The 70,462-nt window shown below is 51.5% G+C and overlaps 1 protein-coding gene across 3 annotated transcripts; it reads right to left on the bottom strand.

Moving 5' to 3' along the window:
* Window positions 1–7,111: 7,111 nt before the first annotated feature.
* On the bottom strand, window positions 7,112–34,275 carry VSTM2B (V-set and transmembrane domain containing 2B). Of its 3 annotated transcripts, XM_060650847.3 has the most exons (6): window positions 34,039–34,272; window positions 33,020–33,642; window positions 32,281–32,465; window positions 31,335–31,364; window positions 29,503–29,983; window positions 7,112–7,749 (listed from the first exon to the last, which is right to left on the bottom strand). In XM_060650847.3, the coding sequence occupies exons 2-6, from the start codon at window positions 33,099–33,101 to the stop codon at window positions 7,661–7,663; spliced, it is 867 nt and encodes a 288-aa protein (XP_060506830.1). In that variant the 5' UTR covers window positions 33,102–33,642; window positions 34,039–34,272; the 3' UTR covers window positions 7,112–7,660. The 3 variants fall into 3 exon arrangements, with proteins under 3 accessions (XP_060506830.1, XP_060506832.1, XP_060506831.1); XM_060650849.3 differs by lacking the exon at window positions 31,335–31,364 and having other exon boundaries at window positions 34,039–34,275; XM_060650848.3 differs by lacking the exon at window positions 34,039–34,272 and having other exon boundaries at window positions 33,020–34,025.
* Between the last annotated feature and the right edge of the window lie 36,187 nt (window positions 34,276–70,462).

Here is a 70,462-nt window from a genome sequence, read left to right on the forward strand (position 1 = left end):
GCTTGGACCAAGCAGATTTCTCTTGTGGGGTGGTGGAGTGTGGTAGATCACCCACCTCAGACGAATCTCAAACTCTCACCCACGTGACCTGTTACACGTTCGGCCACGAGGGAGCCAGATGTGCAAAGCACCATGTTCCCGGGGAGCCTCTTCATAGAGTAAATGTTCTTCTGAAAACCATTGGGAAGTTACATTTTTATACACTGAATCTTCCTTATTGTGTGTGAGAATTGTCTTTAATTAAAAATATTTTATTGCTTTTATTTTATTACAGAAGCAATGTTCATCACAGAAAAGTTGAACCTTATAGTCAGTCATTAAAGTACACACAGTCCCACCTGCCAGGGAGACATAAACTTTTAACACCATGGTGTGTAACCTTCCAAATCTGTGTGTGTGTGTGTGTGTGTGTGTGTGTGTGTGTGCGTGCACTTCTGTTTTCTGTGTAATAAAATTAGGATTCAAACCTTATTTTAAACATGCTGTAGGAGCTTGCTTTTGAAGGAATTCTAAAGTAATTCCTTTTGGGAAATGAATAATTCCTCTGGGATTTATTGGTGCTACTGGCTCAGGTAAAGCCTAGAGGTCATAAACTGTTTATGGTTGGGGGTGTGTATGTCTGACAATCTTTGGAAATTTCTATTTCTGTCTTTGCCTCCATATCCATCCATCCATCCATCCGTCCATCCATCATCTATTAGCCTATCATATATTTTTTAATTGAGTGTTGAGAGATTGACATAAAGAGACAGGCAGGGAAGCCAGGGCTGGGTTGATTGAGTGCCCTCCACAGGGAGCCTCACATACTCAGTGCCACATATTTATGGCGTTCCCCAAAGACTGGATTACACCAGGAAAGATTAACATCCTTGCTGCACAAATTAAAAATACTCTATTATTTGCAGCGTGGAGTGGACTAGTTGAAGATCAGCATCTTCTCTTTGAACAACATAATTGAATGTCTCTCAGCCTGAACCCCTTGCTGTATTGATTTGAATTAATTATTTGTGCATTTGTAATCTGGTTTCCCCAGCCCAGGAGTGCACCACATCACAACACTGCATGGCTACCTCCTCCTCAGCTGTCACCGCTAGTCTGGAAGCCTTTGACAGTTCTAAGGACAATTAATCAGTCAAATGGAATCAGTTTTTGCTGATAAAGGAGAGCCCTCCCTGTAAAACTGACATTCCATTTTATGGGAATTAACGTTCTGAAAAGTGACTGTGGTCTGCTTTAGTTAAAAGCACCGGTTCATTAGGACACTGTTTGGAGAAGCTGTGGGAGGTGGTGGTTGGTGGGATCAAATTTTTAGCATTGAGGGGCTTAGAGCTGGGTCATTGGAGAGGAGCTTGAACAATAACAAGCTCTTAGGTATTTAGGGAGCAGGAATATGTTCAGCTGCAAACAGGGCATTAGTCAGTTATGTAGATAAGAGTACGTTAGTAGATTGTGCTATAGACATACTGCAGACCTCCAAAGCAAAATGGAAAATTTTGTATATAATAATTTACTACAAAAAAAAGCACAGAAAAAAATCAACATTTGCAAGGGAAAGAAAACTCAGGTTTTCTGCAATCCAATTTAACTTCACTGTGTTCTTAAATCGAAAACTGGATACATGTTACACAAAAACATCAACCTGCTTTGGGAATGGAATTCTGGTTAACCCTAAAACTTCTTTTGCTTCAGCCCCCTTTGGGGATCATTCTGAATGGCTGCAGTCCCTTCTGGCGCTGCAAGGCTAGGAGAGTGAGCACATCTGTCAGAGGCTGCTGAGGGCAGAGGAAGGATGGAGACAGGAACAGGGCCTCCTGAGGGCACCTCATTTGTCCACCATGCTCACAGACCGGGCACCTGCATGAGGCAGGCTGGGTGAGGTGACAGAGAGTGGTAGGGATTGTTGGGAAGTGAGGAGCCTGTGCTCTTTCTCAGGCGACAGCTGCTTGACAATCATCAATTGTCACCACACAGGAACGTGAGCCCCATATTATGATTTTTTTTTTCAAGAGAAGCCAGAAATTCGGATTTTTACATGAGAGTCCCTGATATTGTAAAGTAATAATAAAAATCTTTGTGCAGGCCAAACAAAATATGTCTGTGAGCCAGATTAGCTCATGAGCCTTCAGTCTGCAACCTCTGGGTGGGAGATTGAGTTAGATGTGAATTTGTCTTGAAGGCTGGAGAAAGGGAAAGTTGAATTTTCCTTTTCTGACTTTGATATAAATCCCTGATGGGACTCAGTCTTTTCTTCTTTTGGTTTAAACCTCACCTGCACTGAATTGATTAATCATTGTCCTTGTTTATGGTAAGCACTCATCATTGATTCGAGTATAGCATCATTCATTCATTCATTCAAAATAGTGCGGTAAGTACCTGAACTCACCACTCCGTTTGAAAACTAAGCTCTTGATAATCCCCTACATCCACCTGCCAGCTCCTCCTTTACTCCATCTCTCTCTGCCTCTGACCAAAGTCACCATGGTTCTGTATCCATATTCATCACTCTTTTGCTTTCCTTTTTAGATAGTTTTATCTCATCTATAGGCTTTTTAAAAGAGTCTGTCCATCCATCCATCCTCTATCTATTGGTTTTAGTTGGGTTTTAGCTTTATAAAGAATATTATACTGTACACAATCTTTTGGGACTTAATTATTTCAACTAATTGATGCTAAGATGTAGTTCATTTGTTTTGACTTGTGTAGTATTCCATCCCGAGAATATTCTACAGTATATTCACCCATTCTCCTATCTATATGAACTTGCTTCCAGGTTATGTGAATGGAGGTGCCATTAACTTTTGTTAACATGTTCCCTGGGGCACATAAGCAAGGCTTTTGCCATGTAGGAGTGGAGTTGCTGGGCCACAGGGTATATGCACGTTCAATCTTGGGAGTCAGTGGCAAAGTGTTTCCAATGAAGACGCTCCCACAGTCAGTGCATGAGAAGTCATGTGACCCACATCCTAACACTTGGTATTGTCAGACTTTCAAATTGTTGTTAATTGAGTGGACATATTTATTGTGGACTTGATTTCCATTTCCGTTACCACTATTGAGGCTGAGCACCTTTTATATACTTACTGGCCATATTTTTTTGTGGTTCATGTCTTCTGTCCATTTTCCCATTGTATCATTTGTGCTTTTCTTACTGATTCTGGGAGTTCTTCATACATGCTTGATATTAATCTTTTTTTGGTTAAATTTTGTTAAGTCTCTTTTCACTTTTTTTTTTTTTGAGAGATAGAGAGTGCAAGCAGGGGAGAGGGGCAGAGGGAGAGAGAGAGAGAGAGAAGGAGAATCTTAAGCAGACTCCACGCTCAGTGTGGAGCCCGACACTAGGCCTGATCCCATAACCCTGGGATCATGACCTGACCCAAAGGATGGATGCTCAACTGACTGAGCCACCCAGGTGCCCCACTTTTAACTTTATTTACGGTGGCTTAAATTTTTTTTTTAATGTTTATTTACTTTAGAGAGAGAGAGAGAGAGAGAGAGAGGTGTGAACAGGCAGAGAGAGGGGGGCACAGAATCCAAAGCAGACTCCAGGATCTGAGCTGTCAGCACAGAGCCTGACACGGGGCTTGAACTCACAGACCTCTGAGATCATGACCTGAGCTGAAGTCAGACACTTAACTGACTGAGCCACCCAGGTGCCCCTATGGTGGCTTTTGATAAACAAGTACTTTTCATTATCCTTGGTCAAAATCATCCATCTGATCTCTTATAGTTACCCCTTTATGGGGCTTATTTAAGAAATACTCAACCTCAAAATCTAAAAGATATTATCCATATATTCTAAGACTACCACTTATTGACAACAGTATTACTTATCACTTGCCCTCTAAAAAATCAAGTTCAGGGAACAAATCTGATTTTTGTTGGGTGTCTGTTAGTTGGTAGCAATTTAGGCTTGGAGTGAAGTCATGTTTTCTGACTTGATATATATATTTAAAGATCCATGGCTCCCTGTCGTTTAAAAGGGGTCACTGATGGTGTTGTTTTCAGACTTTGCCTCATGTTGTGTCTGCAGACACAAAAAGGGATGGGTCCTTCATAAGTCATGGGTTTTCCATGTGTTTGAGGGCTCCTGGTAAGGGTTCTTCTTGACTGATGAAGGCAGAGATCTCTAAGGGGCAGCACCAATGAGCGCCCAGGGTGGCTGGAGTTCCCCCAAGTGCTGGGCCACTCCCCCTGCCTCACCACTCACTAGAAAGAAAGCAAAGCCCTTCTGAAGCAGTTGGCTGCTAAACACACTTGTGCACACAGGGGAGAGATGCACCAGGCCTCTTGCCACTTGTTATCCAGTAACAGCAGGGGGTGCACCCTCCCAGCCACTGGCAACATGGATGCTTGGTGTCATCCAACTGGGGGGTGAGCTTGCATGGGGGAAGCGGTGCAGAGATGTGCGGGGGTTATACCCCTGCCTGCCCGCGTCATAAGCCCCTTAGCTACGAGCTCAGCTCACACATGGCTCACTTTGTTATATTCCAACCACGGCCCCGTCTTGATCAGTCAGAGCTCTTTTTTTTCTTGGTGAGAGGCGTAGCTAGGCATGTGGGGTTGACCGGGAACTGAACTCAGAATGCCATGGCCTCTGGTCACATCACCTCCTGTCAGTTCTCTGAGGATTCCTGTCCTTCCCCCAAGGCCTCACCTGGAAGAGCTGCCTGCTGCCTGGAGGAGAAATGTGGGACAGCACCACGAGGCGCTACCAGCGAGGGGCAGCCCTTATCACCACTGCAGAGTGCAGGCCACTCCCCTGGGTCTGGGGGGTGGGTGGCCCAGTCTCTCCAACAGGCCTGTTCCCCTTGCCCCCTCACGGCCCCTCCACCCCCTCACTCAGTCTCCCCCTGGGGTGGAGCTTTGCCTTGCTGTCACTTCCTTCCTCTCCCTTCTTGCCTCCTCACCCTTATTTTGGTGTTATTTGCACTGATGATCCACACTTCTGCAACCCCTTCTAGCCAAGGGGCTGGTCTTCACAGCCTGGGGCCAGAGTTCCTGAATCCCCCACAGTCTCTTCTTCTCAAGTTAAAATATTCGTCTTTGTCTTCATACCCGAGCCCCTGTCTGCCGTGGACTGGGACTGAAATCCTGAGGAAAAGGTGGTTTGGGTGGTGAGTCCACTGTCTCAGTGTCCGTTTTTTGTGGGAGCTGTTCCTCCTGGCTTGTAGATATCCCCTAAAACTCAGTGCAGCCTGCCCATTCTTTGTCCCCTGTTGGGACATGACATGAAGGACCTCAGAGGGCATGTGCAAGTGTCCCCCATCTATCTGCTTTGTGGGTGCACAGGTGCACACTCCACTTCTCCTTGCTTTGAGTCCAGGGCACCGAGCCAGCTGGGATATGGTCCAAGGGAGTCCACTGTCAGAGTGATTTGCTTTCGCCCCTCATGGACCCCAGTTCCTCCTTGGCTTTGGTGTGACTTCCACGCCTCTGTTGGGGGGTGTTAAGCCCAGCCTCACCTGTGACTTCCTTCCTGGAAATCGTCGGTCCTGAGGAGGAGACATAAGGGCTTGTTTCTCTGAGTGTGAGCTGCTGCCTCTCTGTGCAGGGTCAGGGTGGCCCAGTTCCCCAAAGCACCTCTGTTCCTCTTTCCCATATGTCTCACACCAGGGCCAGTTGCTTCCGGGCAGAAACCTGGCTGCTGGCATCTGTGCTTGCAGAGGGTCTGGTTCTGGGGATGGGAGATGGCTCCCAGCTGCTGGTCCCCGGAGTGATCTGGCACAATGTTAGCCGGTCACTGACACACCGTTTCCATTCAACCTGGCGTCCGGCAGGTGCCTGTTTCTTTGCAAGCACACGGGGCCTGTATTTAACATGACATTAGCCTGCTGCAGTATTGAGTTAACTATAAAAGAGATGATCCTCTGGACAGAATCACTATCCACCAGACAAAATGATTACATTTACAGCTCAATTGGTGCCGATCAATATAAATGAAATGTGAACAACTTAATGTATCCACCAGAAACAGCAGGCCTGAGGTGGTCTCCTCACGTGCATTGTGCTCCACACTGGGGGGTGGGGGGTGGGGGAGTGTCTCTGCACTCGAGTGGTCATCCAAAGCACTTTTGCTTTCTCTCACCCCTCAAGTAAGCAGGCAGTACTTTGCCGAATCAGTCGAGGTAGGCTGGATGATGCTGCACTAATGAGCCAAAGCTCAGGGGCTTGAAACAGCACAGGTTGGTTCGCCTTCGTGCTGCATTTCCAGTGCTGGCCAGCAGAGGGAGCTCTGTCTACTACAGAAGCTCAGGACCTAGGCTGGTATTTTCGTCTTGAAAATTGCACATGGTCCTATCAGAGGGAGAGAGGGCTTTGAAGGGTCTTGCACTAGCAGTCAGATGCCTGGGTCTGGAAGTCAGGCACATCCCTTCTGCTCATCACTCACTGGCCAGAGCTGGGTACACGGCTCCACCTGCCACAGAATGTGGGAAGATAAGCAACATCAAGGACAAACACACTTGTGTAAAAACTGGCTGGATGAACAAATCCAATGGGTCCTGGCAGTTTAATGCGATCCTATCATGGAAGGAATAACAGCCCCCGAGTCACGTCTATTTCTTTAAGATCTGTGTCGCCTGCCCATACACATGTATTTCAGAGGTTCAAAGCCATCTCTTCATGCATGAAGAGAGGGTGTGAGCTGTTTCACCTCCCCAAATTTCCTCCTCAAACTAGCAGTGAATCCAGTAACTGTGAGTATACCTGGCTGTGTCATTGTCATCTCCACGTGGGCAAATGCATTGCACAATTACTTTAAACCAAGAGGGAAAAAGTGGTTCTTGATTTATATCACACCCCTTCCCAGCGACCTTCTTTCCTTCCAAACCCAGGCTGGAGGTTCCTCTGACTTCTGGCTTCATGAGGTCCCCTGTCCCTAGTGGAGGCTGGGAAAGCATTCCCGTCTGCTCTGTGCGGCCTTGGCCAGGTGCCCGGGGCTGTCCTCCAGCCTGGGCTGTATCCAGCCAAGGGTGCAGCTGGCGTCAAAGAACAGGAGGTCATGGCATCCAGGCTTAACATTCATACATGCCTGCAGAGAGGTTATTTCAAAGTTGTTTTTTATTCAACTGTTATTCAGCAATATACAATACAGTTTATAAACAAGTGTCTGACCTTGTTTCCAATCTTTATTTAAAAATAAATATTATTGACAGTGAATTTTAATTATGATAAGATGTATCTTTTTTTAATCAAAATGTCTCAAAAGAAATAATTTACTTTAATAAAAAAAAGGAAAGCCCCTAAAGAAAAAAGTAAATAAAAAAATCCCTAAACACAATAATCTACTAAAAATATTTTGCTTTGTCAGAAAGGCTTTGACCCAACATTTTTACATAGTATCCTAAAGATAACTGCTCAACAGTTCGTGCAAAATGAACACTTGGAGGAAAAGTTTAGAAAAGAAAAATACATTGAAGTAGCGAAATCACTGATCCCATGCATACCGCATGGTCCAAATTCCATCTTATTTGGAAACTAGATGCATTATTTTAGGTGTTCTACATTTGTGTAACTTCCCCAAAAATAGGATTTATTTATTTTCCACATGGACTTGGTCATGCTTCTCAGTCTCTCTGTGTCCATCTGGTGACGCGAGCCTCACGCCGGGTCTGGGCAGGCCGTGTGGGCGGGCTGAGGTGCAGGGGGATGGCTGTGCGTGTCAGTGCCCCACCAGCAGGCGAAGGAGCTTATGCAGAGCCAGCAGGAGCAGGGACAAGAGTGGGTCTGTGGCGGAGCTACGGCCAGTGCCTGCAGGGGGTGAGAAAATGGGCACGGTCAATGCCGGATTCACGAGAACCTAGTGGCCATGGGCAAACCCGGGAGAATGAGACTTCCTCCAACTTGGACATCTTGACCTCAGTACTCAGCTGGTGCCTAGTGGCACTCCTGCACAACGATGAAGCATTTTGCTGTTTGTTATTTACAGACCACACGTTTTAGGAGCCTACTGTGGTCAGACACCAGGTACCCCTAGCCTAAAGCCGTGTGTGCTAGATCACAATTGCAATTCTAAAGTCCCAGTTGTTATTTGAGCTGAATAAGAAGGCAATATGCCAATCACCACCCCCCTACTCTCCCCAGAACTATACTGGAAAGTGCCTTCCGCATCAAAGGCCCAGCTTCCCCTCTCCTCCAAGGATACTCCGTGATTGCACACAACTCCAAACCTTCCAACCCCTGCCTGAACTACACAGCTTAGTATTCACAGATGCCGTCTTAGGCATCCTGATATTTCTGTGAGTCTTGTTTTCATGCCCTGTTGGTCTATCCTACCTTAGGGTCAAAGTGGGGAACTCAGAAATCATTGGTTGATGGAGGTGAGGGGTTCCTGGTTCCTAGGTTCCTGGAGGAGTGACCCTTGCACTGTTCTAGTGAGGTCACTTCCATTTGCTTAACTTGGGCCCCTGGCCCACCACTGGAACTGTAACGTGTGCCTTCATCCTGCCTCCCCTGGGCTGCCTGCCTGGTTTCTTGCCCATCTGTCATTGGGGTCTGCGTCTAGTGGAAGACCTTCGGTGCAACTGGAGGAAAGCCTACCCGTGAATCACAGGCTTTTCCCTGGAAGGTGGGATGCTCCAGGGGTCCTGAGAGGAGCCAGGGAAGAAGTGCTACCCAAACCGTGGGGATGACGTCACTGCCACTGCCACCCTGCTTAGGGTCAGACTGCATTAATGTAAACAGTTTCTAGCCCTACCCTGCTCACTTGTACCATCTGGAGGCCTCTCTCCTCCCTTCACTTCAGCCAGCTAGCTGGGCTGGAGCTCTGTGCCTGGATGGAGAGAGGCAGGAGGCCCTTCCCTGTGCCAAGCAGATGGTACAGAGGCCGTGGCCACCTCTGCTTATCTGCCCACGGGCGCTGCAGCCAGGCAGGCCGGGTTTCTGGCTTTCCTGACCAGGCTGGGCCTGAACCCATGACCTCCCCCTCTCTCCAGTTGGAAGAGCCATTAATCTTCTATCTAAGGTGTTTCCCCCAATCCCAAATCCATCTTGTTCTGGCAATAACTGTGTCCTGGGCCTTAGTGTCCCTTTGTGAAAGGACAGGGTAGGATAATGATCCAGGGGCCATTCCTGCTGGAGACTCCGAGATTCTATGTGCCCATTTTGGGAAACACAGGCTGGGTTCAAACATCTGAATGAAAAGGGGGTGGAAGCTGTCTGCAGTGCACATCTCGCCCACCATTACTTGTTTCCATGCATGGTCTGAGACCCCGTGGAGAAGCACAAGGACAGGACAAATCCAGGTGTGCTAACCTTCCTCTTCAGACACTAATTTTTTACACAGTTGTCCCTCCTGGCCCTGCTTGCAGCCTGGCAGGAACTGACATTCTGCCCCTTGCCATCCATCCGTGGAAAGGACCAGGGTGTGGTCATCACTCCCAAGACTCGGGTCCTCCTCCTCTGCTGCTTTCACTGCCACACATCACTGGGAAGAATGAGGGTGGACGTGGTGACGGGTGTGTTGATGGATGGCCAGGTGCCTGGGCTCAGGTACGCGGAAACCAGCGGTGCTGCTGGCAGAACGCTGCCTCCTGGCCACACAGGGCTTGTGTGCCCAGACTGGGCCCATTGGCCTTCAGATCTCCTGGCTCAGAACTTCACGCTCCTGCAAACCCAACACGCAGACAGGTGCAGGCAGGATAGAAACAGCCACACGAGGCCCTGGAAAGCAGATGTCCGTGTGCAGTAAAACACGGAGCCTCAAGACACACGGGGGCAGGACGAACGGCAATTGGGCTCTCGAGCTGGGCAAGGGAAGTGTTGCCTGTGGAACTGGGGACAGAGGAGATGTGAGGAGACATTTTAATTTGCCTCCAGAGACTGCTGACTGGCCTTTCCCGCTGTCACAATATCACCTACTCACACTGAAAAGTTTTAAAATTGCACAAGACTTTCCAAAGACCCCGGGTTAAAACAAGCAGCCTGCCACTCTGTTTTGGGCCAGAGTGGGAGCAGCAGGGGCCAGCGGCTGAAGTGGTGGCTCCTGGAGACCAGAGCCTGTGGAGGGCAGACACCAGAGTCTGTGGTGTCTCTGCTGGTGGATGTCTGTGGGGGCTCAGCCAGGGTTTGGCTCCTGGGTGGCACCTCATCTACTCCCTGGCCCAGCGTCACCACAAAGGGGGCCAAGGGAGGTGGTCAGGGGCAGCAGGCTGGCACCTGGGAGAGAGGCTTTCAAGCAAGCCAGCTGTGTGACCTGGGGCAACACCCTTTACCTCTCTGGGCATTGTGCCACCCACTCTATAGAATGGGGATGCGCATATGCATGGCTCTGTAAAATTAACATGTGCTTGGCATGTCTTTCCAGGTTGGGGTCCAGATCAAGCAAGATCACAGTGGTAGATTGCAAAAATGGCCACAATCTCCTTCCCCCCTCACCTCTTAGATCCCAGCATCCACACCCTGTGATAGTGCATCCCCCCCACCCCTCCGAGATGCTGGGCTTGGTCACATGGCTTGCTTTGGCCAGTGAATATTATCAAATGTGAAGTAAGCAAAGCCTTAAAAAAGTGCTTGTCTGGGGGTGCCTGGGTGGCTTAGTCGGTGAGCGTCTGACTTTGCTCAGGTCATGATCTCACAGTTGGTGAGTTCAAGCCCTGCGATGGGCTCTGTGCTGACAGCTCGGAGCCTGGAGCCCCCTTCGGATTCTGTGTCTCCCTCTCTCTGCCCCTTCCCCGCTTATGCTCTGTCTCTGTCTCTCAGAAATGAATAAACGTTAAAAAAAAATTTTTTTTAAGTGCTTGTCCACTGAGGCTTGCCCTTCCTCTGTGCCTCTTGTAACCCACTGCCTATGAACAAGACTGGGCCAGCCTGCTGCAGGATAAAAGCCATGACACGTCCCAGCTGGACTCCCTCTAGCCCAATCAGTCCTCAGCTGAAAGGGCAGCTGTCCACGTGAGCAGGAATGAGTCCACAAGAGACTGGCAGAGGAGTTTCCCGACTGATCCACAGGATCATGAGCTAAATAAATTGTTCTCGTGTCATACCAAAGCCACCGAATTTGAGCGTCTTCTGTTACACAATTACGTAAACAGAGTCAGCTGCTCTGAAAATAGATACAATTGAGAAGGGTAACATAACTACCTCTCTGAAAAGCGTTGGAGAAAATATAATATGGGGGGTTGTCCTTCCCTCAAGAGGAAAGTTTTCCAAGATCGACAACTGTTTAGGACATGGCTGCCGGTCTCCCTTCACCGCCCCCAGCGTCTGCTGCCTCAGTCCCTGTCTTTGCTTTCCTGGAGTGGAGTGAGGCAGGACTTCCCGCTATTGTCTGGGGCTCACCTGGACCCTCCAGGGCCAGGAGGATGCCTTTGGCTCAGCTGAGGTAGGAGCTCCTATCTTGGCCTCTGCAGTGTGGGGATGGCTCTGTTCCTATGAGGCTGCTGTGTCTGGATGCTAACAGTCTCTGTATCTATTTCCTCCCTTCCTAAGAGCACCAGGAATAGCACTGGAACACGCAGAAGTTTATTTGTCATGATTAAGCTGGAAAATCAGGCTGCTTGAAATCAGGCTGGAAAATCAGAGGTGAGGGAAGCCCTCTGATGGAATAGTGGCTGATTCATTCTTTGATTTAACAAGGATCATCATTTTGCTAATCATTCTTAAAGAAATCAAAGCTGCTTTGGCTCTGCGAATATTAGCTTTTATCACTGAAATGGTGAACAGGATAAGACACCTGCTGGAGCCATTTAAGAGGCTCCCAAAGAAAACAGTGGGGGCACTCAGCCCCCATGGGCACCGCAAAGGCACCAGCCAAGCTGCTTCTGACTGGGAAATCCCACTTTTCCATTTACACGGCAATGGCAGAATGCCAAAAGCCCTGTCAGAGAACAACACAGAAGCTTTGAGGCCTGGTGATAAAAGTGAAGGAGGAGGTTTTGCTTGGGTCATCCTCTGGGACCCTTGCCTGCACTGGCTGGAGGCTAAGCCCATGAGTCAGGTTCCTGGTGGGGCAGTGCCTGCAGGGGAAGCAGCTGCCCACTCCCACTCTGTCTCAGACTCCCACAGGCGTGGGTGCACTGAGGGGACCGCCCCTGCTCCGTGGGCATCAGGAGCATGGTGAGCTGCTCCCCAGCTGACCAGTGGGGACACTAGCCAGGGAAGCCACTGTCTTCCCTCCATGTGCCCTGCTTGTCCTTCCCAGGGTCACAGATGGTTCCCTGGCTTCGGGGGTGACGTCTGCCCTGCTGTGGTCTGTAGCCCCTGTCATGCTGGCCGCGGGCAGGAGGGAGCTAGGGGCCTGCTGACGATCTGCTTGCTGTACTGGAGGGGTTGCCTGGGTCAGAGCTTTGCAAACAGTGCCCCTCGGAGTCCAGGGTTGTTCAGGGGCTGTTTTTGTGTTTGTTTATGCTATAGCTTGAAAACTAAAATTTGGTTCAAGTTTGTAAAGAGTAAATAAAATTCAGATACATTGGAGGCCTAGCTCTACCTACAGAAACAGATCCTGGGCTAAGTTGGAGGTTCACTCTGGCCACAGCGTGATGCCTGGCCTTTCCCCGTCCAGAATTGCACTAGAACATTCAGAAGCTGACTACAGCAGCCAGAGAACTAGTCCAGTCTCTGTGGACAGAGCCATCCCACCAGTAAGCATGGGTATCCTGACATAAAGACTGTGATGGGGATCTTGGGGACAGTCCCCTCCATGTCACACAGAGCAAGGCCACATGAATATTCTGCATTTCATGCTGTCACAACACATCTCTTAAATATAGGCTTCTAGGCTAGAAAAGGTAGGAAGTCAAGTGAGTGCCCTGGACAAGACCCCTGTCAAGGCCAATGCTCAGTGCTGGGCCTTTGCCCTTTTGCTCTGCCTCAAAGTGAGAGAAGACGGCTGGCCCCCAAGAGGCAGCAACCTTCATGGGCTGGCCTCGGACATGCGCTTAGACATGGGATGGAGGCCTGTCTGGACTGGTCCTCGCTCCCATTCCCATCAGTGCCCTGCCCATCCTGGACCCACAGCAGAGGGCCAGCCCCCAGTCGAAGGAGAGGACACCCTCTTAGAGCAACCCAGTGCCAGGGTGCAAGAGGCTTCTCTCTGGGTTTAGAGGGGTTTGTGGAGTCAAGCAGAGAGGGCATGTAGGAGTCACCCTGGCCATGGTGGAGATGCCCGTGATCTGGAAGCACCAGGCCAGAGCTGAGGGCAGGGTCGGGGGCACTTCTGGGGGCTGGCCTCTCCCTCTTCTTCACCCTACCCCCTTCTCCAGCCCTGCCTCACTGGCTACAAATCACCATCTCCTGCAGAGCCCAGGGGCAACAGCAAGGAAAAGGGGAGGAAAGGAAAATGGCCACTGGAGGCTCAGTCTTGTCTGCAGAGGGGTCTGACTTGGTACACACAGTTTCAAACATTACAAATTGGGGCGCTTGGGTGGCTCAATCGGTTAAGCGTCGGACTTCGGCTCAGATCATGATCTCATGGGCTCAGATCTCCCTTCATGGGCTCAAGCCCTGCATTGGGTTCTGTGCTGACAGCTCGGAGCCTGGAGCCTGCTTTGGATTCTGTCTCCATCTCTCTCTGCCCCTCCCCTGCTCACGCTCTGTCTCTCTCTCTTTCAAAAATAATAAACATTAAAATTTTTTTAAAATAAAAATTATGAATTATAGGGGCACCTGGGTGGCTCAGTGGGTTAAGTGTCCGACTCTTGATTTCAGCTCAGGTCATGATCTCACGGTTTGTGAGTTTGATCCCCGCATCAGGCTCTGCGCTGACAGTGTGGAGCCTGCTTGGGATTCTCTCTCTCCCTATCTTTCTGCCCCTAGCCTCTTTCTCTCTCTCTCAAAATAAATAAACAAAAACTTAAAAAATTATAAATTATAATCCAACATGTAAAACTCAGAGACTTTTACCTGAAAGCACAGATTCAGGTAACCCTGGGCACGGTTTCCTCCAAGATACATGACCAGTAGCGGGCTCCTCTTCTGGCAGGAATCTGCTGCTCCTTGCTTGCTTCTGACCCCCAAATGGGCCCAGGGTGGCTGCTAGTTCCCTTCTTGGCCCTCAAACAGTTGGGGCTTCCTTTGTCCAGCCAGTCTCATTCCTCTCCACCACCCTGCCTGGCGCTCGGTGGGGCCTGAGTTTGCAGCCTCTGAGCCTCTGCTGTAGCATCCAGGAGGCCTGGCCAGGGTCCCGTCTTGGTTCGTACAGCACTGTGTGAAGCTGGCTCTCCCTGCTCTGACGCTCCTGGCTTCCCCATGGCCGCTGCGCCCACCTCCCCATGGCTCTCTACCTCCCCTGGATGCCGTGGCGAGCAGGCCAGGCAGCCCGGCCACAGCTGAACGGGAAGATGCTGCCTTGCAAGGAGGCTGCTTCCCTTGTTGACGTTTTAATTAAAGCCTCTTCATGGATATTTATTCAAAGGGAGTCAGCAAGGAATAACCGGGCACTAACAGAATTGGACAGAATTAATTTCTGCCATAAAATTAATGTGTGCTGGTAACTAGGGCAAAAACTAGGCGCAACCAGTGCCGTTGGGCTTTAAAGGAAACAGAGACGTTTGGAAGGAGAGCTGAGTGTGGATGAAGAGATGTAGGAGAGCAGATGGGACGTGGGTCCGTTGGTCCCGTGTTGATCCACCCTGCTGTCCTAGCCTGCCCAGGTCCTGGGTTCGAACACAAGCTGTCCTCCGGTAGCCTCAGTGTCTAGGCAGTGGGGGGAGCCTAGGCACTCCCTGGGGTGAAGGGGGGCAGGGGCAGGTGTGGGACACTCATTTTAGCCTTGCTTGCTGTGCCTTCTCTTCCTTGCCATGGCCCGAGTGACCTCCTAAAGCATCTTCTTGTCTCCACAACACCCACTGCTCACCCCCCTCCTTCAGACACACCCGAGAACTCTCCCTGAGGTGCATAACCTCGATGCGGCCCCTCTACCCACAGGAGAAAGAGCCTCCGGCTCAGTGCCACAGCTAGGACTTCTCTGTGACACTCCCAAACAACCTCGCCTTTGCTGTGCCCGGCCAGCTGACCTGCACTCCAGTCCACTGTTCCTGGTGAGTGCCTACAGCAGACTCTGGGCTCACCTGCAGAACCTCCTTGTCCTTTGTCTAGTTCTGACCTCTGCCTCAAGCCTGGAACAAGCACTACCTCCTCCAGGAAGCCCTCCCTGAGCACCTAGGCACAGAGGGCTTGGGACAAATGTCTGTGCTATTCATGTGGCCCTTTGTCTTCTCCCCTTCTCCCCCCACTCCCATAAATGCCTTTCTTACAACATGTCCTACCCCTCCACCTTTCTGGAAGCCCAAGCACCAGAGGGCTGGCCTCAGACCTCCTCCTCTCCTCTGCCCCCAGCAAGCAGCCCCACCCCCAGCAGGGAATGGATCTGATGCTGGAGCAGATGACCAGCAGTGGGGAGTGCATGGCAGGGGGCAGACCCAGCCAGGCTCAAGCAGATAGAGGTGATCAGCTTCAGGATGACTACAGCGAAGCTGGCTAGCTCTTGTTCACACAGGCACTGTCACAGGTATATTACATCAAATACAATCCTCATAACTGTAGGAGTCACTCTTTTATTCCTACTCTACAGGTGAGGAAACTGAGGTCCAGAGATGTGAAGCAAAATACTCAAGGCCTAGGGTTGCCAGAGAAAATACAGGACACCAGTTCAATTTGAATTTCAGGTAAACCATGGATAATTTTAAGTACATGTATATCTCAAATACTGCACGGGTCCTACTTAACCTAAAATGCTACCTCTTGTTTATCTGAAATGCAAATTGAACTGGGGGTCCTATATTTTTATTTGCTAAACCTGGCCCTACCAAGGCCACACTAAGAGAAATGGCAGAGCCCGGACTTGAACTCAGACAGTGTGTCTGCCGTCCACACACCTACCCACCACATACGCCACCTCTCGGGACCAAAGAGCCAGACCCTTTCCCCGATGCCTTGGCTTGACCCCAGCCCTAGGCTGCTTCCAAGGGAGACCTCATGGGGGATGAGATGTTTTTCTGTATTTTAACCTTCGTAATAGCTTTTTAATGCAGCCAACTTTGTTGTGAATGCCTTTCCAGCTTCTATTTCTTTTGAAATTAGATCTTGCCTCAAATTATCCTTTAATGGTGTTGCTTAATGAAAATGGTAAACAGGTCTTTCTGTGTGGTCAGGAGGCTGGCATTGGTAGGGCTAGGGGTAGCCCAGACCACAGTAAGCATCAGGGTTCTCCCCATGCGGGGGTGGTGGGGGGCCTCTCTCAGTGCTGGGTCCAGGTCTCAGGGGCATCTCCCACTGCCCATCCAGATTCTCTGAGCTCTGAGACTGCAGGATGCTAACAGGCACATGATTCTGGGTTCTCAGTGCCAAGAAAATTCTCTCCCTTCACCCTCTCAGTGGACTTAGGAGGTAGAAGCCACTCCCCTCTCACAGGCGAGACCCAGAGAAGTTAAGTGGCTTCCCTAAAGTTGCACAGCTAGTAGGCAGTACAGATACAGAAGTTAATCTGCAGTGACTCCCTGGTACCTGTGAATCGAACCTAGATTCCTTAGCCTGCTCGAGGCTCTTCCTGACCCCAACCCAGGGTCATTTCTGCCTCCCCTGCTTCCACGATGCTTCAGATGCCCTCAGCCCCAGTACACTGGGATGCTGCATGGAAGCCACTCATGCTGTCCACTTCACTAGTCAGCCCTATCCTGTCTCCTCTGGCTGCCCACAGCCAACCCACCCTTCCATGCCAGCCCAGCCCAGAGCCACTTACAAGGTGGCTTCCAAAACAGTTCTCACTCTGTGCACTTCTCCGCCCTGGCCCACCTTTGCCGGTCCTTTTACCCTCCCTTCACATCAGCTCTCTCATGACAGGGCCACGTTCTTGACCCACATCCACTAGCTCTAAGCAGACAGGTCCCTACCCAGAAAGAGGCCACAGTGCCCTTTGCAAACACAAAAACACATCATGTGCAAACACACGATGCCCCCCAATCCCCCAGGGGCTCCATCCCAGGTTGAAGACCTAACTCCTGGCCCCACCCCAGACCACCTTGCAACTTCACCCCTCCCTTACAGCCCCACCATCATCCGTGCTGCTCACCCCGTGTCACCTGTCTGCCTCCTCTGCACCCCCAGGCCTCCCTCAGACACTGCATCCCCCAGACTCCAGCTGGAGGCTCCCTGCATCCTATGGGCTTTACAGCAAGTTCTGATCCTTCCCAGCTGTGTTTGGTGGCCATGGAAGGTCTACCTTTTGACTCCTCTCTCCCACCACCCTGTGCGCGTCCCACACATAAAATATTCATCAAATGAATGAATGGGAGTCCTTCTTAGGTGTCCCCAGCTAGTCTAAGCAGCCACGATGCACCAGACATCCACCAGATGCTTCATGCTTGGAATCTCATTTTTCATCTTCAAATACAAGGTGGTGCTGGAGGCCCATCGCTATCACCCTGATCTGACCTTTCAACTGCCCGAGACTGTGTGCACACATCTCTTTGTCCAACTTTTCCTCAAACTAGTTTCACCATTTCACATTCATTTTCCCTGTATTCCGATTTCTTCATTAAAAAATTTCTGTTCTATTAGGTCACATGCAGCTTTGAAAGCCACTTCAAATTCTTTTCTTAGAAGGTGGCATACACACACACACACACACACACACACACACATAAACATATTTGTATACTCTATATAATTTATATACTTACGTATATATATATATATGTATATATATATATATATATTTGGACTATATCAGTTGCTTTCAAATCTTCTAAAGCAGTGGAACCTCCATTTTAAGCTAATTGCTGCATGGAAGCCTGATATTTCAAATCATTAGAAAAACAGAACAGCTCTGTTTGAAGCTGGGGGTAGGGCTGGGGCTCAGGGTTCCAAGGAACACCGTTTGGGAACCATTCACCAGAGGCTCAGGTCTGAAACTCACAGACCTGTGGATGCTGGGGTACTAGTGTGCCCATTACACAGATAGGGAATGGGCTTCAAATGAGTGGACCTGCCCCTCTTTGGGGGCATCCTGGCCTTTTTAAATCCCTCATGTCCCCTCCATAGCCTTCATGTCCCTTGACACAGAGTCTGCCTCACATCCCCTGGCTCACGCAAATGTTGGGCACTCACTCAATGCTGGTTCAGTGAAGGCTGTTCAGTGTGTGGGTCCTTGCCTCAGCCTTCTCGCCCTGCTCCATGGAGGTGGGCCTGGCCAAGATGAGGAGGAGTGACAGACAGGAGCCCTGAGGGCCAGGGAGGAAGGCCTGGAGGCCCCTGAGTCTGGCACGGCTGGGACACAATAGCAATCCTTTCCTCTAGGCTCTGCCTCCATGGTGCCTAGATATTTCTTTCTGTTTCATGCTGAGGACTTTTCTTTAGAACACGATTTAACTGAAAAGGTTAACACATTTTAATTGCCCAGGGATAGTGCTCTGAAAATTCTAGAACATGTGCTCATTAAATAAAATTAGCACAGAGGAGCTGCCCAGGATATGTCACGCATTAAAATATGACTCTGTAGACTAGCATGCATTATGAATTATTGCCTTGTGTATTTTTTGTTACATTAGTCTTTAATGCGAATACAGTTATTCATCTGCCCACCTGGAGATTTGATTTTTTAGATGCTTGAAAAAATGTATCCACGGTAACTTTTACATGGACAATATTCAGCAAGTCTTGGTCAGGCTGCATTCACCAGAGAAACCAGAGTTCAGCATATGGAAAGGCCCCTGCTCATGTCCTTCACTGGGAGTGATGCTGGTGCCTTGTAAAGGCTGAGGTGTTGGGGGAGCTGGAGCAGGCTGGGGACTAGCTGTGTCTACTCACCCCACCCATCTTACTATGGTCTGGGGACTGCAGAGAGAAGCAAGGGCTGGCATGGAATTCTGGGCCTAGTCAGTTTGTGCCATGCCACCACCTGGGACCTTTCTCCCCGTGGCCTCTATCCTAGAAGATATGGACTGAGTATGCAGTGTAACATGTGGGGAATGCCAACACTGGGCATGTCTGCAGCCCCAAGCCCATTCATCCTGCAATACCCAACTTGTCTCCCACATGGACCCATCTTCCCATTCCTGTTTCAACCACGTATCCACTCTTCCTTCCATCCCCCCACTCACCCATTCACTCACCCATTCACATTCTTCCTTCCACCCATCCACACCTCATTTACCCTTCCATCTACCCATCCACCCACTCATCCACCTACCCATCCATCCACCCACTGATCCCTCCATCCACACCTCCACTCATCCACCCATCCTTCCATCCTTCCATCGACCCACCCATCCACTCATCCTTCCTTCCATCCATCCATCCATCCACCCACCCACCTATCCATTCATCCATCCACTGATCCCTCCATCCACCCACACCTTCACTCATCCTTACATCCAATCTTACATCCGGTCATCCTTCCATCCACCCACCCAAACCTCCACTCATCCTTCCATCCATCCATATATCCACTCATCCTTCTATCCATCCCATCTACTCATTCTTCTATCCATTCTCACATCCATAAATCCTTCTATCCATTCATCCACATGTCCACGTGTCCTTCCCTCCATCCACCCATCCACACGTTCACTCATCCTTCCTTCCACTCATCCCCTACACTCTCATCCATCCATTCACATCTTTCCCTTAACTCAGACACCAGCTACTTGTTTATCTACCTATCCGCCTATCTATCCAAACAGGTAGTCCAAAACCTGTCATCTCTTAGCAGGATCACTGCCTCTACAGTGGTTTCTTCACATCCACTCTGTCCCCACTTCTCTAATCTTCACACTGCAGCCAGAATATCAGTTCCAAAAACATCATGCCCTGCCACCCACTTGTTCCCCATGCTGTTGCCTTAGGACAAAGCCAAAGCTCCCATCTCTATCATAAGGCCTTATGGAGTTTGAGCTCTGAACTACTCTTTACTTAAATTTCCCAACCCTCTTGCACTGTTGGTGGGAATGCAAACTGGTGCAGCCGCTCTGGAAAACAGTGTGGAGGTTTCTCAAAAAAATTAAAAATAGATCTACCCTATGACCCAGCAATAGCACTGCTAAGAATTTACCCAAGGAATACAGAAATGCTGATGCATAGGGGCAGTTTTACCCCAATGTTTATAGCAGCACTTCCAACAATAGCCAAATTATGGAAAGAACCTAAATGTCCATCAACTGATGAATGGATAAAGATGTGGTTTATATATACAATGGAATACTACTTGGCAATGAGAAAGAATGAAATATGGCCTTTTGTAGCAACGTGGATGGAACTGGAGAGTGTTATGCTAAGTGAAATAAGTCAGGCAGAGAAAGACAGATACCATATGTTTTCACTCATATGTGGATCCTGAGAAACCCAACAGAAGACCAGGGGGGAGGGGAAGGGAGAAAAAAAAAGTTACAGAGAGGGAAGGAGGCAAACCACAAGAGACTCTTAAATGCTGAGATTGAACTGAGGGTCAATGGGGGGTGGGGGGAGGGGAAAGTGGGTGATGGGCATTGAGAAGAGCACCTGTTGGGATGAGTACTGGGTGTTGTATGGAAACCAATTTGACAATAAATTTCATATAAAAATAAAATCTTGCTTAAGGCATTAAAAAAATAAATTTCCCTCTGTTCCTTTTCTTGCTTTGCTGCCCCAACCATACTAACTTTTTGTCAGGCCTTTGTACTCCCCTGCTCCCTCCTGCCACAGGATCTTTGCACATGCCACCCCCTCTTCCTGGAAGGCTCTACCCACTCCCTTTACACTCTCTCTTTACTCTTAACCATCTTTCAGATTATGGCTCAAGTGTCACTCCCTCAAGGACCCTTCCCTGGGTCAAGTCCCCCTATTCTTAGCTCCTTAGAGACCCATGGGTCTCTCCTTTAGAGTAACCAGCCATGGGTATAAATTTCCACTTGCCATGTGACTATTTGATCAATGTCTGTTTCTCCTTCTATCAGACTCTGAGGACCTTGTAGGTCTTATTCACATTGTGTCATCCATGCCTAGTTCCTGCACATAAAAGATGCCCAATTTGACATTTGTTGAATGAATGAATGAATGAATGAATGAACTAGTGCCAGGCCCAATGAACATGGAGTAGGGAGGATACAGATATGAGAAGGAACTGGGCCTGTCTCCCCGGGGCATCAGTCTGGATGGGGTAATCAGCTAGGCACTGACTCCATGACAGGGAAGGAAATATTGGGGGCCCTGAGACAGCAGTGGAGCCCTTCTGGGTACTCAAGATGGATGAGACCCCTTTGGCTGCAGGGTCAGCAAAGCCTTCCTCCCTTCTGTGAAGTGATCTCCACTGGTGCCACCTTTTCTGAGTCCTTCTTATGCCCCAGCTAAGCCCTGAATTCATTCTCAGAGCACTTCTTGCTTATTCTGACTGCCATGGTGAGACTGTGAGCTTCTTCCTGAGGTGGGGGCTGAGTCTACCTAATGCTCTGGGAAGACCTCTGCCCCTTGGCTCTGGCCATACCAGATATAGTTGGCCAAGAACCCCCACCCTAGCTCAGAATGAGCCATGACATGATATCAGCTCTCCCTCCCCCGGGTTTATAAAAGATCCTTCATCTGGGCCAAGTGGCATTTGTATGAGAATCAATTGTAATAAAAGTTGCTATAAGGGGACTAATGTTGCAGCTGGGCTTTCCTGGCTTAAGGAAAACTGACATCCTCCTGAGGAGAGCTGATGGCAGGGGGCCAGGGATCAGCAGAGTAAGGGGCTCTCTGTCTCTGGCGACAGCCAGTAAGAGTGAGTGGGCCTCCTTTCTGGTGAACCTGTGTAGGCTCCCTGTGCTGGTGGGAGGTAGGCTCACGTGGGGCAGGCCAGGAGCGGTCCTGGTCTTCTGGCCCTGCAAGCAGCCTGCTATGCTCCCAGCACCTCCTTCTGGTGGTCTTTGTCCTACCTTCTCCTCACTGATCCTTGAGTACCCCTTTGTTGGCAGGCAGCAGGCACTGTGAGCCACAGGGAGGGCATTTGGGTAGGGCGTGAATAGGAAAAACAAATGCAAGCCCTTGCATGGAAGAGCCCAGGCATGCCCAAGCCTATGACAGTGGCCCCAATCCCCATCACTTCATAGGCCCATCCCTGTGAGGCACTGGGCTTGCCCACAAAACCTCCTCTACCTCTACTGGTAAGAGTCCCAGTGAGGAGGACATGGGGCACCTCCTCTCCAGCCCAGGCCTGCTTTGGAGGCTCTTTGGCTAGCTGACTGCCACTGAGGGGGTTGTTCCTTCTGTTCCCTTCTCCTGTGGAGAGGCTCTCGTCCTGTGCTGCAAACACCAGCCTCTCCTCAGAACTTGGCTTTCTAGCCACTAAAGGGCCCCCCTCTTCCCATCACAATGGCCTCCCTGCTGCCAACAACCTATAGAACAATGAAGCAAGACCAGGCATAACACAGGTGCACAATGAGGCCTACAGGCAGGTGTGCAAATGTGGTGGTGTAACTTCGGGGCTGGACGTGAGAAGCCATGATGAACCTGTCCTTGCTCACCAAGGATCTCCGAACTCATGGAAAATAGCCACAGCCAGGCAAGGACGAGGACGTGGCATCCTCCCCATTTCCTACCCTCCCCCCTCAAAGTGGCACAGAGAGAGAAGGACAAAAATAGCAACCTGCTGAGCCATTTGCAATCTGAAGGCACTCTCTGTTCTGAAGCTAGTTCATCAGCTTCCTTCCATCACCTTTAGCTCCATGATGCTCACAGAATGTGCAGAGGGAGAAATGTCTCGGAGTGAGGTCTCAGGAGCACCATGAAATGATCCTGGACAGTCAATTCCATTCTTGCAAATAATGCAGAGAACAAGAAGCAACATCTATTGAGCATTTTCTAGGTGCTAGGTCTCCTGAAGCTCAACTCTTTCTGTGGATTATCTCCTCTGATGCTGTCACTTGTTCTCTGGCATGGGTATGGGTGCCATCCAGATGAGAACAGATACAGAAATCACATGTGGGGTGCGTGGATCAGGATTTGAATGCAAGTGGTTGGACTCATGCAGAGAATGGGAAGCACAGGACTTACAAAGGTTAAGAAGGATAAGGCACATACTTTGATATCTGGGCGGTCAGAGCTCTATAGGGCCCAGAAGTAGGGAGAATGTTATGTCACCCAACCCTGGCTTAATTATGAACCAGGTAGCTGAACAGTGAGGAGCATTTGAAATGTCAGGAGGAAGAAAGAAATGTCTGGAAAAGGTGGTGAGGATAACTTCCTCCTGAATTGTTCTCAACCTCTTTCTGGTTTATACTTTGTCTCTTCTACCATAACCTGTCTCTCAGGTTGCTCCTGAGAGAACTGACCTCACCCAGGCCCCTCCCCTTGGGCTCATCCCTTAATGGGCACTGGGTGTCCAGCAGGTGCACTCAGGAGGTGCCCTGTGTACAGGTGGCCTCCACAGACACCAGTGGTCTGTTCCCCATGGCAGCCCTTCTGGCAAGGTGGTCACTTCTGAGCCGGACAGAACAGAGTCCCCAGGGGTAGCTAAGTGTGGGTGGATTATAAGTGGGGAGAAAGCTTTTGTAATGTCCACTTTGGCTCTATTTTGTATAGACAGAGCTCCCCCCTCCCCTCAACATTCCACTTGAACCATAAACACCAGAAGCCAGTTCAAAGTAGCTTTGATGTTTCAGCCCAGGGGGGTGGTAATGCAGAACAGAACAACCAATAATTTCTAGAAACGGCCTCCCCTGGGATTGCCAACACAGGACTTCACAAGACCTGCATCTCAAGGGCCATCTCATGGAGGGTACAGGTCTCACCGGCTACTGAGGGGCTGCTGCTGAGCCCCTCCAGCGGCCGCTTCCATGACTCACTGCACAATAGCAGCTAGCCTGAGCCCAGAGCAGGACAAATTGGATAAGTTATCTTAGTATTTATAGTACACCTTCCCCAAGAGCGCCAAAGCCACTGACAAGCAGGTTAATTTCCCCAGAAGCCCCACCCCAGGGAAGGAGTTTGTCACCCTTTAAGAACAGGTAGGGATCAGCAGTTACAGGCGCTGGGCCTGTTTGCTGGTCATCTTAAACTTTTCTGCAGCCCTTACATAAGACAAAGGGAAGCTTCTCACGCTTCGGGTATGAGTTTCTGAGAGATGCCTGGTGATAGTCAGCAAAGCATGGGGGAATAGAAAAGATAATACTTTTTTTTCTCCTGTGCTGCAAAGATGTGCTAAAACCAAGCTGCCTTCTCCCATAAAGCTCAGGGGTTTAGACCACAGCCAAGCCCTTGCCTTGGTCCACATGGGGCAGAACCAATCAATATCGTATTACAAAAGCACTTGACCTCATTTATCCCCACAGATGCTTGGGGAATCCTTAATATTCAGAGCTCTAAAAATGTGCGCCTGGCGTATTTAATGAGAAGCTCCGTGGTGGGTTTGGCTCCCAGTGACATTTAGAAAGGCCGGCTCTCGGCTTTTCTCATGGGGGCTGCCACTCCAGCTGGGGAAAGGGTCTGGGCCCTGGGGACAGACTGTGAGATGAAGTGAGGCAGGTGGAGTTATGGAGAATGGCAAAAAGGAGGGAAATCTGTGATATGTGCGTGTGGCACATAATCAGTGCTCAGTAAAAGGTAAGTATTATTTATCACCATTAAATCCACAGTGTAGCCATTTTACCCTCAACTTGGGGTCTCTCTTCTAAGGAGAGAATAGCCACGCAGTGAGCTGGCTAACGACTGGACAAATGACATTCCATTTGGTGTGACTTTCTCTATTTGTGTGGTACAGGACAGGGAGGGAGGTGAGGCCTCCAGAAGCTTCCGCAGGGCTGACCTAAGCAGGAGGACAAAGCCCCAGGTGCCCCTTCGAGTCAGAAATCGCACACTGTCTACAGGAAGCCTCCTCTGATTGCCTTAGCTGGAGTAGGGCTAGCCCCTCCTGGGACTCCCACTGACACAGACAGCTTTATCCTGGACATGCATGGGCGCCCTTGCCAATCTTGAGCTGGGCCCATGGCTGGCCTTGCCAGTTCCCACTCATGGCAATCACATGACAGGCTGATGAGGGAGAGGACGCCATGCAGCCAATAATCACACACATTTGCTGCTGTCAGGGATGATGCAGGCATCTCTCGCCAGCTGTGAGGCTCAGCCATTTTCTTTGTGAAATCCTTTAATTTTCTCTTTCAGGATACCCAGGGAGCCTCTCCCTCTCTTCTCTGGGACAAATTGTGCCAGATTTATTTTCTCTTTAATTATGATCCTCGTGTCACATCGGAGCTTGAGGGAAGAGTGGATTGTTTATTTAAGCCAATTGTTTTTGGGTCCTCGTGGGTCCAGGGAGATGGGAACACTGGGTGACTGCCGCCTGGCCCTGCTGGCCTAGTTGGAGACTTTCCCAGCTCTGTGGAGATTGTCCCAGGTCATGCCGGCACCATTTCTGCCAGCTTTGTCAGCCACGGGGGCATGGGTTGAGAGTGAATGCCTTCACCTTGTCCACAGCCCCCTTCAGTCATGGTTTACGGTTGCCATGGAGACACCCAAGGATGCTCCCCTTGATGGCTCCCAGCAGTAAGAGCCTCTTTAAAGCCAGCACACCCATGGCCTTGGCTGTCTTTCTCTCATTAGGAAATGAAATATTGAGAGCCAGTTCTCCGTGTGGGCACCAGGCAGGAGTTTGCCACATCAGCCGGTTCTCTGTAGGGGCCAGGGCACCTCTCCTTGGAGCTGGAGCCTTGAGGCTAATTAGAGGTTCACATACCACAAGATCTGAGCCCCAGGTCCTTGCAGAGGGGATCCTCTTGCCAACATGCAAGCCATTCAGTTGCTAACTGTATTCTTCTGAGGCCACACTTAGCTTCACTGTGGTGCCTTTCCGGATTAGAAGGGTTTGTCTGGAAGGTACTCTGTTTTGTTTTCTCTCTTTCTCTCTCCCTCTCTTTTTTTCTAGAAATGGCAATCAGCAACAAAGTGTTCATATAAAATAGGTCAGTGTTCAGATTAATCAGGAGCCAGATTTATGAGAACGTGGCTAGGAAGGGGCCTGGTCTCCTGTGCCAGCTCTGCTGTGCTAATCCAGCCCATGTTATTTTTAAGCACAAATATCAAAACGTCTCTTGACAAATGAGACGTGAAATGAATGAGTTTTTGCACATAAACTTTTAGTACAAATATGTATTTGGCTGTGTTGGGTGCAAGTGGGGCACAGGAAGGGTTTCTTGGCCTGGCTGTGCAGAAGCTGAAGGGTGAGGGATTCAGGTCAGTACCCACCCCGCCGACCCCACCCCTTCTCTGTCATCACCAAAGTAGCTTGCTTGAATAACAGAGTACCACAGTACTGTCTGGGACTTCTTCTGACTTTCTTCCATGAGTAATCACTTTACTGGTGACCGTCTGGGGAGGTGGATTGGGACCACCACTGAGGCTGCCATTCTGAAACAGCCAGAGTGAGCACTTGACCCGGCCTGGGATGACCTTTGGGTTTGTCTTGGAGCTAGGGTGGAACCTATCTTCCGCTCTCTGAGAGTCAGGTTATTCCCTCTGTTCCTCCCCCCCCCCCCCCACCCAAATCCACCTTTCTCCACTCTGCTCTGAGCCTCTGGGCACTGGTCCGTATAGGCTGCATCAGCCAGCACCCTTGCCTCTGCTTTAGGGGGGTTTGGCCAGTAGGAGGCCCTGACGGGAACTGGAGGGCAGGAGGAAGTTGAGGTCCTTGCTGGGCCATCGTACCAAGGCCACAGCTCCTGTCAGGCAGGTCACTCCATCTGGCGCGCCCCTCTGGGTTATACTAATCACTCCCGCTTTGCCATTAGAGGTGCTAATGGCTCCCACTGCCACTAGCCCTGGGGACTGGCACTCACCCTTCTCTGGCTGCCCTAACCCTGTCCACACCTTCAAACACTACTCTCATCGCCTCTCCCCCGTGACCCTGTTTGAATGTGCCATTTGCTTAGCCAAGCACCCTGACTGATAGACTCTGTCAACAGAGTCTATCACCTTGCTTGTGAACCAGGTGGCAGCGGTCCTGCCTGGTCCCCTGCCCTCTAGGCTGCTAAGAACTGAGCAGGGAAGGCCAAGCCTGAGGTTGCTGTCTCAAGCTCCCTCTCCGGCTCATGCTGCTGGCAGCTCTGGGTGATTGGCTGGCCTGCTGCACCCCAGGGAGGCTCAGCAGGACTACACATGGCTCAACAACACAGCCTTGCAGAAAGGTTATTAATGCCTGCCACCAAAAGGTAGTCTTCAGACTTTGCCCCATGGACAGCCCCAGCCTGGGTGGCTTCGGGTGGTGGGCATGATGGGACATTTAAGACAGCATGGGTCCCTCCTTGGGATCAAGGTAATTCAGGTATGTTTGTGGGTTAGAAGTCAGCTAACCCATTTCTCCATGTGCATATCTCCAGAGGTGCCCACTGCACCGCGACTCTCCCAAGACCTTCACCTGGAGACAGGAAGATGTAGGCTTTCTGGTCTTTTGGCAGAAGGCCCACCTTCTGGCTTTCTGAATGGGAGTTGGAAAGAAACCTGGGGTTCTTTCTGAGATGTGTCTACATGGTTCCTGGCCTATTCAGGAGCTGGCAACAGTTTTGGGGTGACAGAGACATTAGGGGCCACCATACCCCCAACCTGGTGGCACTTCCCTGCCAGGGCCTGATGGGAGCCTTCCCTGCCTTGATGGGAGCCCAGCTGGCTGTGCTTTTTGGAGGGAAATGCACACTACAAGCCACTCCATGGGAGGGCAGAGGAACCCCAGCCTGGGCTGCTGCCCTGATCTGTGTGGGCATTAAAATACTGCCCTGTGACTGGCAGATGCCCAAGGCCCCACCTGCTGGGAGGTCCTGGACACTGTGCCATCAGAACTGAACTGATGTGAGGACCCCCAGATCTCCCAGAAAGAAGGGTACTTACTATCTGTGCCACTCTCCACAGACAGGTTCCCTGTTGGGATGAGTTGCCCTAGAGCCCCCTTGTGGCCAGCCCAGAGACTGAATATCTGACTAGCAATGCGGGGCATAGTCCGATCAGCCTTGGTTCTGCTCAAGGTGTCAAGGTTCTGGCCAGGCGGACAGGGAGATTCAAGCAGGAATGAGCCCATAGCCTTGGTCTCATTAACACCTTTTGTGAGCACTACCAAGTTTATTCTCAAAGATCTCTTTCATATAATACTTCCTTGACCAAAGCCTTGACCAAAGTCTCTGTTGGATCTGCTGGGCATTCAAGGCCCTCAGCAGCTTGGCCTCCAACTGCCCACCACTCAGCCTTATCTCCCCCATCCCCTCCTCTCTGGCCAGAGCAGGTAATGACCAAGGTGATGACAACAAACATTTACATAGAAATCTCCATACTGAGCTCCCTCTGAGATCAGGGAATACCATTCTATTTTACAGATGAAGAAATATGTTCAGACATGTTAAGCCACTTGCTTAAGTCATACAGCTAGTAAGCCGTGGAAGCACAACTCACATCTGGGCTTCTGCTTTCCAAATCCTTTGCTTTGCTACTCCACTCATGGTCTGTAGAACATCCCATAAGAGTGAAGCAGAGGTGCTTTTTTTTTTTTTTTTTTTTTAATCATGCAATTAAGCCAATTGTAAGTCAGTAACTACTTTTCCAGCACACCTACTGTGTGCTAAAGAGAGATGGCTAAGTCCCCCCAGGACTTATGCTCTCCTTCTACCCAGAAGAGAGGAGGTCAAAAACAGCTCCTAAGCTAACCTTGCATCTATGGGGCACCAAGTGGCTTAGTTCTGGCCAAAAGGTGAGGGTGAAGGTAATATATACCACTTCTAGTCCTGGGCCTTAAAAACCTGCCTTGCCAGTCTCTACAGCAGATTTTCTCTGAGAGAATTAACCCCTACCAAAGTGATTTCAGTGGCTATTTTCTCAATCTTCCAAGAATGATACACACTCTGCCCCAGAGCTGCCTGCCCTGGCAGTCAGTATGTTTTCCTGCTCTCTGACTCCCCTCTGCCTGCCCACCTTCCATCTCCCCCAGCCCTTTTGGCTCCCGAGGAAAGCAGGCCTTAACATGTGGGTGCTCTCCTAGCAATGACAAAGCTCTATCCTTACTTCCCCATCCCCCAAGAGGGCCCAAAGGGGACTATTTATAGCACAGGTCCTGTGCCTAGGACCATTCTGGACTTAACCAAAGAGAGCAGAGGCTACTCAGCCAGGCCCAACCACACAGCCTTGGACAAATTCTGTCTGTTCCATCAGTCAATCAGCATCCAGACTCACCATGCCTGAGTGGTAACCACCTCCTTCCACTCTGGATGCTAGTGCCCCACCCTCTAGACTCTAAGGACCCCAGGAGAAAAAGGTCCAGTTCTCCAAACTCATCATGAGAGGGGTCCTCACACTGGAGCCGCTTGCCTACTCTTACCCAGAATTTGGGGCAAGGCCGCCCCTCCCCCCTTCCTAAATACAAGTCTTGAAAGCTTCGAAGCAACCAGCAATAAACAGGAAACAACAAGAAGAGAACCCAAGCGAGGCTGCAGAAAACTTGCCCCAGGCGCACGCACCCACGTGAACTACCACCACTAGGCAAACACCAAGTGCCAGAGCAGGGCTGCCTCTCTGGCCAGAGCCACTCAGGACCCTGTCCCCGCAGCCCCCGTTCGAGCGCGCCCCCCTCTCTGCACACGCTCTTACCTGAGCCGTGCCTCTGGCGCAGAAGGACCGCCTGGCCCAGTGGCGGTGACGCTGACGAAGCAGCGGCCGCAGCTGCGACAGTTGTGGCGGCTGCGTGGGCCGCGGAGGCAGCGGCCGCCTCTGGGACTCCGGGACCTGGGGCGGCAGGAGGACTCCCCGGAGGCGGGCTTTTGTTGCCGTGGCCGGGGTCGGAGGTGGCTCGGCCTGCGGCGCCGGTGGCACCCAAGTTGTTGGCGTTGGCAGCGCTGGCGGGGCCGTGGCGACGCGGACCGCTGCTCTGAATGTGGGACACGGCCTCGGCGGCCTGCATGTTGGGCGGCGCGAAGCGCGAGAGCACGCGCAGCAGCGCCTGGGCCTTGTGCTCCTGCGTGTCGTCGTCGCTGTAGTCGGACACGCGGCATTCGTACACGCCCTCGTCCTGCCGCCGCACAGCTGACAACCGCAGCCTGTGCGAGATGTCATTGCCCTGGACGCGCACGGTCTGCAAGACAGCAGGGGCTGGGGTCAGAAGGCCGGGATGGACAGGTCCGCGACGCGCTCTCCCTGCCGGCGAAGTGCACCTGCGCCCAGCTCTGCCATTGCGCCCCCATGCCACAGCACCCCAACACCTCTGGACGCAGGTTTGCCTGTCGCGACCCGGTTTTCCTTTCATTCCGTGGCTCCCCAGTGGCCTGGGGCTCCCAATCCTGATTGGATCTTGGATGGTCCTACCCATTGCATCGTGTCCCCATCATCTTAACCGAATTCATCACGTTGCATCCTCCTGCCAAACTATGCTTCTGACCTTCAGAGCTGCAGAACCTACCCGTCCTTCCTCCCTCCTGCATCTTGGAGAAGTGTCAGGCTCGGCCTCCTGTGGCTAACCACCCTCTTTGCTGCACGGCCTTAAGCCCAGCCCTCCACATCTACTCACACCAATGTTCCTTTACTCTGGATTTCGGAGGGCCTGGGTAGTGCCGGAAGGACAGCCACTCTGCTCTCAGTACACATAAAAACTTGCCCCCCCCCCCCCCAGCCCTTTACAGCTAACCCTCCACCCTCCCAAGGAGGCGACGCTGAGGTTGCTGTTGGGCCCCCAGAGCTTTGCTACTTCGCAGTCTGCTTTTCGGCGCGGCAGCCTGAAGCTCCCGACCAAGCTCTCCTCCCCAGCGTCCTGGAGGAGACATGGGCAAGCAACCGCTCTGGGGCCCTCACCTCGGAACCTAGAGCTCTATGAGGCCCTGGTGGTCTCCAGGCCCCGATACTTCCATGCTCCAGCTGGGGAAGCGTAGACGCGTCTCCTCCCAAGCCCCACGACCCCAGCGCCTCTCAACTTCGCCAACCCCCGCCCCACACCTTCTTCCACAAGGAGCCCACTGCGCCGGGCACGGGACCCGGACCCCAGGCAGAGGAGAGGGCTGCGGCGGAAGGCGCCACCTGGGCGCCGGGTGTGTGTATGTGTGTGGAGGCGGGGTGGGCCCACAGTCGGAGCACAGGTCGCTGCTAGCGCAAGGAGCAGCGCGCTCCAGTTGCTGGGAGACATGCCAGCAGAACAGAGGCAAGCGGATGCGCAGGGGCCTGAACGCGCCGGCCGGCCGAAGGAGAGTTTTACAGGTGAGCGCCGAACGGAGAAAGGAGATTCAGGCCTGGGACCCTTGATTTACACAAAAGCGAACCCGATTCCGCTAGCGGCGACAGATGGCCCCCCGACCTGCCAAGCAGCCGACTGTGCAGGGCTGCGAGTAAGGCCCTACACCACGGCGGCCGCTGAGCCTTTCTAAAAGGGAGGAAGATGTGGGGCGCGAAGCGGCCAGAAGGGGTCTCCCGCGGCCCGCGCTGGGCTCCACACTTACGCTGATTTTAGTTGCATCCTTATTTGTTACCTAAAATGCAAAGAGGGAGAGAGACACATTAGGCTCTCGGCCTTCAGGCTCCGGGGAACTCAGATACGCCTCCGGCAAGGGGACTCTCTGCGGGCGGGCTAGGATTCGAAACCGCTCGGGAAGTGGCCGGGGCTGAGGGCACGAAGGACATCAGGATCTCCTGGAGTTTTACCCTGAAGGAAGCATGGTGCCTGACCCAGGAGGGGCTGCCCTAGCACACCTGCTGGCCAAAGAGGAAAGGCTGGATTGCCAGCAGGGTGGGAAGAAAGGCTCATCACCCTCCCTGGAGCATCCTCATTCCCTGCAGTGTTTCCCTAAACCCCGTGGAAAGCTGGATGGAGGGGCCGGTGTATCTGGACGGGACGCAGAGGGAGACGTGAGCAGTAACTCTGGGTGGGACCTTGGGTAGAGGGCAGCTGTGTGTATGTGTGTGTGTGTTCGAGTGTACGTAAGAGACTGGTTTAAGAGGCCTACTGACAGTGGGAGCCTTCCCTCCGATCCTGAGGTGCACTGCGGGCCTCTGGAACCCAGCCAAGAGGAGCTTAACTCCTTGGCCCTGTGCCCCGGGGACCTCGGAGTAGCAGAGGGCCGGGAAAGCCTGGCCCTACCAAGTGGTCTTCCTTCAGGACCCAGCACCCATCTGACTCCGGTGCCCGCAGCCAGCAAGCAAGAGCAGTCGAACTGGATGAGGTGTTGCTTTTTAGCGGCAGGCTGCAGTTCGGGAGGTTTTAAGGGAAAGGAGAAGGATTACCAGGATTTGTGGGTAACGATTGCTGCTGTTGAAGATACTGTGGGGATGGGGAAGGTGGGAGATGGGCTGCTCCACCAGTGCGCGCCCTGCCTTTTCTGCCAGGATTACCCCAGCCGCCCCGGCCTGAGCCGAGAGAGTGCCGGCGCCGCGTGGGCGGCGGGTTACCTTGCTCCGGGCGCCGGGCACGCTGAGCGCCAGCTCGTGCAGCAGCTCCCGGGGCGGCTCCTTGAGGTACCACCACTGAATCTCCAGCGAATACGAGGTGGCTCCGCTAGCCCGGAACGCGCAGGGCATTTCGATGTCGTCTCCCTCCCGTACTGTCACATCTTTGGGGACTTCGGTAAATGTAGCTGGGGGCGGGGGAAGAGAGAGGCGTGACCAGCTGTGGGGCGGGGGCCTGGGGCAACCCTAAGCGAGACGGTGCGTCCCCGGCTCGCCGGCCTTGTGCTTGCCACCCCCAAGCCACAAGCGTGGCCCAGGCTCTAGCAAAGTTCGGTCGAGCAGCTGCCGGGCCCTAGCAGAGACCAGCTACCGCTGCAGGCTGCTTCCCTCAGGATCGGGCGGGGCAGCAGGGGCGGCTTACGCTTCTACCCGGCGCCCAGCCGCACTGCCGGAGCCAGGCTGGGGCGCGCCGACTCCCGCTCCCCGCGAGCCGCCTCTCCGCAGCCCGAGCACGGGTCCGGCTCCGAATGACCCTGGCTCGAGCGCCGCAGCTGCGGCGACCCTTCGCCGCTCTCCTCCCCCTGCCCCTCTGGGCCCGGGCTGAACACCGGGATTGTTGGAGACCGTGAAGCCGTCCCCTTCTCTTCTTCCTCCTGCTCCTTGGCGACCGGGACAGGCTGGCTCTGGCGGCCCCAGCAAGGATCCCCTGAGCCCCCCGCGGCAGCAAAGTTCCCGCGCTCACCGTCGGCCACGAAGAGCAGCAGGGCGTGCAGCAGCAGCGGCGGCAGGTATCCGAGGGCGCCGAGCCGGTTCCGCTGTTCCATCTCCCGCGGGGGGCGCGGCGGCGGCGGGGGCCCGGGCGCGGAGAGGCGGCGGTGGTGGCAGCGTGGGCTCGGATCCGGCTCCAGCTCGGGCTAGGACGCCTCCGAGCCTGCCATGGCCCCGCGCGGCGCCCCCTCCCCCGGCCGCCGGCGGCCGCCAATCAGCCCAGCTCCCTCGCCGGCTTGCCCGGCGCGGCTCCGGCGGGGGGCGCTGCGCGGGGGGCTCAGGACGCGAGGTCCCGCCGGGAGGCTACTGGTGATCTGTCCGTGCCTCCTTCTACCCCGCTGTCCACAGGACGATGGGGAACCGCAATTCAGTCTCTGCCCGGCGGGCCGGACAGAGGCTGGGCCGCCCCGGGACCCATCCCTTGCCAAGGGAGTGCGCGCCTCAGAGCTGCGAGCTTCTGCTTCCCAGTCTCCTTATGGTTTGGCTCCCGACTGCCACCTCCTCTGGCTCCCGCCGAGCTCTCCCGCCGCCGCCCCCGCTGGTCCCTCCGCGGCTCTTTCCGCAAGGCGAGTGGGCGCTCAGCCGCGGCGCGCAGACCTGGCGTCCGACCCAGTGCAGCGCGGGGAGAGCGGGTCCGGCGTGGCGGACCCAGAGCCGAAGAGAGGCGGGGAGAGGGGGAAGGGAAGGGGAAAGGGAGGAGGCGGTCAGTGGCTGGGCGCGGAGCCGCCTCCACCGCTGCATCACCCCCGCCCTTCTCTCCCCTTCCACAGCCGGCACGCCCCCGGACCAGAGCGCGCCCCCCCCTCCAGGGGGTCGCTTGGAGGGCCCACAGTCTCTGTGGTTGGAGCGCAGCCCCGCCCAGCACCCGCTTTGGCTGGGGGTCCTCCCACCCAAACTCTCCCTGGCTTCTTCCCAATCTCCCTCTCCCGAGACGGCCGCTTATCCTGCGTGCCCCGCGGCCCTCTCCGCAGACCCCCGCCCTCAACTGCTTACCCCAGTTTGGGCAAAGAGCTGCACCGCTCTTTGTCCCAGGCCCAGGCCATGGCTGGTGAGTGGGCGCCAGGGGCCGGGGAGAAGGGCGGAGCGCTGTGCTGGGCTGGGGACGAGGCCGGGTGACGGAGGCGACGCCAGGAGTCTGCAGTGTGCGAGCGAGAAGTGAGCGCAGAGCGCCCGGCGAGCAGGTGCCTGTGGCGCGGAGAGCGCACGAGCAAGCCAGCGAGCAGCGGCCGTGAGTGACGGCAGAGGCGGCGGGGGTGGGGTGGGGTGGGGAGCGCCCAGCACGACTCAGGGCCCCGGAGGTTTCCAAGCGGGGGTGGGGTTCCTGCACCTCAGTCGTTGGCCCCTGCGTCCCCACTCGTTCCTCGCCGGTCGCAGCTCTCGCTTTACCGGGTGCAAGGAGGGGGGGATCCCCAGGCAGCTAGAGGCAAAGGTCGGGTCCATCGCTGCTTTCCGGAACCCATCCCCCGCCCCTGCGTCCCTGGCATCCCAGTACTTCTCCGGGCCCTCACCAGGAGCCTGCCCCTCCCCAGCTCTCTGCGGGAGTGCAGTCTGGCCCCTAAAGGGAAACGTGGGGCGGGCTTGTGGCTCTGATGGGCACACAGTTGTAGGGGCAAGTTCCGCAGCTCGGCTCAGGTCTCTCTTGCTTCCTTTCTCATGGGAAACCCAAATGGTCGATTTCAGTGTATCTCCCTACCCTCCTGGCCCTAACCTCTCAGCTCTGTCCTGCTGTTGGGGTGAGAGAGCACCCCCGCGCCCCTGACGTTCAGGCGTCTGCTTTCCCTGCTCACTGGCTTCCTGGAGGCACCACCAGAGGGTTCTCCCAGAGCCAGGGAGAAGGAAACCCAGAGAGCAGACACATCACAGCATCAGAGCTGGTCCATGCTGCCCAGGGGCACGCCCTCAGTAGAGAAGTAGCTTTAGGCCCTTCCTGAGCTTTGCTCTTACCTGTACGATGCCCTGGAGAGCGTCCCTTTGCCCTTCCTGGGCCTGTGTGTCAGTATCCTCATCTGTGACCAAGGAGTCATTTCCACATCCTCAGGCTACTGCTGCTCAGCTATGGAGCCCTTGTTTGCCAAGGTCTGTGGCTGGGAAGGGAAGAATGTCTAGGGCCTTCCTCTTCTTTCTATAGTTTCTTTCTGGGGAACTCAACCCAAAGAGGCAGTTGCCAGGTGCTGTCTCCATTTTTTTCCCCCGTAGGACCAGGAACTTTTCCTTAGCAACCTCACCTTCCTTTACACACTGCTTCGGGTTGCTGAATGTGAGACCCTGCAGACCCCACTGCTGTCCTCAGCATCTGAAGGGAGGGGGCAGACTTGCACTGTGCTATACAGATTCAGGACCTTGATGGGATTCTAGGAAAGCAGATTCTTTTGGGGACTGATACCAAGCAGAGTTCTGATGTCAAGAGAACTGATGGCCCACTGTGCAGTGGCTTGCCTGGAGGGGCAATCTCCTGGCCTGATACCAGGTGCAAGCAGAGATGGATGGCCAGTATCAGGGATATACAGGGGAGAATTTCTGCAGCTAGAGGGAGTCACACCTATGTTATCAGTAAGATTTGCGAGTCTTCTGAACCTGTACCACCACGTGGGGTAACGTGTATCTTGCCTATTGTATGAGTTGGTGTTATTATTAACAAGAATAATAGCTATACTCCTTCATACGCTTTTCATGTATCGGGCACTGGGTATATACTTTCCACACATTAGTTCTCAACCTGACAGTCAAGCCATCCTCCTCAAACAGAAATCAGATCACTCTTTCTCTGCTCAAAACCCTACAGTGGCTCCTTTTTCATTCAGGATAAACACCAGCGGCATTGTAATGGCTGGCAAGGTCAAACCAGCTGCCTTCCCCTTCTGCCCTGCCACGATGTCCTCATCTTATGTTTTCTGTCCTTTCCCTGATGATGCTCCCTAGCCACACTGGCTTCCTTCCTACAGCACAACATACTTCTACAGTGCAACAGTGCTTCTACCCCGGGGCCTTTGCACTAGCTATATCATTTGACTGGGATGCTCCTTCCCCGGACACCTGGCTCACACACTGTGTCATGTTCTGGTTTTTGTTAAGAAGCCGCCTTCTCAATGAGGCTCCCTGGGACCACCATATTTCGAGTGCAATCTGCACACCCCTTTCCCCAGCACTCTGCTTACCCTGCTCTCCTTTTTTTCTCCTTTCCTTAGTACTAACTGCCTTCCAGCATATGGTACAGCATCCTTATTTACTGTATTTCTTGGTTGTGGCCTGTAGCCTCTACTCGGATGGGGGCTCTTTGACTGCTTTGTTCACTGATGCATCTGTGGCATCTAGACAGGGTCAGGCATAGAATAGAAACTCAGTAAAAAACTGTGGAGTGAGTGAATGAGCTCATTTAATCCCTGTAACAACCCTATGAGGTAGGCACTGTGATTTAGCCGCATTTTAGAGATACTGTAGCTGAAACTCAGAGAGCTTAAGGAACTAGCTCCAGGTCACACAGTTAGTAAGTGGCAGAGTAAAGCTTCAGCTCAGATCTATCTTAGTCTGGGGTCCTAATTCTTAATCAAAACACTGAAATTTCCCCTATTCCAGGTAAGACTCTGGTCTCTCAGTACCTGAAGTTGGTACGGAGAGCGGGGACCCTCTGCCCTTGATTAATGGCAGCCTGAACTTGTCTCACAGCTTCTTCCCTGCTTGTTACAAGGTGCACAGCAGTCCCGTGTCCGGAGAGACTGTTTGCTCTCCCGTCGCCGCTGGCGGACTGCGAGGGCAGCAGCTGTGCCCTTCTTTTCTGGGTCTCTAACTCCCAGTGGGGCCAGCCCTTGCTTAGGCTCAGTAAGTGTTGCAACTAAGAGTGCTGTTGGTTGTGGTGGGAAGGTTGTTGTTTGCATCTTTCCCCCCTTCTGCAGGGGAGTCGGCTCCTTCTCGCCACATCTGCAGTGACCTGTGGGATGTGGTCTCAGTCGGAGGCTCTAAAGAAGGCATCTGTGACGGGGCATGTGTGTTGCTCCTCTTGCTCCCTTCTCAAAAGGAAACTTCTCTCTGGAGACACAGTCACTCACCCCACTCACCCCTGCCAACTGCCAGTCCTTTGGGCTCCCACAAAGATGCCCTGTTTGGAGGAAATGTTGGTCATATGAAATGAGGCTGGTTTCCCACTGATGGACTTTTGAGAGACTTTTCAGAACTGTTGTGTCTCTGAAGCTGTTGTTGTCTACTCATCAACAGCTCATCAGTAGGTAGTGACAGGCACCCTTTAGACTACAAGGTTTTTCTTTCCCTTTCTCCCTCCACAGGCTCCAAAATGCCTGCAGGATCATTGTGTAGAGGGGCCTGGAGGTGAACCCTCCTGTAACGTGACCAGTAGGCCCTCAGTGTACCTGCTCCACCGATGGGGCTGTGCATGGGCGCTTGCCCGTGTCTGCCTCGCTCTGTCCTGCCCATTGTCATTTTGTGCTGCTGTGATCCGGCTGCCAGTTGGGGTATGCTGTGCTTGTCAATACCATTTTGTGGATGGATTCACTAGACTCTCAAAGGCACTTCAAAAAGTGTTATTTAAAAAGACTGCCCAGCCTTTCGTGAAAGTACCCTTAAATTACAGCCCTTAAGTGAATGTGTTTCCTGCAACTCACTTTCAAAATTTATTTATTTTAATGCTCAGGTCCTCTTGGAGTTTTGGTTTCGATATTCTTGTCTCGGTTGACCTTTCCTGTCCTCCCCGTGCCTCGTACAGCAACATTGATTTTGGGTAATGTATTTTGATTTTAAGATGCAACCCATCCATAAACTTTTCTATCAATAATCCCGGCACACTCTGTGTACCCGACAGCTTAAAGGAAAATACCAGATTTATGGGGGCTTTTATTTTTGGCCAGTTTAGTCATTCACTGGCCTCACTGTCAAGGGATAAGGGCCTGAAGTCCAGCCCCAGGAATGCTGCCATCCAAGGGCAAATGTCAGGTCAGCTGCTCCAGATGGTGGAGGATGGCCCTCTCTGCCTGGATGATGGGGAGGAACTGATGACTGAGTGCCCCTAAGACACGGGGAAGGCAAGCGGAAAAGCTCACAGTCTGGGTTTCTGTTGTCATCTTCTACCCCCACATGGAGATAAGAGAGCATCCTCTGCTCACACCGGGCCTTGGGGCCATCAGTGAGGTGGGTCCGCCCTTGCCCTGTCCCTGCCCGTGCGCGCTCTGAGAAGCAGGCCTGGCTTGCAGTCCCAGGTCTGGGCTGTCATTGCTGTGTCGGTGTCACTGCTCAGGGTCCCCTGTGCCTGGGGCTGTTTGTTTGCTTGTCAGAAACAGGATTGATTGGGCTTGTGGATTGCCTGGAGAGATGGAATGAGAGGAGAAACTCCAGGCAGAGCCTGCCTGCTTCACCTCAGACTTACCCAGCCATCATGTCCTGAGAGCCCAGTATTCATTTATCCAGCACATACCTGTGGGTATGGACTTTACAGTTTGCAGGGTGCTGGGGACCCCGCGGCATTCTGCCTGCAAGGAACCTGCATTTCAGCCCAGAAGGGGGTAGAGGCACACCTGCGAAGAAGAAACAAAACCGAAGCCTGATCATCTCAGTGGAGTGTAACACGTAACCTGCAGCCCACTCGCGCACACACGGACATACCTAGTGGGAGTCTTGGTGGACACAGGAAGACCTGAAGTGGACAGACAGGCAGAGACCTGGGAGAGGCAGAGTGCTTCAGGCAGAATGACGTGGCAAGGGTGAAGGCCAAGAGCAGGGCAAAGTGGGGAGTTGGAGAATAGAAGGTGGCAGAGCCTCATAAGTGAAGGGTGCACAGTTGGGACAGGGAGGCAGGTGAGGGCACATGTGGCCTTCCAGGCACAGGAAGGATTTCTGTGCCTAGAACAATGGGGCTCAGAGATTAACAGGACATGGCTCTGGTCATGGGCTTAGAGCCTAACAGGGAAGCAAATAGTGGGAGCTGGGTCCCCTCTGGCAAGACTTCATGGATGTGTGGCCTTTTTGTTCAGGAATGTGCGCAGAGAGGAGTTTGACTGGCTTCAGTGGGGCTGTGGGTAGGGTGTGTCAGCATCCCAGATGAGTAGCAGCCTCTGCAGGGGTGTGGAGGCGGGAGATCTGGGGAGTTGGTGCGGCAATGAGAAGAGTCCTGTGTGACGAGACCATTGACTAGCATTGAAGGTAGCAAGGAGGAGGTCTGACTGAGGGCAGCGTGAGGTAGTGGTGGGAGCAGAGAAGCTGGCAATCTGGGGAAAGGATAGGATGGGGCGTCTGGGTGGGGGGTGGGGGGTGGGGGCAGGAGCTAGGCGTTGTCACAGACCTCTCCTTATTTGGATGTAGCTCCAAGCAGTGGCCTTGTGATGAGACCTCACCTCCCTCTCTTTTGTCATCTCCCCACTTTCTTTGCACTTGAGAGCTGGCTCTGACAAACAGCACACTTGGCATGAGGAAGGTGTGAAAGTTTTAGGGTGAGCCCCACAGTGTTTGAGTCCCGGGGGAAAAATGCCTTGTCCCACCCTCCCTGGCCTGTCTGAGGTGCCTTGGACACTGGGGTTTGGTTGGGAAAGCCCCCAAACCTCCGTTTCCCCAACTGCAAAATGTGATTTTAATTCCCACCCTACCTCCTTTCTCTTCTGCACCGCCCATGAACATGCCCAAAGGTGCTGGGCCAGGCTTGGCAGGAACAGCAGCTGGGCAGGCTCTGGGGGCTTCAGACACCGTCTCTGATGAGCAAGATCCTGCCTCCTGGCCTAGGTTATTGATGGCTCAATGAAAAATTAAGTCAAAAGCAGATTAGAACAAAGCAGAGCAAGGTGGGGTCCAGGGTTATGGAATCAGATGGGCTTCGGTTCAGATCCTGGTCTTGCCTTGGCCTCTTGGAACCTCACTTTTCATATCTGTAAAGAGGGTATCCCAGCCATGCTGACAGCAGGGGGGGGTGGGGAAGCAGGAGCATTGATTTTTGAGATAAAGTGTTTGCAGCAGCCGGTTTAGCACCTGAGGTGTAGCACCACCACCAGCAGAGATCCACACGCTAAAGTGCACGTCTTGCTGGCTTTTGTGTTGTGAGGAATGTAGGGCGGGGGACTTCAGGGAACTGCCTGGCCATCCTTGAGCCCGGGTGCTTGGGCAGGGTGGTACAGACGGGGCGGGGGGAGGTGACCAGTGGAGCTGAGTGTCCACTAATGGATCTTATTACAGCCTGTCTCTGTGTTATTTATTTAATCATTTGCCAAAGTAAATCTTACAGACCCATGAAGAGTTTATTTTTTTTAATTTTTAATATTCCCAATGCACTTGGGGTTTTATTTCCCACTAGATCTATTAGTTTAATTTAGTAGAGGACAGACTGTATACTTAACCAAAAATTGCTTTGACATTATGGAGAATTAAGAGGCCGGGGCCAGACGGATCTGAGCAGATCGATCTGTTTGAGATAAAACCCTGTTAGTTCCCTATGTGCTTTCTTCACCTTAATGGTGAGGATGTTGATTAGAAAACACAGAGCTGGCTAATAATGGCCAGGGGTCGGACAGAGGGTCAGGGCTTCGGCTCCGATGCTTTCTCCAGACCCACAGTAAGGTCTCCCCTGTGGCGAGATGTTGTTTGATGGTTCCAGTGGAGATGTTTTGGGGGGCCAGGGGAGCCTATGGCAGCCCCCCTGTGTCTGTGATTGACCAGCCTTCTGAGGAGTTGGCCTCATGGTCAGGGAATGAAGGCCCTGGGGTGGTGCTGTTGGGGCAGCGATGGAGTGGTTGAAGCCTGGTGTGTCGTAGTTGAGTCTCCCTGCCACGCTGAGCTGAGTCTCACCTCCCCATCAGAGGGCACCGCGATCCTTACCTCCCAGGGCTCTTGTGGGGTTCAAAAGAGCTGATGCCCACCAAGTAGCTTTGTGAGTTGTCATGGGCATCACTCATGCTGATGATTGTGGTCCTGTGTCCTTTGCATTTCTGGGCCCCAGGAGCAGCTCAGGAAATTCCTGTCAGGCTGACCAATGGCTCTATTTCCAGGGCCCTAAGGTTTTGGCATCTTTCCAGGCTACCACCTAGAAACTTCTGAGCAAAGCATCCCCGTGGGGGACTTGGGGTCATCAGGAGGTACTGCAGTCCTCAGGCAGCTACCCCCATGCCCAGGTGGTGCCTGACATGTGGATGGCTCTGAAGGGTGAGGAAGCAGAATGGGCTCTCTGTCCCTACCACCATCCTGAGCCACAGTGGGACCTACAGGTCTGGGGAAGGCTCACCTCCCGCCCCTTCTGGGAGCCCCAGGGCTGGACTGAGGCTGCTTCCTGCAATCCCACTTTGGAGCCCTGTGGTCTTGGTACACCAGCCCTGCTCCAGCCCAGGGTCTGCCCACCTGCCTGTCCACCTGCTCTTCTGACTGATTCCAGCTGCCAGACTTTTCCTCCAGGAAGCCTTCCTCGTGATGTCCTTCACCTGCCTGCGCTCAGAGCACCCCTTATGACCGGGTTAAGCTCTCACTTCAGGAAGGCTCAGCCCTGCTGTCACCTCACAGGCCAACTCCTGTGAGGTACTGGAGGCTACTGGGGCTCTGTGTTGAGAAGTACTCTGAGGCCGCATCTGGGCTCATCAGGAAAGCTTGCTGTCATGGATAAGTGACATCTGCCATTGCCATGGGTGAGGGAGGAGGAGATGGCAGGATTTGCCACCTCTGGAGGGGCTTCCTGGGCTCCCTGAGCTCTGGACAGGGCCTCCTTGTCCCTCCTGCTTTCCCTGTGAGGCCAGCACACATAGGTCTGTGCTTAGAGTTGGCAGAGTTTGGGAGCAAACATGAGGGCCCTCGGGTCCCCCCCTCCTTGTCCACACAGAGTGGCAGACACAGGTGCCTGCTTCTGGTAGCACCTTGTTTCAGCCTGCCTCCCTGCTCCTGCCCCAGTTGGGTTACCTGCAGGAAAAGAACACTGGCCTGTATCTTCCTGGACTTTGCCCGGCATGTGGCAGGTGCTCAATGTGCGCTGGATGGCAGGGGGATGAGGCACAGCTCCTGGCAGATTTCTCAAAGGAATGTCTGTCTTTCCTGGTTTCATCCTGGACAGCAGCCCCTCCTCACTGTTAGGCTCCAGTAGGTACAGGACCAGGGTCAGGGGAACAGGCTCAAGCTCCGAGTTTAACATCATCTTTGGCTTCAGAGCCACAGAGCATCTGGTCTGGATGGCCCTGGAGGTCAGCCGTCCCTTGCTGGGGTGCACCTGGGCAAATGTGTGGGTCCAGAAGAGATGGGACCACCAGGCAGGGGCCCCCACCCTGGCCTGAGCATACTGGACCCTGGCCTTCTAGGCTCCTGGTCCCTCGGTGCTGATGCCTGGGTCTGGGAGAGTCTCCTCTGCACCGCCGTGACCTTCACGCCTGACTTGCCCCTTTAGAGTCCCTCCCGCCCATAGACTGGCAGCTGCCAGAGCTGCTCGGTTTGTGAAATGTCAGTGGTTTAATATCAATTCTGGAGATTTTATTGCCTTTCCCCCCTGTTTTCCAATGGGATTTTGATCCAATCAAGGCCGATCCAGAGTGACGGCAGATTTGTGTTCCCGTCCGAAGTTGACAAAAGGTCACTCTGCCTGGGGAGCCAGGGGCTGCCTTGGCTTTGCATGCATGTGATTGCTCTCTCGTCCTCTGGGCTCTGGAGTCAGGCCACGGCTTTCCTCCAGGAGAGCTGTTTCAGGTGGGTATGGTTCCTGCTCCCCCCAGGGCCTGTTGACTGGACCCAGGCACCTGGGGATTTAAACTCGGGCAGTAGCCAGCCACAAAATGCCTTCGTTTTGTTTACAAAACGTCTTTGATGCTTCAGACCTAAATTAATTTTTCACAGTAATGTTTCGAAATGTCATTTTTCCCTTTCCAAGGGCGGAAAAATGCTGTTGAATAAGTTTCTCTGTTTGGGAAGAGGTGTGAGGCTGGGGAGAGACCAGGCCCCCAGCCACACTGGCCTGTGCCCTGTTCCTCCTCTCTCTGCTAAGCTCCCTGCTGTCCCCAGAGAACAGGACACCAGTCCTGCTCATTTCAGGTCAGGGAGCTGGCAAGGGTGCAGAACGGGTGTGAATTTTTGTCAAGTTCTGATCTTGCTCTGTGGCACTTTAGAGAAGTGGCATTCAGAGTTTCAACCCAGCCTGGCAAGCCTTTTGAGAGTGCCTGGTGGGTGTGTGGCTCACAGTGGGCTCTGCAGGTGGGTCAGGAAGGGCAAGCCTGGACAAGGAAGAGGAGACTCTGGTGGGCTCCGTGCTTGTGGAGCTCCCGGTGGGGGTCCTTGAGAGCACTGCCCCACAGGATGGCAGCACTGTGGGCTGTGCCCAGGCATAGCTCCTGGAACCCCCAGCTGGGGACAGGTGGGAGGAGACCATGGTGGCCAAGTTGAGGGGAAGGAGGGGCAGTGGGCGGTACATTTGTGCAAGGTGACAGAGCTTAGGGTGACAGCTGGGGTGCTTCATGGTGAGAGTGGCAGAGTGCACGTGGAGTAAACCAAAGGGGCATGGCTCTCCACACTCCTGCATCCCCATCTCTGGACAGGGGAGGGGCTGGGAGGGTGGCACCCTTGGGGCCTGCCGTCAGGCATTGCCATCCTCTGTCACTGTGTGGTTTGCACACACGTCCTGCAGCAAGCAGCCTGTCCCCTCAAAGACTATCTGGTGTAGGCACACTCTCCAAATGAGCCCAGCCTTCTACCGAATCCCTTTTTCCAGGACCTGGGGTCCCAGGGGTGTGACCTCAGGGCAAAGGAGGTGGGCACCTGCAGTGTTTATGTGCACTGACAACACATTTGCAGGGAGGATGTGTGTGTGTGTGTGTGTGTGTGTGTGTGTCCACACATGCACAAGTGTACCTACTACAGATGGTGTAGCTCTCATATGCGTGCAGATGGCATGCCTGTGCCCAGACAGCATGCCCTCCGTGTGTGTGTTTGTGTGTGTGTGTGTGTGTGTGTGTGTGTGCGCGGAGACAGCATTTGCTTGCAGGGACAACTGGTGTGGCAGACAGCATAGATGTGTGTAAATGGTGTGCATATGCCCAGTGTGTGCACAAATGGTGTGTATGCATGTGGAGTGTGTGTGTGTGCAGGCTGGTGTGTCACACACGAAGGCTGGGTGGCAAGTTGCAGCCAGGTGGCTGTCTGGGCCTCCTGCTTGCCTCCTGTGGGCATGAAATGGGAAGCAGGAGACCCAGATTTTCCCACCCTCTTCAATGTCTCCTTCTCCCCTTTCCTCTCCCCCTCCTCCTCCATCCTCCTTCGTCCTCCTCCCTCCCCCTTCCTCCTTCCTCTCCCCCATCCCTCCGTCCTCCTCCCTCTCCCCATCCCTCCTTCTACTCCTCGTCCCTCCTCCTCCCTCTCCCCCACCCTTCCCTTCTCCTGCCTGGCTGCTCTCGGTGGGCGAGTGGATGGGGACTCTGGGCAGGCTGCAGTCCAATACCTCTCTTCAAGGTGCGAGGTCTGAGGCTATCCGGGGCCCAGGCAGAACTGCAAAGGGCAAAGGGACTGGTGGGGATCACTGGGGAGGGGGGAGGACTGGGGCAACTGGTGCTCTCATGCCCCACTTAGAGGTGGCCCGATGCTCCAGTGTTTCTAGTGAAGGTGGAAATCCAGGTTTCTATGCAGAATCTAATTTTTAAATGTTGGTTCTACCACAAAAATAAACCTCCGGGATCTGCAGCCTACACTCTGGCCCAGGGGTCCTGTTTGCCTCGTGGGTTTAGCATGCTGGGGCCTCCGGGCCTCACCTCTTACCAGCCCCAGCCCAGCTGCAGCTGTCCTGGCAGGAGTCTGGTGGAGCCCTCTCCCTCTCCCAGCCAAGCCTTATCTGAAGCCCGTGGAGACATGGACAGAGGATTGGGCAGCTCCCTTGTGCACCCTTTAGGGATACTTGTGAGACTAGAGCTTCCTGTGAGATATGGCCCTGTGGAGTTTTCAGACTCACCTGAGTTTTCCATCCATTTCAAGTTTGGGTGAGGATGCTGTTCCTGAATCTGGCTCCTCCACCCCCACCCCCACCCCCACCCCAGTCCTAGATCTCTCACCTGCACTGGCTTTGGAGGGCTGGGGCCTGGTGCTGGTGCCAGCCAGGATCCACACCCTGTCACCCTCACAGCCTCCTTGTGTCTAGAGTTCCTCTCCCTTTTACAGGTGAGGAGGCTGGGCTCACACACAGGAAGAAGGTGCTGGGCCATAGGTCCTGCCTTGCCTGCTTTGTCCCTCCCTTCTGGGCTTAAGAGCCCCAGGCTGGGGAGAATGAGGGCTTGTGTCATTCCAGGCCTTCTTGCAGAGGCTGACAGAGACCACCACCTACCTTTCTCTCCCCTTCCTCTGGGGCAGGTCTGTGTCTGTGTCCTCGCTGTCCAGTCCTCCTCAGGCTGGACCAGCACTCCATGCCTTTACTGCAATGGCTCCCAGTGAGATACCTCAGTGCCTCAATGTTCTCAAGTGTAAGGGACACTTTTTAGCCCATATCTTGACCTTCTACACATTCTCTTCTTCCTGAAGCTCTAGCCTTGGCTTTTGTGACCGCAGCTCTTGGTTTCCCTCTTCCTGCACTGGCTGTCTTACCTGTCTACTGGCTGTGTTACCTGTCTTATCGGGGGCTGGCTGTCTTTGCCGAGCCACCGGGCATTGGAGGCCTGGCAGCTTGGGCCCAGGCCCTCTTCTCTGCCTCCACAGATGGAGGTGGTCCTCTGTCTGTGTGCACTTCCGCATACATGTCACAAGGGAACCTGACCAGCCTGACTCTCTCCAAAGCCTGGTCCTCTATGAACCTGGTAGTTATCTCTGGCTTAGTAACTAGCCTGACCCTCCCTATAGCCTGGCAGGAGGGGTTTCAATACCTTTCTCTCCGCTGCTCCCAGGGTGGGAGCAGCTTGTGATTTGACCTTTGGGATATCTCTCAGATTTATCCATTTCTCTTCATCTCATGAACCACCATCCCGACCTGGCCCCTGCCACCTCTTCCTGGATGATGCCGAGTTGTCCCATGGCCCCAGCACCTAGCACTTGCCTCCCACTTGGGAGAAGCCCTGTGAAAAGTTACTGGGGCTGTGTGCTGGAGGGCAGTCCTTCTGGTGTTCCCCTGGGGGTCTGTGGTTGCTGACCTCCGTCAGATGTGTCATCACTCAAGAACAAGAGTGACGTCCAGTGGGCTTTACTCTCTGCATAATCTTCATTGCCCTGCATTGTGTATCTACCCAGCGCCCAGCAGAGAGTAACCTGCAGTAAGCATTTCTTGAACAAACAAATGAGTGAAGGCATAAATGTGTTTACGCCCCAGGAGAGAGTTACTAGTGTCATTCCCATCTTGCAGATGAAAGTCTGAGCTCTGGAGTAGTTTAGTGATACAGTCAGAGGACACAGTCCTGGTTCTAGGTGGAGCCAGGGTTCCACCAGCCAGCAGAGGCCGCCAGGACTCGTCACTCGGTTGGGGGTGGGGGGTGCTCAGTCCCTCCCACCTTCCTTCCCTGTCGGGGGATCTCCCCTTGTAGCATCTCAAATTGGGAGCTGTGTAGACACAGCTACTGGGTTAGTCAGTGCAGACTCTAGTGAGCAACTGGGTAATTATTTCCAAAAATATTGACTTGTAATGTGAAGCAAGCTCTTCTCCATGCCACCCGTCAGCAGAAAATTGCCTTTGGTATTAACATTTCAAGAACCGCATAATGTGAATTGATGTAAATGCATAATTAGATATAATAGCCTGGGAAAATTCACTCTTATTTATAAAATTGGGCTTGTTAAATTAAAATGGGAGCTAACGATTTCCATCTCACTCTTAAAACATGTCCAAGGCTTTGTCGCCTTGCTTTGCACAAGCCCTCTATCAGTAGGTGCCTGGGTATATCGACAGCTTTAGGGAGACTCTGGAGAGGGGACACCCTCTGAGGAGGCAGGGACACCACCTGTCCAAAAGGTGGCTCCCTAGTATCATAAACGGGCCTCTCAAAAACATTTTAATCTACATGCAACAAATGACAACCCCTGAGGAAAGATGGCTGGGTGACAATTTCCTCAGCCCTCATTTTTCTTGTAGAATGGGGAGCCAGCCCCCCCTGCTGCACCCCAAATCTGAGGCTATTGTGAGGGGTGGGGACAATGCTGTGTGCAGGCACAGTGGAGTGCAGGAATGTGCTCTACAAATGCTAAGAATGTGCAGAGGGCAGCGAGGAAAGAAGACCTCATCATTGTCATCACTATCAATACTTTTTCATTCATTCAACAAGCACCCATTAAGCATTCTACCCATGCCAGATCCTGTGCTTGGTATGGGGTGTACAGAGTTGGAGAAGATATGATTTCTGATCTTTTGGAGCTCACCATTTATCTGGGAAGACAGGAATTTAAACATGTCTTCATTTTGGTTGCAAGTGACAGAAAAACAATTCACACTACCTGAAACAAACAAAAAAGAGGTCTGTTGATTCACAGAAATGGAATAGATTTCAGGCAGAGCTTCATCCAGGAACTCTTGTTCTGTTTCTCTCCCTAGGCTCTTTCTCTGCATGTTAGCCTCATTCTCTCTACTCTTTAAGTTTCCACCCCCCAGTCCCCACATTGTGGAGGAAGGTGATACTGGCTTGCTGTTCACATTTATAGTTAATAGTTAATTTTTTCTAAAAGTTTATTTACTTATTTTGAGAGAGAGAGAGAGAGAGAGAGAGAGAGCAAGTGGTGGAGGGGAAGATAGAAAGGGAGTGAGAGAATCCAAAGCAGGCTCCCCACTGTTAGTGTTCAGAACCAGATGCAGGGCTCAAACTCTACCTTCTGAGCCAACAGGGCCATGAATAGCTGATCTTTAAGGGAAAAGCCTACAGCTCTTTCCAAATGGAGATAACTCCTCCCCCCACACCCTATTCTTCTGGAGTGAGTGGGGCGACCATTCCCTGCTTCAGAGATGTAAATGTGACCCAGATCTTGCCAGTCAGAGCACTCTGAGCCCTGTCCATGGTAATAGACTCAGAGATCCACAGGGCCCTGGCTGGACGTCATGTCTATGTCATAATGAGGAGTCTGGCCACAGCCATCAGGAAGGCAGCACTCCCTGGTCACCACAGTGCTGGGCTGTGAGGATGGCCAGAGCCACCTTTGCATCCTTGGGGGAGAAGCCAGAGCTGACCCATAGAAAGATCATCTTATGATGTTATTGATGTCCCTGGTTCAGCCATGCCTGGAGAGAGGTGCACCCCCATAGTCCTCACTTCCCTAGCCAGTACCTTCCCATTTTGTTTTCATATCCAGGACCCCAGTGTCTGTCCATTAAGACTGGAAGAGTGCTGGGAGTATCTGTCCCGGTCTTTATCCCTGACTAAAAATCACTCTCTGAATAGTGGTCCATAGCTGGTTTTTATAAGGCTCAGCCCCCTTCTAGAAGCTCTCCCTGAAGTGCTCATGGTTTCTTCTTCCAACCCTGTTGGCACATTGTGTGTCCCTCTTCTGTGACACGGACTGTGACCTCCTGGGAGGGTAGGTCCCAGTGCTCTGCCACTGAGCCTTGGAGGACCTGGAACTCATGAAGGTCATCCAGACTGTCTACATCCAGACCTGGAACCTGCAGTGAAATCCAGGGGAACAGGCCCCTCCCTGGGCTGCCCTGGGGAGTGTGTGTGTGTGTGTGTGTGTGTGTGTGTGTGGAGACTGGTGTAGAAATATTCCTTATTCCTAAAGAATGAAGTGTTTGATAAAACCCAGGGAAGAGGAAACATAAAAAGAGACCTGACTTTGGATATTTTTAGTGAATTTTCACAACGAGGGCTCTGAAGGCCCTCATGTTCTGTGATGGAGCATTTGGGCTCTGGGGGCACGGTCTGTCTTAACCTTGCTATCAGCACCTCTTGGGTGCCTTCCTGGGGTCTTGGGTTTTGCACGTGTGAGTGATTGCCCACAACATTCCCTGGACCATGCTGGTCTACCTGCCAAGCAGATGCAGGGTCCTACAGCAGAGCCATTCAGACCCTTCATGTGTCCTGTGTCCTGCTTCCTCTCCAAGCAGAGAGACCAGCCTTCGTAGGAAATAGTCCTCCCCCTTCCTTGAATCTGCTCTTTTGCAAGGATCATGGGAGAAACACTCCAATTCCCTCTTTACAGTGAAGAAGCTGGGGCCAGAGTGGGAAGGGGCAGGCCCAGGGGCACATGGGGGTCAGGACCACAGGCCAGGCCTCGGGCTTCAGCCATGGCCAAACCTAGGAAGCTGATTTAGGACCTGATGCTGAGTTCCCCTTCCTGGCCCCACCTGGCCCACTCTGGGGCACAGTGGGGACCCTGAGGAGGGGTGTTTACAGCCCTGCCCAGGCATCCCCTGGCCCCTTTCCTCCTCCTCCTCCTTCCCCTCCCCCAGGGGACACAGGTTCCCTTTTCATGTGGGAAGAAAGCTGCCCGCTTGTCTCCAGGAACAGCTGGGCCTTGTCCCCTCAGCTGTGGCTCAGCGCCTGCCGCGGGCCACACAATCCCTGCTGTGTACTGGGGAACCAGGGGCCAACGGAAGCAGCTTGGCCCTGTCCCAGGAGCCGCAGGGAGCACTGGGTCTATGAGGCTGGAGGCGGGCCCGGGAGAGCATGGAGGCAGGCCCGGGGGAGCCTGGATCTCCAGGGCATCTGCCTTCTCCCACAGCCCCACCTAGGGGACCCGCATGGGCAGATGGGGAGGCTCTGGGCCTCCTGAAAGGGATGCTGAAGTCCTGTTCCTTTCTCACTGGCCTCCTTGCTCTCAGGGGATGTAAGCAGCCGATGAAAGCAGCTATGGATTTGCTCCCCTTTCTGTCCCCTCCTCTGAGCTCAAGGCCCCCGGTGGGCTGGGAGCTCCTCCGCAGGGCAGAAAGGAGAACAGTGAGAAACAGCTGAGTCAGGGGCAGGTTCCCAGCCTGGCCCTCAGGGGTGGCATTTATTTCTGCCCACTCCACCCTCAGCTCCAAGGGGCTGGGCAGCCCCTCACACTGTGCAGTAGTCAAGGACAGAAGCTTTCATATTTCCCGCCACCCTGCCTGCCTCATCTCCCTCTGCAATGTGGGGCTCCTTGGGCGGCCCCAGCTCCAACCACAGCTTCCCCACTACTAACCATAGCCTCATGGATGGAGGGTTTGTCTCAGGACGCACCTTGCTCTTATACCAAGTGCTCTGCAAGCACCACCTCACTCACATCAAGGGGAAGCATGTGCTATATGGTCCTCCTTTTGCAGGTGCAGAAACCAAGAGTCAGGATGGTCAGGGAGCTTGCCCAAGGCCACACAGCTGGCCAACCTAGATCTTTCTCCATCCAAAGCCTGTGCTCAGAACCAACAGGCTCCATGGCTTCTCTAGTGCTTTGACTCTGGCTGCTGTTTCTTTTGCTTGGAAAACTGTTCTTTCTTCAGATGACAACCATTTATTGAGTTCTTACTCTGCACTTGTTCATGGTCTTACATTCTAGAAGGCGAGTCAGATAACAAACACGTGACTAAGAAAGAAGAGAAATAGAGCAGGCAGTGCTCACTGCTCTGCAAAGAATTTAAAAAGAGGGGCATGCCTCGGCATGACAGGGTGTGCTCTTCAGCAGGGCAGTCAGTGAAGGCTGCTCCAAGGACCAGGGATTTGGAGGACAGATGGGGACAAGCCATGTAGAAGCCAGAGAAAAATCATGCTGTGCAGAGAGAAGAGCTGGCAAAGGCCCTGGGGTTGGGGAGGGTGTGGAGTGTCAGAGCAATGGCGGGCGTGCTGTGGGTCTGGAGCTGCAAGAACGGGCGTGGAAGGTGGCACATGAACACTCCCAGGAATGAGGGAGAGTCACCATGTGGCTCATGTCACTAGACTCTATTGTCCTTTCTGGGAGTTGGGTCCATCACAAGCCCCTTGCTATCCAGGTATCCAAGCGGGAGATGAGTCCCGACAGTAGGTAGATATCTCTACTCAGGTAGTCGAGGGACTGACATAGGAAGAAGAATTGACATGAACTATATGGCCTCTGAGAGTGGAATCCATCCTCCTGTGGGAGATGGGTTTTAGGTGTGTTTAGCAGTCACAGATATTCAGGGGTTAGAAGAGTCACCCTGAGGGGTCGTGAGCAGCCTGTCACTGGTGGAGTCCCAGGGGAGCTCTGCTTGGAGTTGGAATCTGGTGGAACAGCCAGCCCTTGGTGGTGGACCTGGGGTCTTGAGTACCAAAGGGCTGCGACTAGCCCATACAGGGGTCTTCCTTAGAGGTCTCTGTAGTGCTGAGTGTGGGAGGACGTCGATATTGGAGAGACGGTGCACACTTCCTCCAGCCACTGGCCTTCGGGTGGCTTGGGTCAGACTGCAGACTTCTCTCTGAGCTCTGGGCTGGAATGTGCCTGGTGCTTGATAAATTTTGTCACTTGATTGATTTCATCCTGGTCCCGGAGGGAAGTGAAGGGAAGATTTCTTGATTTGAGAAGACCAAATTAGGAACAGATGTCTTTTCTAGCTATTAATAGGCGGTTGGGGAACAATGGGGCTTATTTTTAAAGGAGCCCACAGCGTGCCGGTTGCTGCTGTCCATTTGAATGTTTTGTGTTGGAGTGATTCATAATTGTGGCAGTGGAGAGTCATTTGCGGGGAATGACAGAGCTTTCCTCCCACCCCCTGATACTCGATTCAGGTCATGAACCAGAGGGTCTAAATTTAAGTTCTTCCCCAAACTGTTCTGCTCCCCAGTAAGGGCCCAGAACACCGCATGGTTCTGATAAATGGGTACAGCACAGAATGGTTTTCCAGAGGAAGGGGCGGGAGGCACAAAACGTGTACCGGTTGGCCCGACTCACCTTTTTATTCTTCAATAAAGAAGTCTGGAGTTTGGCTTTAGGCAAATGAATATAAACCACCGTGGCAGCTATTAGTAGCATTATTCACACAATCACAATTGTTGAAAATTAAAATTGTCCATTACTCTGTGTGCGCGTGCTTTCTCTGCCGATTGCAATTTCAAAACTAACATCACTTAGCTCATTGAAAATAATACTAGTGGGGAAAATGGTTTTTCTTTTTAAAAAAAAATTCCTTAATATATTTTGCTGTAATGTATTCCTGTGAAGAAAGTAAAGTTAATTATGATGCAGACAGTAGAATTATCTGACTTGATTTAACACGGCAGATTGAGTCTGTGTCCCGGTTCTGCGGCAGACACAGACCCGGGAGGGGGATTGTACTCTGGGGCGGTGCTACTTCTTGGGCACGAAGCTTCATGCGCTCACAGGGGGGCAGGAGAGTGTCTGGCGAGAGACACCCAGCACCCCTTGGTGGCTTCTGGTCATTTCTGAATGAGGCTTGGGCTTGTCCATTGGGACCAAGCCCTGCTGGGGGTCCTCCTTCTCTGGTCACTTGGGGCTGCTCACCGCCCCATGGAAATACCTGCTTGGAGAGTGTAGCAACTGCCATTGGTGTGCCCATGTCCCCAGGTCACTCACTGTGGCCCCACACCAGCAGCATCTTACTGTTTGTAACTGCAACTCTGCCTGTGTGTCCCTCTGGCCATGGAACATGTGCTGCTACACATCTGGGAGCTGACACCCCAGGAGCAGCTTTCAGCAGTGATGTCCACGCCTTTCCACCTTTTGGGTGGGGCAACTCTGAGGTCTGCAGTGCCCCAGGGGTGCCCGCAGGTCGCTCCTAGCAGTAACCTGCTTACTGCCACATCCCAGTCCCCTAATAGAACTCCTGGAGCTTAAAGTCTATCTCAGGGTCTGCTCCCTGGGGTGGTCAGAGTAGCAGAGAGGATGCAGGATGGCTCAAAGGGCAAGGTCAGGGGGCCTGACTAGGGCCTGGTTGCAGCACACCCTGCTTCTGCTTGACTGTGCGCCAAGACTGGGCAGTGCCCGCTGACCGATGCACCGATGACCTGCAGGCTTCTTCTGCTGCCCCCACTCATCACGGCGCACTGCTCTAGCCGCCAGTTTCATAAGCTGAAGCCTTACCTTCAGGATATGGGGTCCTTAAGAGGTAATAAGGTTAACTGAGGTCTTAAGAGTGGAGTCCTAATCTGATGGGACTGGTGTCCTTATAAGAAGAGGAAGACCAATCTTCCCTGCCCCCATCCCCATGCACAGAATAAAGGCCATGTGAGCACACAGAGAGAAGGTGGCCACCTGCAAGCCCAGAAAAGAGGCCTCAGCCTGGAACCTACCTTGCTGGCACCTTGATCTTGGACATCTGGCTTCCAGAACTGTCGAAAAATAAATGTCTGGTGTCTAAGTCACCGAATCTCTGGTATTTTGTTATGGCAGCCTTAGGGGACAAGTACACACACTCACTGAGGCGACTGTGTATTTCTCTGAGGCCGAAGCTTTGAGGGCCATGATCAGAGCACATCTCTCTGGAGAGGGGAGCCTCTGCACCACCACCCCCTCTCCACTGCTTGCCAGCTTCCCTGTGGTTTGGGATGAAGCCAGGAAAGGGCTCTATATAGGTAATAGAAGGTATATAGTCCTCATACAGGCTTAGGTCTTGCCAGTATAGGAGCCCTAGGTGAAGAGGGTTTCTAAGTGTTCCTGGCCCGGGCATCCTTCGCTTTGCTGAAATGCTACCTTTGCCTCTTCTGGAACCTCAGTATCCTTCCTCTTTGGGGCATGTTGTCCCTTGCTCAACCATGTGACTCTGAGGGAGGGTGAGGCTGCTGCCAGGGCAGGGTGTGTGATCCAGGCCACCAAATCAGTGGAGCCAATGGAGTGGCCCTACTTCCCATGCCCACTTCCTTCCCCAGGAAGCCAGGAACTTGTGAGCCCTGGTGCTGTGGCTGCCAGCATCCAGCTATTATAAGGAAGTGTGTCTGATGGGATGCTGCTCACTGGAGATGAGAGAAGGAGAGAGAGTCATGACAACCCCAGTTGTCTGCTGATCCCCTGGACTCCACCCTTCCTGGGGTTTGGCTCCTGAGCCCATTAACTCCCCCAGGCCCTTCCTGATCCATCTTGGGTTGTTTCTGCCTCTTGTCACCAAGCGTTCTGTCATACCCACAGCAAGTCATGTTTGTCCAGCCACAGGGGCCCCTCGCTCGTTATGAACTTAATAACTGACTGCAGTGGCCATGTGCGTCGTCCTCTGGAAGATCTGCTCTGATTCCACCATCCAGTGAAAGTCACTTACCACTGAGTTTCTCTGACTGTGGCAGTCCCCAAGCCAACCAAGCAAGAGGCTGAGGTGGTCCTCAGGAAGCCAGGCTGCAGAGGGAATGAACAGGACATTAGATGTGGCCCCTTCAGTCACTTTGGGACACAGGGTTAGAGGAAATGGGGTCATGGGGAGACCTCGGCTAACTCTCCCCGGCACCTGTACAGCATCATCCAGGAGAGGAGATCCTGACCTGAGCAGAGGGAGGAGGTGGGATGGTGGGGTGAGTGCCCTGTTTGCTGGGCCAGCAAACATTAATGATGCCTAGGGCAGCTGGGGTGCACAGAGCTGCATGCGGTGTGGCCCGCTACGATGATCCATGGCAGTGACAGGCAGTGATAAGGACAAGCCTTGGGCTGGACTTCAGATTTCAAGCCTGCCCGTTTCTCCCCATCCTCACACATCTGGTCATCAGACCTTGCATCATGGGCACGGGGCCACCATGGAGGCAAGATGTACACAAGTCGCCGTGATGCCAGGTGGGAAGGGAAGCTACTCTAAAGGCTTTCAAGTCTTCAGGGACTCCAGGGCTGGCGTGGCCACATTCGCAAGGAATCGCAAATGCCTATATGCAAGGACCATGTAGGGCTCAGCTACATGGCCAGCTGATGGCTGACTCAGTGTCACAGTGTGTCCTACAGCTTGGACTTCTGGAGCCACCTTGGCCCCTTCCTCAAGCCCACATTGTTTGGGAGTCTGCCTGGTGAGTCTCTGAAGCCTTCTTCCCAACCACGCCCTCTGCCTGACTTCCCAGAGAGGGCTTCCGATTGTGTGCCTGCTGAAGGCTTCTCAATGATCAGCCTCACTGGTTGACTTGTTTCCGAGCTTCACATCGCTTGTGAAGGAAGTCCCTCTTGCTATCCGACCACATACTATTCTGCTGCAAAGTGTGATGATTGTGTTATAACTTGTTTTGGGGTTGAGGGTTTTAAAGAAGGAAGAATCATTCAGAAATGGCCCAATCTCATTAACTTTATCTTTTAACAGCCAAAGTATTTCTCTGGACCAAAAAGGAATCTTTTTACTTCCCATCTTTTTCTGTCTTGGGTGGGGGCTCTGGCTCCTAACTCTGCTTGTGTCAGGCCTCTCTGATGTCTGGAATCTCGAGTAGTTTCCTGGAGACAGATGGCATTGATTTTTGCATTTGTTCCACCATGCCTGTCTCTCACAAAATATTAACATCAGCTTTTGACATGGAGCTCCTGGAAACATCAGAAACAACTTGATCTGTGACTTTATAAAATATTGGTAACACATTAGACATGGGGCAAGTTTCAGAGAAGGCACTATTTTTCAAGCAATTGGAGAATTTTGGAGAATACCCAAATTATTGCTCTTTTTCGCATATAATCTTCTTGCCTCTTCTTGCACCTGATATTTTGACAATTGGGCTGTGTTTCAGTAACTTCAGCATAGGAGGCAAGGATTGACCAGCTTCTGTGTACCGGCACAGGGAGGAACTCTGGGCCAGGGGTCCACAGTGGGGGCTCTCTGTGACTTCCGGTAAGTCGCTTCCCCTCTTTGGACCTCAGTTTCTCCATTGCTGACATCGGGAGCATGCTCCTTTTCCTTTCTACATCCCAGATGCCTAGATATATTCACTTACTGATTTTTAAAGGGAGAGTTGGCGTACTTGCTTGCTCTCTGTTTCTCTGTTGGACATAGAAAGTCTCTGGACTTATTTGACCTTGAGCATCTGAGTGGCACTCTTTATCATGCAAACAGAGAATGAGGGAGGTCCCATGGCCCTGCAGAAGGGGACCCCCAAGACCTCCTGTTTTGTCCTCGCAGAGCTCCAGGGCTGGTTGCTGGGGAAGATGGGGCTTATTTGCTTAGACCCCCAGTCCCTAGTCCCCTGGAGGGTCACACCCAGGTCTTGGCTATAGCAATGAGTTCTAGATTCCAGTAAAATGGATTGTGACATTCATCTCCACATGAGGACTCTATGGGAAAGCCCATTTCAGAAGTGGACAGTTAGGGACCAGCTTGAATTCAGTCACTTCAGGAACTCAAGAGAGGAGAGGGAGCTTCCTCTCTTGGATTCCTGTCCCCAAGACTCTTCTCTGTGCTACCTTATGTTAGTTCTTCTGCTCAGGGGAACCTGAAAATGCCATGCCTGGTGCAGACACTTGAAGAAATTGGCTTGGACAGGAGACATTTAGCGCCAGTTACAAGGTCAGGCAATTCTAACTGACAGAGATTGCACAAGGTGGTCTGATGTCCCGAATGCCCAGCTCCTGCCCAGATGGCCTCTTCTTTCTCTGGTTTAGCATGATCTGAAAGAATGTGAGCACCACAGAGCAGGGAGCCTGCCTGCCTTAAGTTCCTAGGGCCCCCAGAGCCAAGAATAATGCCAGGCACACAGAATATACTTCTTTCAGTCACTCACTCATTTGTTCATTCAGTTCTGAACACTGGGCCAGGCTGGAATCTGGGCCTTTCAGAAATGGGCCACATTCAGGTTGGCTGGGGAGAGGTAGGCCCCTATGACAAGCCAAGGGAAGCTGGGAATGAGCCAGGAATTCCAGTGTGGGCCCTGTCAGGCTCACGGTTGGGGATGTGCTGGCTGGTGCCTCTCACCTGCACCCCACCTTGTTTTCTGGGGCCCTTGGAAACCTCGAGCTCCTAAGTCACTGTCCTCATCAATGGCAGCCTTTGGGGCTGACCATACACAGCTCTCCCACAGGACCACTTTCCTTGAGGAAGTCAGCTTGGATTTTTATCAAAGTTCTTATATGTATTTTTGTCCTTTTAAATTCTTATTTAAATTCTGGTTAGTTAACATACAGTGCAATATTAGTTTAGGAGTAGAATTCAGTGATTCATCACTTACATATAACACCCAGTGCTCATCATAACAAATACCTTGAAATCACCCGTTTAGCCCATCCCCCACCTGCCTCCCTCCATCAACCCTCAGTTTGTTCTCTATCCTTAAAAGCCTCTTATGGTTTGTTTCCCTCTCTCTCTGCTTTTCCCCCTTCCCATATGTTCATATGTTTTGTTTGTTAAATTCCACATATGAGTGAAATCATATGGTATTTGTCTTTCTCTGACTGACTTATTTCACTTAGCAAAATACACTCTAGCTCCATCCATGTCATTGCAAATGACAAGATTTCATTCGTTTTGATGGCTGAGTAATATTTTATTATATCTAATATCTTCTTTATCCATTCATCAGTCGACGGAAATTTGGACTGTTTTCATAATTCAGCTACTCTTAATAATGTTGCTGCAAACATTGGGGTGCATGTGCCCCTTTGAATCCGTATTTTTGTGTCTTTTGGGCAAATACCTGTAGTGCAATGCTGGATCGTAGGGTAGTTCTATTTTTAATCAAAGTTCCCTTTAAGCTGATGCTTGATCTAAACTTCTGTTCTCTACTCCAGAATTTTCCTTCCTGGAAATTAGCGGGAGAGCTGCAGCCCTCCTGTGTAGGTCTTTGGAAGCAGATGTAGACCTGGGTGAGGAGAGCAGCTGGGGCAGATTCTCTGAAGCACAAGGCTGGTGAATGGATGGACATGTGTCTTGGTCACATGGGAACTGTTGTGTGCAGCATGCGGTTCTGCCTCTGGGTTGGCTCAGTGGGCTCTGCCACTTGCCAACCGCTTTACTTGACAATTAGCCTTGGGAATAGGATGTGCAACTGAGACTTAATCAGGAGTATTAGCAGGAGCTTAGCAGGTAAACATTTATAGGACAAAGGAAATCCCAAATTGCACCTAGAAGGGCCTTTGGAGGGTGCTTTGTTGGAATGTTTGTAGTTGCAGGTGATAGAAGACAATTATATACCTGGATTAGGCAAAGAAGGCAGTTTATTGACTCAGTACTAAAAGACTCAGGCTTCAGGCATAGCTTGATCCAGGGCTTCAACCTCTCTCTATTTCCATGTGTTTGCTTTTCTTTGAGATTAATCCCCTCACAGTCTCTCCCACGTGGATGCCCTTGCTGTCTATAGGTTGTCATCTGAACAGGTTAGCAGCCCAGGCAAAAAGAGAGCCCTCACCATCCCCAGTGGTTCTAGCAAAAGTCTTAGGAGTGAGTGCCATCAACCAATCTGAGTCATGTTTTTGTATCTGAATATTTCTTTCCTCCCCTCTTCCCTCCCTCACTCTCTTTCTTTGTCTTTCTTCCCTTTAGGAATGATGAATTTATTGAATTTATTAAAAATGTGTTATCATAAACACTTCAAGCAAAAATAAAAAAATTAGGTGGTGGTCATTCCATATATCTCTTTAAGAATATATACAGATACATAAATAGAATCAGTTTGATAAAATGGGATTATTTCACACACCTCTTCAAAAATAAAGTTGTCAAGTTTTGCTTGAATTTAACAGTAACAGAGCAATGTGTCTTCACCTTGGAAAAACCTTCTTCTTCTCCTTCTTCTTCTTTTTAAAGGGAGAGAGAAATGGCACGCACACACAAGCATGCGTGAGACTTGGGGAAGGGCAAAGGGAGAGAGAGACAGAGACAGAGACAGAGACAGAGACAGAGAATCTTAGGCAGGCTCCAAGCTCAGCCTGATGCAAAACTCTATCCCATGACTCTGGGATCATGATGTGAGTTGAGTCTCAAGAGTCAGACACTCAACCAACTGAGCCACCCAGGTGCTCCAGAAAAAATGTCATCCTTAAAGAGTCCCTAAGATTAAGAAAAAAGATTGTGAGAAACAATGTGAATTGAGAGTCATTTTAAGGATGTTTCAATTCCAGACCATTTCACCTGGCTCCGTACTCTGAAAGATGAAGAAACTAGCAGGGCTTCCTTCTTTTTTTTTTTTTTTTTGATGATTCTTTGTCTATTTTTGTTCATCAGATTATTATTTTACCTTGTCTAAGTTTATAATGCTTGGGTTCTCTTCTACAGGGTTTCTTTTTTCTGTATTTTATTGTATTCAGTGGTTGTCATTTTTTCATGACTTTTCCATTTCAAAGTTTTTTTTTCTATTTTGATGTTCTGTTTTATTGTGGAATAGCTATTTTTCAACAATCATGGTTCTGTGTTGTCTGATTTCTTCATACTAGAGAATGCTTGTCTCCTGATTTTTAGATTTCAAGGACAGCTGAGATGTACATAGTTTTGCCTTTAAAAAACAGCTTTTCACCAGGCTTTGCTTTAGAGACTTCTAGGTTTGAGGATTCCATACCTCTCCATTTTTTTCCCTAAACACTATCATTTTGCTAATTTTCTTTACCTTTTGATATACTTTGCCTGGATTTAACTACCAATTAGATTTTTATTATTTAAATTTTTATTTATTTTTTATGTTTATTTATTTTTGAGAGAGAGGAAGAAACAGAGTGTGAGTGGGGGAGGGGCAGAGAGGGAGACACTGAATCTGAAGCAGGCTCCAGGCTCTGAGCTGTCAGCACAGAGCCCAATATGGGGCTCAAACTCACGAACATGAGATCATGACCCAAGCCTAAGTCAGATGCTCAACTGAGTCACTCAGGCATCCCGGAATATCTTCCTTCTTTCATTTTTTGCCCTTATACTCAAGCTATTCAGCAAGTGGGTAAAAATATAGAAAAGTTTCTAAGCTTATTTTGCAAGGTGAGTCTATGCCAGGCATCAACATGAGACAAAGGAAGCCAAAGAAGACTGTGGAAGAACCTTGTTTAGAAACAAAAGTTACCTATAAAATATCAGTACATCAAATGAAGCATGAGATCATAAGAGATACACAGTGTGCTCAAATATGGCTTATTGCAGCAACAAAGGACGATTCAACATTGGGAAATATACTAATGTAATTACTCCTCTGACAGATTAAATCATGTGAGTCTCTTAATAGAGGCTGAAGCAGCATTTGATGCAATGCAATACCCATTCCTGATGAAAAAGAAAAGATGATTAGCCATCTTAGAAAACATCATACTTACTGTCCATTTGAGAGGGAGCCTTGGTAAGTCATGGTGGCTGTAAGAGCAATTCGAAGGGTCACCACTGAATTCCAGTTTGCCCGGGATGCAGGGATTCCTGGGATGTGGGACTTTTAATGCTAAAACTGGCAAAGCTTGGGATGATGGTCCCCATATATGGAAGGTGTGGGTAGCAGCTTGGGCAACAGAAGAATAAAAGAATCATTAAGCTGTTCTGTAGAAGAAAATGAAACTTTTTTTTTTCATTCCAGAGAGGGAGGGGAGATAAGAGAAAGAGGGGCAGGGAACGAGGGGGAAGAGGCAGGAGGGTGCTAAGGTGGTATTGTGTGGGTGAGGGGCACTCTGAGGTGTGGGCTAGGGACATTTTAGGAACAGGATGTCTGATGCTGATGCAAAGCTGTGTTTTCATGATGGAAGTCTCAGAACACTGTTTCCATCTCTTCCCTGTGGTGGGTGCTGTGGGGGTCCCAGCCAGAGCTGGTTATGGGGCTTCTGCCCCCCTTGCTGGAGAACTGACCCGAGCTGATTACATCCCCTGATCCCCACAGCCACCAGCTGGCTGAGTACACCAGATACACAAAACATCGCTCCCTCCCTGTGCTGCTGGGGAACCTAACCTAAACCTACCACATTTTCGGGAGGATGTGCAAGTTGAGGATGGCTGGCTGTCCACCTTAGTCAATACAATAGGAGCAGAGACTGTGCAGGGGAGCAGAACCCTGGGGCAGAGGCGACCACAGGGATCTGCAGAGATCTTGGGGAGGTTTCTTCATGAGTGGGGAGTTTGGATCAGTCTTATCTAGACCTCAGAGAAAGGGGAGGCTCCAGCCTTCATCTGTATTACACAGATGGAGACTCCACAGGGCCAAGTTACCTTGTCCAAAGTCTCACCATAAGAGACAGAGCTGAGATTACAACCCTGATCTGTGTGAGGTAAGACTGGAGGCTCTAACCATTGGGTGAAATTGCTGGATGTGGGACTTTGGGCTGGCTCCTTCCCCTCTCTATGCCTCACTTTCCCCAAGGAGGTTGTGAGACCAGTGTGAAGCATCGTGCTTGCCGGAGACAAGCGAGAGGCAGGAGGTCCTGGAGTTTGTACCATGCAGCAGGTGGGCTGGTTGATGGCTAAAGTGAAGGGGGGAGCTGAGAGATTAGGGCTCACCAGCAGACATAGCTTAATATGCACCTTTTTCTTTAAGAACAACATCTGCGTCTAAGTAGGTTACACTCACTGTGGCTTGTTTGCATCCTTCTTTGCTTAGAAAGCAAACTCTTTCTTCAAAGCTAAGCTTCCTCCTAGGCCTATGGGATTAGCACATACTCCAGATTAATGGTGCCAAATTAATGCGATTTAGTGTCATGGCTTTCAAAAGCTGTGGTCTACATATACAGCTACCTTTTTTTTTTTCATGGACCAAAATTTAGGACACTTGGACCAACAAAAGATACTTTTCTCAGTTGTGCATTTAACCACATTAAATGTCTCACAAAGTTATGGGAGGCACAGCACATTGAATAAATCACCGTAGTCTGATAGAAGGAAATGATACAAGATCAGGTCTTCTCTGGAAGCCCAGGGTGTGGTTGCCATGTTGATCTCAGTTATGAAAGAGGATAATCCAGTATCTTCAGCTGAGTGATGCTTGAGAAACTCAAAAGGTTGAGTCCTCCCCCAGCTTCAGGAAAGTAAGACAATAGATTCTATGCATTTTCTAGTATGGCTGGGTGCCCTACACCTGCATCCACATATGTGCTACAGACAGGGTTTCTGTGAACCAAATAAAAAGCAGCTGATGGATCCCAAACCCACTGTCTCTTTTCTCCTGTGTTTAATGAGAGCCAGACGAGAATTCCAGCTTGGGTCATATTTGGATGTATCCCCATCATCCATGAAGCCTGTGCTGATCTGATGCCCAAGACAAGCCTACTGAGAAATTAGGGATCTTTACATTCATCTTCCACTGTTTCTGGGCTCAGCTGTCATCAGGAAGTGGTTTCAGAACCCTCTGTTCCCCAAGAGGCACCCACACCTCCCCTCACCGCAATTCTCAGGAAACTGCATCCTTTCACAGTGCCATTTAGCTCTAAACGATTATGTAATTACATTTGTAAATGTAATCCTGTAGGGCATTATTCTAATTATAGCCCACAATCCCTTTCAGCAGCTTTCAGAGAAATAATTTTTGCAATGAAATGGGGCTCTTCAAGCTGCAAGAATGTCCGAGGTACCTGGGCATACACAGTCACATCCACCTCCTGGAGTCTACACACCCTTGCACTCTCTTAGGAAGGGGAGAAAAGGGTCCAGTCCACAGAAGCTGTTCCTCATGAATGGTCCAATGCAGTGTACGTCTAAATTGTAGATCCCCAAACGACTCTGAGAAGTTCCTGTTCTCCCAATAACTTTGCTCAGCTCCTAATTGCTCATTATGCATTCTTTAAAAGTAGTTTCGGGGGAATTTTATGATATGTAAATTACACTCAATAAAGTTGTTACAAAATAAAGTAGTTACTAAGTTAATTATAATCAAATGCAGAAACGTATGTATCATACAGGTAATCATTGCTGTGGGTCCAGGGCAGATTACGTGAGATTATCACCTGGGAAGGTCTAGAGATGGAGACTGAATGATTCTAAGATTTGATTAGCAGAGGTGTCCGAAGTGAACGCTGGTAGCCGTTTGTCTATAATAAGCAAAGTTGTTTCTTCCCTTGCGTCCTCCCACCCCTTCTCCCCTCCGCCCTCTACTTCTTAGTTTTTGAAGTAATTGTTCATTGATAAAGGTGGAATTTTCCCAGTTGTGCCAAAAGTTTCATAGAGTTTGTTCTTTGACATGCACTTACTTTAGGCATGCCTTAGTACTTAGTGTGTGCCTTACGTTGTGTTCTCCCAAAGTCACTCATTTTGTACTTTCTGTACAGTCTGATTCAGAATTTCTGCCTGCATAATGGCCTTCTCCATTCATAGGCATTCTTGGAAAAAACAGAACTTTAATCTTCAAACATTATTGATTACTAGTATGAAGTCACCTTAATGTTATCATCATCATCATGAATCCACCTTTTCAATTAATGTGTGTTGGTTATAAACAGTCATATACGTATGGCATTTCAATGTTTGAATCTGATAGCTGGAGTTAAAATGCAGGGGCAGGGGATGAGCAAGTGCTGGATCAGGTTTTTGTGAGCCTCACAGGTTGGATTTACTTGCTGGCTCTTTCTCAATGGAGGTCTGTGATGTCCATTCACAAGTTCTGGTCTGGCCTTCACACTGAAGTGTTGTGCCCATTTCATGTTTAACATAGAAAACAGTTTTATCTCGGGAAGTTTCCCACAATATTTATTTCAACAGAGTCTATTATTAAAATGGTCTACAACAAACATTCATATTGCATTATTGTATGCGAACAGTCCTGTGTAAATGAAGTGGGAACCTAGATGCCCCTCCTTCTTAGGTTATGACAGGGGCTGCTTACTGAAGCCTGTTCCTTTCTCCTACTTTCTTTTTTTTCCTTTGCTTCTTTCTGTCTTCCTTTTCTTTCTTTCTTTCTTTCTTTCTTTCTTTCTTTCTTTCTTTTCTAGAGAAAGAGGGTGCAAGTGAGTGAGGGGCAGAGAGAGAGAATCTCAGGAGGGGCAGAAGCGGGGGGAGAGAGAGAGAGAGAGAGAGAAAGGGGTGCTCACCCAAAGCAGGGGCATGGGCTCACTGAAGCAGGACTCGTGCTCATCCCAAGTGGGGCTCATGCTCACCAGAAGTGGGGCTTGAGCTCACCGCATGTGGAATTTGAACTCACCAACTGTGAGATCAGGGCCTGAGCCAAAGTCAGATGCTTAATGACTGAGCCACCCAGATGTCCCCTTTCTCCTACTTTTTTTTTGATACGTTTTATCTACCTTTTCCTAATGTATTGGGTGCTCAGTTTATTTCTTTTATTCTTGTTCAGTAATGAAATAAACCAAGGCTATTAATTTTCCTCTGAGCCTACTTTTGGATGAGTCCCCTAAGCTTTGATATGGCAGTCTGAATGCCTTGTTGTCCTTTTCTAAATAACATGCAAATTCTATTTCTAAATAGCATGCAAATCCAAGGGTTTTGTGGGAGAGTTTTAAATTTAAAATGTTTTGAAAGCTCCAGAGGATTAGGTTTTAAAAACTATACATTTATCATTCACTTCTAGTCTTATTGTGTTGTGATGAAAAGATTATAGCCTATACAATTTTACATTATTTTAGAAAAATATATTTATTTTTTATAAACCTACCATGGGTGCTGGAAAATCATCTGTATCTTCTATAGGAAATGAAATTTATTAATTTGTAGTCAGGTTTTCAGCATTTTTGTTCATTTTGCTTTTTGTTAACATTCTGTCCAAGGCAGATCAGGTGGGCTGAGGGGCAGGCTGTGGGTCCTGGGGGTGCTGGACTGACTGGGAGTATGAGCCTATTCATCCTTTCTTCTTTGTGGAAAAAGAGCTCAGGCATTGGGTGACCTGGATTTGAGTTCTGGCTTCAACTGCTCGTCACCAGTGTGGCCATTTGTGGAGTGGGAATGGAAGCATAAACTAGGAAAGGCTTCAGGGAGGATCAGGTGAGAGGAGGGTGAGGAGAGTGTCCGCCTGGCCCTTCCCCTATGCCTCTCTGAGGGCGCCCCTCTGTCCTGCTGGATAAGAGACCAGTGCAGGTGAAATGATGCAGGCATCCTGCCCAAGAGGGCCTGGGTGGCTGATGCATACCTCAAAGAAATGATGCATAGATGTGCTTGAGGCATATTTGAGTGGTTGGCAGGGGGCGGGGCGCTTTTCCAGGAGTGCCTCTCAAATCCCACCAGGCAGGAGGCTTTCCCTTGGTCTCTGACTTATGGGAAGTGTTCAGGCCAGCCTGACTGGGGAGAGACCTATGGTCTGCTCCTGCCCCATGCCGCAGGTGTGAGCCAGGCAGGACTTCTGATTTGGCAGCCTCTGCTGCTGGGGAGCATGTAGATGTGGGCAGGGGATGCAGCTGGCTAGTAGTCTGGGACAGGAACTCAGGTCCTCAGTCCCCAGGCCCATGGGCTCGGGTCATATGTCCTGCTTCTCCCAACATCACTGCCCTCCTTGAACATCCAGACCCCAGGGAGGGCCAGGGTGAACTGCTCAGTGGATGCCGGGTCCAGGAGAGGCTTCCTCCACTGCCCCAATTTCTCTGGGGCATTTGAGGGTTGGAGCTGGCTGCACCACGTAGATCAGAGTTAGTCGTCAGTCCCTAGTAAGGTCAGGAGCACAGCTGACAAAATGTACACATCATAGCCTGCAGAGATGAGGCCAGGAGAGAGGCGAGGAGCCCTTACAGGCTGCATCTGCTAGGCTCACACTAGGCTCCCCCATCTCTGCTTCCTTTGGTCTGGGGCCCCTGCCCACTTACTCCCAGGACAGGCCTCACATGAGTCCCTCTACCTTCTTCTCTGTGGCCTGGAACCAGAGGCCTTGGGTGGTGTCAGTCCTGCTAGGAAGCCCTGGCCAGCTGGTCCACTCCCTAGGCCTCCACTACATCATCTGCAAAGTGGGGCTGGGCAGACCCTTTCTCCTTCCTCAGGATCAGTGCACTGGCGGCTGAGAATAGACTTTGGGAAGGGTCAGGCACAACACTGAGAGGCGCTGCGGGGCAGAGAGGGTGTTTGCCAGCTGCTTGCATCCCTCACTTCAGCATCCATTCTGGCCCTCGGCCACTCCCGAGTGGTCTCAGAGGAAAGTGCCCTCATCCTGCGTCATCTCAGCCTCTGCTGGGGGTAGGCTGGCACAGCACTTCAGAGAATCAGTTTGGGGTCAGATGGACCTGGCTCTGTGACCTCCAGTAAGTTTCTTAGCTTCTCAGCTTTAGTTTCCTTACCTGGGAAATGGGAGTCACAGGTCACAGGTCTCCTTTAGAGGACAAGTGAGTGGGGAGTGCTCAGCAGAAAGGCTTTGCTAGGAAATCATCCTTAGCATTTCCCCAGGCAGCGGCTAGCCCACACACTGCACTGAGGGCCCCTGGGATGGCAGGCAGCCCTCGGGACTTGCTCTCTCCAGGTTTTGTGAAGCCATGAAGGTGTGTTCCTGGGGAACACAGTGAGAAAGGAATAGGCTGGTGGGAATTATTTTAGTATATTTTTAATAACCATTTTTTTTCTCGTTTTCAATCCATTTCCACAAATCTCTCCTGATACCGAGTTCTCTCCATACACCTCTCCTGGTCACCTCTGGCCCTCAGTTTATCACTGTCCTTGTTCCAGTCCTTCCTGGAACAGTAAATCTGAGTTCTGTAGCCCCAGTCAATGAAACACCCTGACATGAAATCATTCCCCCTGCTCTCCTCCTGAAAATCCCTGCAGTGCCTCCAAGATCTTTCTGGCCCAGGGAATAAATCAGAGTTTCTCCAGTTTATATTGAAGAGCTGATGTTCTCCTTTGGCTCATCTCTGCAAACTGGAGGCAGAAGAGAGAACTCCCAGAGCTGGTTCTGACCTGGAGCTGTTTGGGGAGACCAGGCCTGAGGGCAGAAAGAACCAACGCTTCATTGCTAGTCTGCACCTGCTTCCTGGCCCCTCAATGTCACAGGAGGACATGATGGTGAGGCAGGGACACACTGTCACACTCAGCTCCCTACAAGAACTTTTGAAAACACTTTTCATTTTAAAACAATTACAGATCGACAGGAAGTTGCAGTAGTGGTGGGGATCTGGTGTAGCTTTTATTCAGTTTCCCCCGTAGTTACATTTATGTAACAATAGCATATGGGCACCTGGGTGGCTTAGTCGGTTGAGCGTCTGACTGGCTCAGGTCATGATCTCACAGTCTGAGTTCGTGCCCCACATCGGGCTCCGTGCTGACAGCTCAGAGCCTGGAGCCTGTTTCGGATTCTGTGTCTCCCTCTCTCTCTGACCCTCTCCCGTTCATGCTCTGTCTCTGTCTCAAAAATAAATAAACGTTAAAAAAAAAAAAACAACAGCACAATATCAAACGCAGGAAATTCACAATGTGGCAATGACAATGCGCATGTTTGGTTCCATGTCATTTTATCACTCGTGTCTGACAAGTGCTTTTTTATTTTTTTAAAGTTTATTTATTTTGGGTGGAAGAGCAGGGGCAGAGAGAGAGGGAGAAGGAGGGAGAGAATCCAAAGCAGGCTCCACGCCCAGTGCAAGGCTCAATCCCAAGAGATATCACCCGAGCTGAAATCAAGAGTGTTAGACACTTAACCAACTCAGCCACTCGGGAGCCCTGACAAGTGCTTTTATAGATGCCTCCTAGGTCTATAGTCCAGCCTTCTTGCTGACCTGATGGAAGAGAGTTCCAGTCTAGAGGCCACCATGCCTGCATTCCTGGGCACCAAGAGGGGCATCCGGGAAGTGGAAGCAGTTGGCCTAAGGCTCCAGCTAGAACCCACACTGGGCCACGGTGCCCAACAGGGTTTGAACTTGGTACTCTGCAAGCCTTTGTGGAATGCACGTGTAAAGAGCAAAGTGCTTACCTGGAGCACACAGGACAGAGAGATGAAGGGTGTGGTTGTCAAGAGCCCAGGCTCCAGGCCCAACTTTGCCGACTGTTCTGTCTGAGCCTCAGGTTCCTCACCAAGAACATGGGAACAGCACAGCTGCCCTGGTCACTGCCAGGTCTCACTGGAATGGATGTGGATGTTTCCGTGAGCAGACAGTTTCCCCCCTGCTCCCTCCCTCTTCCTGGACTCTGGGCGCCTCCCATCCCCTGTTGAGGCAGAGTTGGCTTCTCTCCTGCTCCCACGTGGTCCCTGAGTCTTTACAGCACTGGCTCAGGTCCATAGGTGGGGTTTTCCTGGTCAGGGAACACTTTGATGAGGGGTGTGCAGGCAAACCCAGGGCTTATGCACACAGGTTCCAGCTCCGATGTCCCCCAGTTCCCAGACCAGTGTGTCCTGGGACCCGGGCCAGAGCTGCTCCTCACTGCTCTGTCCGCACACTTGCTCTTTGGTCTGGCTCTGCTCATTCTACTCAGAGGTGGCTGTTTTATGTGTACAGACCCTTAGACAGATCTTCTGGGGCTTTGTTTCTCCCACATCCGGCAGAGTAATGATCCTGGAAATGTTGGGTTTGAGGCTCCTTCTAAAATGATTTTTTCTAAAAATAAAGGAAGTAGAGGAAGTGCCACTCTAGTGGGTCCACACGGCCTTTGAAACTAAAAGGCCCATAGGGTTGTAGAGAGGATGTATGACTTTGGGTAAGTTACTCACCTCTCCACCCCTGAGTTTCCTCAGCTCCAAAACAGGGATTGCCAGTCAGGTCCTGAGCCACTGGGCTGCTGTGATTCAGCAAAAGTTGAGTATGAGGGAGAGCTTAATCTGTATTGTGGTAGTTGTTTTGTAAATAGGAAACAGATGCGGGAAACGAGCCCACAGGCCCAGGGTCCCACAGAGAATGACAGAGCTGACCCTGCAGCCAGGGCTGGAGTCCTAGCCTGGGTCCATTTTGTAGGGAGGGGTGACAAGGAGGCCCTGACCCCCAGCACTGACTGCCTGCCAGGGAGATAAGCCTCACACACTCAAATCCTTCATGCCTGAGACCCTTTCTCTCCAACTTTGCCTGGCTTCCCTGACTGGTCCCTGGGGCGATCAGGCTGTGGCTGGCCCTGGCGTCCTTTGTCTCACTTGAGAGAGTGGTAGGTCCTGGGAGGCTGGAGGCCCATCTTTCCTCAAAGTGGAGGACAAAGTCCTTGAAACTCATTCCTTTTCTTTATTTGCCCTCTATCACAAACCCCAGTGGGGTCTTGGGAAAGTGGCCCCTCTCTGGACCCAGCCTTCCTACCTGCAGCTTCGGTGCCCTCCGTGCCCCTCTCAGCTTTGACAGTTCAGGCACAACTGTCCCCTAGGGGGTGCTCAAGGTCCCTCTAGCTCTGCTCTTTCTGAGGAGGAGCAGGGTAGGTAAGCTTCCCCAGTGTCTGGAGCAGTGTCCTGAGCCCACTCTTCCTGGGCCCCTCTGGGGTGTTCGTTGCACCAGTTTTGCCCAGTCCTAGAGTACACACTCCTACTTTTTTGGTGGGTATGCTACATTCTTGGTATTTTCCCCTGGGTGTACGGAAGGGCTCAATTCAGAGGGTGAAAACCGACCATGACCTTAGTGGTTGAGAGGCCAAAGGCTCATTTTCTTCAAGGAGATGGTAGGCAGTGGTTAAGAGCAGGACTTGAGAGTCAGCCAGTCCTTATTTAATCCCACTTCTGTCCTTTATGAGCTGAGTGTCCTGGGCAAGTTATCTAACCTCTCAGAGCTTCAGTGTCCTTAAGTCGTCTGTCTTAATTTAGGTTCCCCTGAAAGCAGAGGCTGACTGAAGAACTTGGGTGCAGATGATTTATTTGGGAGTTGATGCCAGGAAGCAGGGGTGAGAAGGTGGAAAGGGAATAAGAGGGAGGAGGAAGGCAAGGGAGTGAGTTGGCTACTGCTGTGTGCAATGGTGGCTCACTCCTGCTGGGGGACCTCTGAAGTAGCTCACAGAACACCCTGCAGAATTGTCCTTCCAAAGACTGCAGATGGAGGTATTTGTCCACTGACCCCTATGCCCCGCTGGATAGGGTTGCCTCCAGGAGTCCCCACTCCTGGGCCATTGACCCCCAGCCTTGGCCCAGCTCCCATGCTGGAAGACTTCACCCTCTAACCTTGGAAGGAAGCTTTGTGGCAGAGAGCAGAGTAGATGTAGAAGGATGTCCACTTGTGTGGACCCACCCACCACAGTGTCCCTGACATTCCAGATGGGCCAAGGTGCAAAGGCATGAAAAACTCCTGTGCCCCTACCTTGTTGGGTTTATTTAGTGTAAGCTTCTGTCCATGGTAGTAAGTGCACGATAAAAGAGAGCTGCCTTCTATTATCCTTGTTGTGGTGATGGCATTATTATATTACTTGGACCTGCCACTAGCCAGCCCATAGACCAAATAGTAGCCTGGAGACCGTATCCAACCTGTATACTTGTTTAATTTGGTCCAGGGAGACATACAGCCTTTTAAAATTAGTTACCACTGTTAAAAACTTGAGCACTTTTATATAAAAATTGGGAATTCTGGGTTTTCTTGAAAAAATTGAAAGCTCTGGTATGATGGGGCCCTCATATTCCTGTGTCCAATGTCAGTAACCCTTCCCCAGGTTGCTTCTCTCCTTGGCCTGTTGCTGGTGCCTGGATTCCTGTTGCTGGTAACAGGTAGCTGTTTGGGGGGTTGTCTCTACCCCACTTATACCAGGAGTAGGAGCTCCTCTTTTAGAGGATCAAGTGCTCTCAAGGCTGCCCATTTCCCTGGGACTCCCAGTTGGAGTCACACACTTATGTTACCTCCTGGCCCCTGCAGGACTGAGTGAGGACCGGAGTGAGAAGATGTGCTTGGATATGGGTCAAGATGATGTGACAGCCCCAGGGGTATCAGCCTCTGCTGAGAATTGGAAACATGTCCAGCTAGTGGCCCGAAGGCATAAGGAGAGCAATCTCAGACCCCTTCAGCATGCATCCTGCCCCAGTGGTTC

Source organism: Panthera onca, chromosome E2 (assembly GCF_046562875.1).
Source record: "Panthera onca isolate mPanOnc1 chromosome E2, mPanOnc1 haplotype 2, whole genome shotgun sequence".
NCBI classification, from domain to species: domain Eukaryota; kingdom Metazoa; phylum Chordata; class Mammalia; order Carnivora; family Felidae; genus Panthera; species Panthera onca.

Bases quoted from the DNA above. Each gene is read 5' to 3' on its own strand.
- VSTM2B (XM_060650847.3), bottom strand. From the start codon at position 33,101: ATGGAACAGCGGAACCGGCTCGGCGCCCTCGGATACCTGCCGCCGCTG. The intron at 32,466-33,019 runs GTGAGCGCGGGA...CCCCGCCCCCAG, and splicing joins GCTGCTCTTCGTGGCCGACG to CTACATTTACCGAAGTCCCC. The intron at 7,750-29,502 runs GTAAGAGCGTGT...CACCCCCTGCAG, and splicing joins GCGCCAGAGGCACGGCTCAG to GCACTGGCCGTAGCTCCGCC.